This window comes from Melanerpes formicivorus, unplaced genomic scaffold (genome assembly GCF_026170545.1).
Source record: "Melanerpes formicivorus ecotype bairdi unplaced genomic scaffold, bMelFor1.0.p_v2 SCAF_32, whole genome shotgun sequence".
NCBI classification, from domain to species: domain Eukaryota; kingdom Metazoa; phylum Chordata; class Aves; order Piciformes; family Picidae; genus Melanerpes; species Melanerpes formicivorus.
Window position 1 is genome coordinate 8,485,486 of NW_027142384.1, and position 70,442 is coordinate 8,555,927.

Below are 70,442 nucleotides of genomic sequence, written 5' to 3' on the forward strand. Positions count from 1 at the left end.
TATCACCTCACTTCACCTCTAGCCTGGCCTTCTAATGTTTCCTTCATGAGGAACAGCTGCACCTCATGGTAAGCTCTGCTTAGGCCATGCCTCTACTGGCATCCTACTTATAAGCCAGCCTGTAGAGGGCTGTCACTGGCAAAACACCTTCAACCTTCCCTCCTCTTTCCTTCTTTTCCCTCCCCTCCCAGTCTGATTCCTGCACTGTCAGTCCTCAGGGGAGAAAATTGTGACATTTGTAAGAGAAATGAATAATTTTATTGTGTTTCATGTTTCTCAAAACACTTCAGGTATGCCTGTAAATTGGCATTTCATTCTTCAGAGGCAGAAGGGGAAAACAAAGACTATAGGGCAGTAACTGTGTCAGCCTGCATGTTTAGTTTTAACTGGTTGTACATGCCTCCTCTATAGCTGTGGGTCACCCCATAGAACAATGCTTATTAAAGACTGGCATAGGAATAGAATGGAGTGAAATGGAATGGAATGGAATAGAATAGTTCACTTGGAAGGGATCAACAATAGTCATCTAGTCCAACTGCCTGACCACTTCAGGGCTGATCAAAAGTTAAAGAATGTTGTTAAAGGCACTGTCAAAATTGCCCTAAAACACTGACAGGCTTGGGGCATCACCCACCTCCGTAAGAAACCCAGTCCACTGTTTGACCATCTTCTCAACAAAGACATGCTTCCTAATGTCCACTCTAAACATCCCCTGGCACAACTTTGAATTGTTCTCACTTACCTCACCACTGGATAACAGAGAGAAGAGATCAGCAGCTCTCTGTCCACTTCCCCTCCTCAGGAAGCTGTAGAGAGCAGTGAGGTGGCCCTTCAGCCTCCTTTACTCCATACTGAACAAGCCCAGGGTCCTTAGTTGCCCCTCACTGAACACAACTTTCTACCCTTTCACCAACTTTGTTGCCCTTCCCTGGACACATTCAAGGTCCTTCACATCATTCTTAAATTACAGAGCCCAGAACTGCACACAGCACTTGAGGAGAGGCCACACCAATGTTGAATACAGCAAGATAATCACCTCTTTAGACATCTCCATGTGAATTAGTCATCCTGGATTTCCTTTGCAGTCAGTGGAGAGGAGCAGACTATGATTCATCATGTCTATGATAGGATGAGATGAACTGTACCTATTCCTCTCCACTGATCATAAAAACAATTTAGTGATGACTAGCTTGGCAACTGTTGTGGAAGCTGATGTTTAGTGAGTTGCATTTCATCTATTTTGATAAATGTCAGTATTGTCTAAGATGACTTTAGACACACCATAAAAACTAAACGCTGCCCTATGATATACATCATGTTCAGACTCAGCTCCAAGGTGCAGACAGCACTGTTTGGTGTAACCTGGTCTTGCCTGCAACTTGTAGCTCTTGTCTCATGCATTCAGCAAACTGCTTAACTAAGAAGTTCTACAAAGTAATTGACTACAGAGACCATTTGTCAGTCAGAACTTGTGTAAGAGGGTGAGAAAATAAGATGAAAGGATCATTTTTCATGCGGTCTTGACATTAGTCAGCTCTATAGAGAATTTTAGAACCAATTATCCTTGACTAAAGAAGATAAACAACAGGATAAAAGAAAAACTGAGCAAGAAATTGCTTTGCAGACCGCTGTAAGCCAGAGCCTTCCCACCTGCCACATTCTGGTGTGTGGTCTCTGAAAACACCTGAGTTTTTCCTGAGATTTCCCACAGATCTCTTTTATCACATTATATAACTCACTCTCACTCACTATTAGTTACTTCACCAGAACCTGCCTTCAGGGCTGTTGGAAAACAGCTCTTATAGAATTGGCACTATACAGAGCCAAGACTTGCAGGTAGTATGATCATGTCACACTCCTTTTGTCTTTATTTTCTATTTTACAATTCCATATGATAAACTTAAAGCAAAGTACTTTTCGCTCACTATATAGAATAGAATAAAGCAGGTTGGAAGAGACCTGCGAGATCATTGCGTCCAACCCATCATCCAACACCATCTAAGCAACTAAACCATGGCAGCAAGCACCCCATCAAGTCTCCTCCTAAACTCCTCCAGTAATGGTGACTCCACCACCACCCCAGGCAGCCCATTCCAATGGGCAATCACTCTCTCTATGAAGAATTTCTTCCTAACCTCCAGCCTAAACCTCCCCTGGTGCAGCTTGAGACTGTGTCCTCTTGTTCTGGTGCTGGCTGCCTGGGAGAAGAGACCAGCCCCTGCCTGTCTACAACCTCCCTTCAGGAAGTTGTAGACAGCAATAAGGTCTCCCCTGAGCCTCCTCTTCTCCAGGCTAAGCAACCCCAGCTCTCTCATCCTCCCCTCATACGGCTTGTGCTCCAAACCCCTCCCCAACTTTGTTGCTCTTCTCTGGACTCATTCCAGCAAGTCAACCTCCTTCCTAAACTGAGGGGCCCAGAACTGGACACAGTACTCAAGGTGTGGCCTCACCAGTGCTGAGTACAGGGCAGAATGACCTCCCTGCTCCTGCTGGCCACACTGTTCCTGATACAGGCCAGGATGCCATTGGCATTCTTGGCCACCTGGGCACACTGCTGGATCATGTTCAGCTGCTGTCAACCAGTACCCCCAGGTCCCTCTCTGCCTGGCTGCTCTCCAGCCACTCTGACCCCAGCCTGTAGCGCTGCATGGGGCTGTTGTGGCCAATGTGTAGAACATGACACTTAGATGTGTTAAATCTCATGCCCTTGGACTCTGCCCACCTGCCCAGCCTGTCAAGGTCACTCTGCAGAGCTCTCCTACCCTCTAACACATCAACACCTTCTAGTAAAAAAGACCCAAGCCATATCTTCTGAGTAAGCAGTATGGAAAGTGCCTCTCTGTGAGGCACTTCATCCTCAGCACAGGCAGCCAACTGTGACTGACATGAATTACAGTCATTTCACTTGCCCATGCAGTGGGATGTGCATCTTCTTGAGCCAGTTATTCCCAAACCCCATTAGAATCCCTCCTGGTTGTCTGAGTACCACGGGAACCATTTAGCCCTTCCTCAAAGGGCCATTTTAATTTAACTAGAGGAAACAGGGAGATACAGTATTGTAATTTCTTCTTGATTAAAAAGGGAGACATCTCAAACATAATTTTAATAGGATGGGAAGATGAGGATGCTTAAGAATCATCCATTTGGCTGAGTTAATTATTAAGATTGAATGTTCTGATATACTCAACCAGGAAAGAAACAGCGAGGGGGAAAGTTAAACCAAAAAAAGAGATAAAAGATAAAAAGCCCAACCTCCAAACTTAGTCTCTTTCTTTCAAATTATTAAATTGTCACTGTACTTAGCTCCATGATAATAATGGAAATCACTCATGTTTTCTTCTCATACTGTGCCTGCTTGACACAGTAGAGAATGAGCTTTCCTTTTTGCAGTTTGACAGTTTCCCTTTTTTCCTCCTGTGTCCCACTATTCAGCATCTTGGTAGTATCTGTTCACTTCCAAATGCAAACACCCCACCAGAAGCTGCACTACAATCTCCACTCACTGTGTTTCATGACTTTGAGTCCTTAGTGCAACACTTCCACAGAGTACCATCTTCCTGTATACCTAGACCCAAAGTCTCAAGGATATTTGCTTCCCGCTCACCTCTTTAGGCAAGGCAGTGTGTCATGTAGATGATGCCAGCTCTTCCACAGTTCAGCCTGTCACCCTTGTCTCTCAGACACCGTATTTCTCTGATACTGAGCTTTTACATTAGTGCCTAAATCATCCTAGGGTTAAAAGCCCACCAAAGTGCAGGTGAGAGCCTCATGCTATGTGTTTGCCTTTTGCATGTCAAAAAAATAAAGAAATCCATAACTCTTCCATTTGTGCTGTTTGGGCTAAAAAGAGATGGGGTCTTAACGTATGAACCTTCTCTTAACTTAAGAAACTCTATATGCTTTGTTTTTTAAATACATGTTTGCATCAGGATTTGCTTTAGGATGCCTGAATGACTGAGATCAGTGCTGCAGTTTGCACTGTAGGGAGTGATGCATTTACATTGCCAACATCCTCCTTGGGCCAGTTGGATTTACAGTCCCTGCAGCGTGCTAACTGCTTTGGCATAACAGCTTTTCTGCTCCAAAAAATGTAACTGCATATAACCATGAGTTACTTATTCTACAAGCAGGAAATGAGGAAGATGGAACAGATGGTAATACTCCAGGTATGGGATTCAGATTTTGTCTTTTAATGAAACCAGCCACTTTATGCTTTATCAGTTGGGTTGTGGAAAGCCAATATGTAAAATTCCAGGGAGCTGTGATGAAAGGAGAGACTTCTGTCATGAATCTGCTTCAGGTCAGTCAAGAGTAAGAAGTGATCAGTGAAAGCACAGCACAGATTTTGAACAAAATTAAAATGTAATGAAAAGAGTAAATGCAGTTGAAAATCACAAATAGCATGCTAAAATCTTCTCCACCTCATTCATTTGGTCATATTCTCCGTTTCAGATCATTTTCAGTTACTCATCCTTTCGCCAGAGCTGAGAAATTATTTAATTAGACTCCTTTCCAACTTTTGCAACAACAGTCAGCAAAATAGGAACTCATTAGGCTTGACTGTTGGTCCAGCCTTGCTTTACTGAACTCTCCGGTTGTTAACTGGGCACCATCTCATAACCATCCAGATGGTTGGATTGCTAGGTCTGTTGAAGCAGCTTGTTCTAGGTCCCTGCAATCTGAACTTAGAAGACCTTCACCATTTCCAAATCACCCTAATGTGTGCTGTCTATGCACTGAAATGGTCTTGACTAGGAGGGTTCAATTCTGCAGCCAGTGACAGCTACAAATGCTTTGTGGCATCTCCTGCCCAATCGCAGTATGTCCCTTAAGGTGGGGGTTTCTTTGCATCAATAGCTCATATCCAGCTTGGAGAAGCATCTGCATCTCTCTTGGTGAGGGGTGGTGGGCTGAGCATAAGCATTTAACTGTCCAGCTTCTGCTCTGCCTCACAGTGCTTATGTCACCACACCAGTGTAAATGGGGCATCTGATGTTGGTCCTGCCTTGATGTCTCTGTGGTGATGTACCTGTATGCCACTCACTGCTTCAGAACTGCACCCAGTGATCCTGGTTGGGGGAAACTTATCTCTAGAGATGAAGACACACTGCAGGAGTTCAGAAAAGGTTTATTTTTTAAAGGTAGGGGTTTGGGTTTTCCCTCCCTTTCCCCCCATTCCCAGTCCTGATCTTGAGTCCTGCACAAAAAAAGGTCGGAAAAGGTGAAATAGAAGTGGAGCATTTGATCACTATAGTTCTATCTTTTCTGTGTGGTCAGTTACCTCCAACATACAAAACTATCAGAAGCACATGTATTTGGTGAGAGGCAACAGAGGCTTTTTAAAAAAGCTTCAGCAGCAAAGGTAACTTCCAATCTGTTGGCTGAAGTCCCTGCACCCATCAGCAAAGAAACTCTCACCATGCTGAGTGGGAGCAAAACTGCTTCCCTGTGTGATGCTCTGATACATCAAGGGCTGAATTCTGGCAGAGTCATTTCAGATTAGTGTTCAAGCTGTGTCAGAGATGACTGACCACACAAACCACATTGTCTGGTAATCAGTAGAGCATGAATGCTCTGGCATACTAGTATTTCAGGAGCTCTGCTCTTATAGGGGGCTACATGGAGCTCAGCAGATGGCTTGCAACTGCATACATACTGTTTGCAGCCACATTCAGCTTGCTTCCCTTTCAGTGAAGTATGTGGTAGCAAGTAAAAACAATGTACAAGGATTCCTGTGTAAAAGACCTTATGACCCCAGGAGGAAAGATATTTTGATGGATTAAAATAAGCATGCACAGTCATGCATATTCATAAGGCTGGAGTCTGATGACAGCTCTGAATTAATGTAATTAGAAACAGTGCAATCGAAGAGCTCTCACACATGAAGTACTTGCAAGCTGGCCCATGCTAAAATAACATTCTTCACTGACAAATTTGCCTTGCCCTCTCAAAAGCAGAGATCATCCTTTATTTAACTCAGTTCCAAGAGAAATTGCCAGTGGTTTTGAGTCAGCCATAGCCTGTGAGCAACTTGCATAAAGACCTGCAAAAAATACTAAAATGCCATTGGACCCAGAGAGCTGAGATGAGACCAGGTTATGTAAGTGTGGGCTAGTGTCAAACACTGATCCTGATCTAGTCAACCTGATCTAGTGTGAGGAGTCCCTGCCCAAGGCAGGGGGGTTGGAACTAGATGATCCTTGATGTCCCTTCCAACTCTAACAGTTCTATGATTCTATGATTCTATCAGCACTGAGGAGCCTTGGCAGCATCAGAACCTGTCTTCCATCACAGATCCTACAGGGCACCTTGGTCCAGCTGGTAAGTCTGCTCCTGTCATGCTCAAGCTGTTCTGAAGCCTGCAAATAGCAGGACCAAATGTGGAATTTGGAGCTAGTTCCTTCTCTGTGCTCCTGCTGTGTGCTGGGATGCATAGGAGCTGGGTTCCAGGTTCTGGTTTGACTTGTGTTGCCAGACTTTCTTATAAAATGCACTTCCTGTAGCTCATTTTCTCTTCTTTCCAAGCAGGCTGCATGTTTTCCAGCCCTAAGGACTGCTGAGATTTGATCCACCTGCTTTTGTCCTTTAATTTACAGCCAAGAACTGAAGAAAGTCAATAATACAAGGTCAGTAAATGAGATGCTGTAAGTACTTTGCACCATACAAAGCAATGATAAGCCCAGTTAAGACAGACATGCACCTACTTTTCATTGCTGGTGGAAGACAAACTTGCTCCATGGGTATTTAAAATGAAAGAACTCCTGATGTTGCTTTCTTCCAAAGAGAGATTAACTTGTCTGCTCCTGCAGTACTTGGAACAGGTGGCACAGGTGAAAAGAAATGGGATTTAGCTGAACACTTAGCAACGGTGAATGTTAAATCATTAACATTCAAATGAAAGCTAATTTGGAAAGCTTACTGTCTTGTGATCAGGGACTGCAGGAAGGGATTGTGCCCTTGAAGCATGCAAAGGAGAGGTCTGGAGGCATGTGATGTATAGGATTCATCCAGCATCCTTTGTTGGTCCTTCAGCCCTGTTGAATTGGATCAACTAACATAGCAAGGCTTGTTGCAGCTTCTTCAAGCAGTGAATTGATGTTTCTCACCGCAGTTGCCCATCCCCTAGCCTACCTGGGAAGTCCTCAGCATGATCACAGTGACTCATGAGAAACTGCCTCCCAGGAGGAGCAAAATCAGTGGGAGCAAATTCCAAGTCAAACTCATTGCTTTTTGTGAAGCTACTGAAATCTAAGTGACAGCAGCAGTCGGTGTTTCATTTTGTGTGCCGCCAGGTAGTTTTCTTGCCATGAATAAATTAGCATATTTGAATGCTAACCAAGTGGAACAACCTTTCAGGCAAATGCCAGACCTTTTTTATTCTGTTCCTAAAAATGGTTTTGTGCCTGGCATAAGCAGTGTATTGTCTGGGGTCTGACACATGTGCAGATGCCACAGGGAATTCAGTCAGCACCACAGGGACTACAGGTGCAGATTCCCTTTTTGGGTCCAGTGGGAAGAACACCTTGAGTAGCTTAACATCTGCTGGGAAATAATTTGCCTGATGTAGTAAGAGATGGCTTTGTCAAGGAGGCCTTCATCTGTGCAAGATCTCATAGGCTGGAGCATGTTTGTGGTACAGGACCCCTCAGCCTGGACCACACATCTCAGCTCCTTGCACAGCAATGCCACCGCCCCTGCCAACTGATGCTGGGTGGACAGCTGGTTTTGATGGCTCATGGTCTGATCTGATACAGCAATCTCAAGTTCTTGTCAGCCTGTGCTTCTCTGCCCTTGAATCCATCTGGCTTCTCAAACCACTAAATGCAAATGGAAACACCAAAACCAATCTCTAAAATTTCATCTTCAAAAATCAGAGGTGATTTAGGGGAAAAAAATATCTTGGCTTTTGACCCAAGGGGCTGCAGGTGCTCTGCAGTCACTGGAACTTTAGAGGGCTGTAATGAGATTTGAACTACAAACATAGATATTCCCTATTCAGTTGCCTGCACAAACTTTAGTTTTACAAAACAAAAAGGCCCTGACAAAAGCTCATGGAGTCACTGAGAAGGATTTGGCCTGTCCATCTTTCTTTGCCCCATCACAGACAGTATAGAAAAAAACATGCAAACAAACAAATGATGACAAATCTCCCAGCTTCACTTTTCAAGCTGAAAAACCTTTCATGTCCGAAATTCCAACAACTGGATGAGGTAATAAGTTCTTATTTCTTGAGCATGTGCTAGTCCCACACTCCAAAGGTCTGTCCTGGATCACATCTTGATCCAGGACATCACAGACAGCACTAGAGAAGACAGATGCTCAATGCTGTTAAGGGTCTACCATGCTCCTGGGAGGGAAAATCACAATGCCTGGCTTTGATACTCAATTCACATATTGTTAAGTTTCACACAGTCAGTCTATAAGTGCTCCTCATAAAGAGCTACTCCAGCTCCCTGTGCCAAGAGCAGGAACATCAAAATCCATTTATCCTCCCAGAGATGTGAGAGCCCTGTTTATGGTTATAGCTGCCCATGGAATATCTGCATGAGCTGCACCCCATTATGAATCAGTCAAAACAGAGCCTGGGGCATGCAAACAATTTCCAAACAAAGATATTAGAGGAGAAATGTGTGAACTGAGCTGAACAAGATGACTCACATCTTCTAATTATTACTGTTTGCTTAGTACATTGATTTTACTGTGTGCTACTGCGCATGTGTTTCAAGGCTCTGTGACACCCTTAGAAGGTGGTGTAGTGTGGCACTTTCACTCAAGCTGTGCACATCCATCTGCACTGCAGGTAGCAGCTCTGGAGAGCCCTCAGCTGAAGGCAGAGCTGCTCTCTTGGGTGAGCTGTTCATGCACCAAGAGCCAGGAACACAATGATAATGTTAAGAGGCTTTTCAAAAGTGCTTTGCTTAGTGTTTTGGTGAGGTTTTATTGCAATGGCTAATTAAAAGTACATCACATGCAGCAAAAGCAGCCAAGGTTTGTTTGCTGTGCAGTCATATCGACAGGTCAGTGCTCTGCCAGTATATCAGAACTGTGTGCCTGTTTCTGGAGTGGATAGACTACTTCCTATCTGCCAGGAAAAAGAAACATCACTAACAAATAAGTAAACAAAACCATAAATCCTTGTTTCTCATGACATGTCAAGAGCTTCTGTAGTTGCTTTTGCGCTTGGCTCTTTTTTGAATATTTTCTTGAAATCTGGCATGCAAGTTCTAGTGCAGAGCTAAATTCTCTGGGCCAAATGCTCTGGGCATGGCAAACTTATCTGGACTTCCTTTTGCCTGAAATCTGACCTTTAGCCCAGCAGAAATAGAAGCTGTAACCACTGCTCATGGGTGCAAGGTGCCTTGATCAAGTATGATGGTTTCAGAGGCAGGGTTTCCAAATGAGGCAGCTGGACCGGCTGTAGCCACTTCTATTGCAGGTAGCAAAAGTGGGTGAAGAAATCCCTCTAAGGTGTGTTACCCCAGGGCAGCTGACTGTCCTGGTTCAGGGCCCGAGGGCACACAAAGACCCTTCTGGATGAGAACTACAGAGAGTAACAAAGAACAAGAGTGAAAGGTTGCTATTTTAATTCTAGGAGGAAGGTGATGGCAGTGTAACTATACTCTTCAACCATCCCACTCAGCAATGCAGGCATCTGCAGAAGTCTTGGCCTATATTTCTGATCTATTTGTATGTATGTTACAGCATTTCCCAATCTCTAGTGTCTCTCAATTTTGCCTAACACTGGATTGCAAATTTCTGGATGTGCCTTTTCTTTAAAGACATTTGGGGAAGTAGTCTTATAACACCTGCAGGTCTGCTATGTTTTCAGTGTCTGAATGGCAAGGTAAAAGGAAGGCTGGAGCTGGACACGAAAATCTGAGATGGTTTCCTTTCTCTCTACCAGCCTCCCATTCATGCCAGCTTCTGTGCCAGCAGCTGTGTGCAGTGGACTTGCTGCTTTCCATCTTGCTCACTGGCAGAAGCCAGCTGCCTGCAAAAAAGAGTGCAAGCCACCAGCGCAGCAAAAGCAGGAGGCATTGGTAGTAACAGTTCTCCTGTGCTGGCAGGTCAGGCACAGTCCCTTTATAGGAGCTGCAATATGACAAAATGTTGTGTGCTGTGCTGAGCAGGTAACTCTGAAAGAGCTGGGTACTGGAACTAGTCCATTAATGAGCTATCAGTGTCACCAGAGAGGGTTCAGTCAGGGACACTCTTTAGTCAATGGAAGAGAGGGAAGAGATCTTTCCAGCTTGCTTCTTAATGGAAGTGGCCTCTAGTTTTGCCAAGGAATTGTGAAGCCATGCTGGAGGCATCCAGGAAGCAGACACATGGTTTTTGCAAATGTAGCTCTGATTAGTTTCCATACCTGCTCACAGAAGTGATTAAAAGAGACACAGTCTGGAAGATTTTTATAAGTCATCATTTTCTCTCACAAATATGTGAAAAGTTGTTATTTTCTTTTGAGATAGGGACTTAATTAGAAAGTGGAAGGGAGAAGTGGTTGTCATATACCAAATGTCTGAGAGCCTGGAGCCAGATCTTGGCTTGAGCTTTTCCCCAGTCACAAATAACTGATAGAAAAAACTATAAATGAGTCTGGAAAGAGACAGCATTCTGCACTTCAGAGCTGAAGGCAAACAGGCTATTCATTCAACCTCATAAATATCCCTCTTGGAGTTCACAGCCAGCACGCAGAGCAATCAGAAGCTCCTCCTGGTGATCAAAAGCCACTTCTGTGACTAAGGTGGAGAAAAAACGTTCTTATATAACCTCCTCAGGGGATTTGTTTCTTCCAAATGTAAAAAGTCATTGTAAGGTAATCATTAGCCACGATGAGACCAATCTGCAGGATGCAGTGCAGTTTGTAGGCTGGGAGCAAGGTGGAGAATATTCAGCAGAAAGTAGGGCAGGGTCTGTTCTGTCTCCTGCAAAACCCCACAAACCCTGCTGGCTTCATGAGCATGACTGACCCACCTTCCAAGCAAACACCTTAGAAACACTGGCAACTGCAGCGTTACAAGATATTTATGTTCTTTGTAGAACAATTTGCTGCATTGAGAGGGAAATTTGATTTATAGTATTCCATATTGGATGGGTAAGTCTGTCTCTTATCTGTAAGAACAGCAGAGTGGTCGAACATGGAACACTCTAGGGTACCTTCAGGTGAAGAATAAGATTGAAAGGTCTCAGTAATGCCTTTCTTTTTTCAATATATCCTTAATGTATCCTGGGTGGTGATGACCACCTTTCTTTCCCTCAAAATCGAATGGAAGTGGAGGACACCTTGCACTTACTGAGAGGTACCAGGACTGGCTTGAGATGGTCTAATAAATTCAGTGTAAAAAGGGAGACATCCAGGGAGTAGCTGTAATGGTAAGGAGACCCCCAGGTGATGAACTGTCAGACAAACTAACCTCTAGAGCTATGATCACATGAACATCAGTGATAGTGCCTTCAAACCTTTTCTGAGTAGGGAAATAGATCTCTTTACAGGTAAAATTTCTTCAGTCTGTTCAGAATCCTAACTTTCCAAAAATTTGGGGAAAAAAAAGCCCTAAAGGAACAAAACAACCCCAAACTAAACAATCAATCCCCAAATCCAGAAGATCTGTGCTATTAGCTGGCGTTGTTTAGCCTGGAGAAGAGAAGGCTCAGGGGAGACCTTATTGCTCTCTATGCCTCCTGGCTGCCTGGGCACACTGCTGGCTCATGTTCAGCCTACCATCGACCAGCACCCCCAGGTCCCTCTCTACATGGTTACTCTCCAGCCATTCTGACCCCAGCCTGTAGCACTGCATGGGGTTTTTGTGGCCAATGTGCAGAACCCGGCACTTGGATGTGTTCAATCTCATGCCCTTGGACTCTGCCCATCTGTCCAGCCTGTCGAGGTCTCTCTGCAAAGCCTCTCTACCCTCTAGCAGATCAACTCCTGTCCCCAGCTTGGTGTCTGCAAATTTACTGATGATAGACTCAATGCCCTCATCCAGATCATCAATAAAGATGTTAAAGAGGATGGGGCCCAGCACTGATCCCTGGGGCACACCACTAGTGACTGGCTGCCAGCTGGATGTGGCACCATTCACCACCACTCTGGGCTCGGCCCTTCAGCCAGTTCCTATCCCAACGCAGTGTGCTCCCGTCCAAGCCATGGGCTGACAGCTTGGCCAGCAGTTTGCTGTGGGGGACGGTGTCAAAGGCCTTGCTGAAGTCCAGGTAGACCAGGTGTTCAAAAAAGGATGGGATGTGGCACTTGAAGCCATGGTTTAGTTGTCATGAGATGTAAGATATTAGGTAATAGGTTGAACTTGATGATCTCTGAGGTCTTTTTGAGTTCGGATGATTCTATGATTCCATATTGGACTTACATGAAGGATGAAGAATTAAGTCTGCCAAGGGGCAGAGAACTGTTGAATTGGCTGGCTCAGATGAATGATAACTGCATAATGAAGATGTATACTGTCTTGAAGCTTAGCCTTTCTGCCTTGCTTTGCTTTGTAGGATAAATTGTTCTGCCAATCCAGAAGTTCAATACTCAGTAAAACACTAATGCAGTCCAGCTATGAATGGCTGCCCTCACTCTGATAATCCCACCAAAACTGATGGAGCAGGCTGTTGACAGTGTTTGCCAGTCACATTGCTATCTTCCCTTTTGAGAATGCTTGCAAGAAGCTAACAAGAAGACTAGGCTTTCAAAAAAGAAATCTCTTCCTTACAGACTGAAAACTGGGGGAAGTATTTACAAAAACTGTCCTTCTACCTCTGTCATGATTTGGTCCTTAGTTAGGGATTTTTACAGATTTAATCAGTTATTGGTGCTTCTCATGGTTGGCAGGAAAAAAATCTCTCTGTGGCCTCTCAAATGACAAAGAGGAGTCCATGGCAGAGCCAGGAAATAGTGTCAGATCTCTATTTTTGATGTCTTTCTACACAGAGATTTCAAACATGAGCACCTGGCCTGACAGATGTTTATGTCCCTGTATAGGAAAGGACTGTCCTACATCTTAGGTGAAGCCAGGTTTATCCTGAGAGCTTTAGTCTCAGGAATAGAGGTTGATTGTTTGCAATCAGTCACAGTGTCCCTGGACTGACCTGCCACACTGTTCTGTCACATTTATAGCATTTTGTAGTTGTGTGTGAAAAGGATCTTCTGATGCTCCTCTGCTTCCCTTCACATCCTGCTCTTCCAGATTCTGAGCAATGCAAGTCCTGCACACTGCTGAGATGCTAACTCACAGTATGAAACACAGACTAACTGCATAACACACAGAAACTGGCAGGTGAGATTTTCAGGAATGACTTTGCAGATGATGGTAAACATGTCCTGGCTGGCACAGCATGAACATGGCCTTGAAACCTCATCCTCCAGCACAGCCTCAGGGCTGCGCCTTGCCAAAGACAGAGCTCCTTGGGAGGCTGTGGTTGTCCTGGCTCTGTGGCTCATCATCACTGGGTGTTTGGTGGGAACTTGATTCACAGGGAAATCAAGTTATCAAGCCTTGCCTTCTGCATGACACAGGCTGCAGCATTTTCTTCTGTATTCTTAAGTAGGATGAAGATTTTCACAGTGACAACAGTGTAAGGTTTGAATCCATGGTTTCTTTAATCTTCCAGGCCTTGTTCCACTCTGCAGCCTTTCTCCTTTCCATTCCTCTTCTCTGCTCATCAAGCAGCAGGATTATCTTTGTTTGCTCTCTTTAACAAGGATCACTTGCTACTGCAGTGGCTGTGGCTGAGTCTTCATCTTCCAGATCCCTCTCCTCCTGAGGCATTCAGCACTTTGAAACTGCATCTGAAAAAAGTTCTTTCCATCTCTGCTTCTACCACCCCCTGTCACTGAGACTTACCTCATTTATAAGTGTGTGAGATCTTCACAGAACACAGAGCTCCCACTGAGAGGCACAGGAGGAATTCTGCACGTGACACCAAATGAGATAATTTAACCTTAGGGGGTTTTAATAGGCCTTTTATTTCAAAATAATTGTGCCATTAGAGGTCACTGGAAAACAGTTCATAGAATTAATTACACAACTATTCAAAGACTGACCTATACATTTACCTCTGTGTACACATTGTGCTCTTAAATATTTAACCACAAGGCTGTAATAACAAATACCTGACTGACAAATCAGCTGCTGCATAACAACAAGGAATTTACTTTCAAACTCCATTTTAGGTGCAGAATAAAACTTTCATTGTCACTAAAGCTGCAGCGGTATGTTCATGATAATGTGCACTAAGGTTGGGTCTGGGTGAGCAGCCAAAGAAAATGTTGAACCATTCTAAGAGAGCTCCAGTTTCTGACACGAATAGCTATGTTTGCTTTTTACAAGGTTGATTAATTCTGCTTGCCTGCCTTTTCTTTGAGGTGATTGTATATGATTGGTTACTATGAGAGCTCATCCTACAGCTATCTTCTCACTGATTGCACCTGGCAGTGTGTAGATGAAGAGCACCAGGAAGATGATGAGAACAAGCAGAATGATGCTGATTACGATGTACTTCTTGTAATTTCTCCAGATCAGGTGACACAAACACTTGAAAGGATTTACAAACCAAGAGAAGGATGTATCTGGTCACCTAAAGAGCAAGGGGAAACAAAAAAAGGAAAATCTTTTGTAAAGGCAAATCCATCTGGTTCAAAAGTTACCCCACTGTGAAATATATATTTGAGTCTAAAGAGGACCTTTAACTCCTGGGAACCAACTGAAGAGTTCAGAGGCGACTCATGTGTTTCACACACTATTGGGAAACTGTCTCGGTCCAGAGAGGGAAAGAGCCTCAGTTCTTTTGACTATTCCCATGTTATGAAATCAGAGGCACAAACGAGGCCAAAACAGCAACAGCAAGGCTATTTATTACATAAATAAAGTGGACATAAGAAGGGGAGAGGGAGAAAATAGAGAGGAAGAGAGAGAAGAGAGAGAGAAGAGGAAAGGAATTATATTACCACACCCCTCACCTCCCCAAGACAGTTTGAGTCTGTGGAAGAAAGGTGCTGCAGGAGATGTTGGGTTTGTAGAGAAACGGTGCTGAGGCTTTGGCTGGAGAAGAGCCGTGGTCCTCTGGGCAGCCTGGGTCTGTAGAGAAACGGTGCTGAGGCTTTGGCTGGAGAAGAGCCGTGGTCCTCTGGGCAGCCTGGGTCTGTAGAGAAACGGTGCTGAGGCTTTGGCTGGAGAAGAGCCGTGGTCCTCTGGGCAGCCTCTTCAGCTCCATGAGTTGCAGCAGGTGGAACTTAGGACACAGAGAAAGGGTTCAGTCTGCTTCTTCCAGGCTCCATGGCCTCTTTTCTCTGGAGCAGCATTGTCCTGGGCTTTTCCTTCTCAGCGGCATGCTCTTTCTCCTGTGTTTTCCTTCATCTCCGTTTTTCTCCTGCGCTTTTCTTCTCTTAATCATCCAGTCTGGGGGACACAGTCCCCCACATTTTTCTTCTACATTTTTCTTCTACAAACCAGTAGTGGCTCCAGTCTTTTATACAGTTTTTAGTCCTTAGGTATGTATCCAAGTATTGTCCCTCAGGAATTCAGGGGCCAGGAAATCATCCTTGGGTCTTGTCCTGAAGGCTCGATGGCTGGGTCCTTAGTCCATTGCTGTATCATGATGCAATCGCAAGGTGATTTGCATCCAGGATTGGTAGACAGGATCCCTACATGGTCTTTGCACCTTCCTTTCAGTGTCTCTGCCCAATACACATCAGCTATTGTCTGGGCAAGCAGCAAAGGTGATTTTATCTTTGTTGAGTCACATCAAGAGAGACAAGGTTTAGTCTCTCACGGTCACTCATCTTACATCCATCCCTGAGATTAAGCTCCACACACCACGCCGAACAAAATTCCGGTTCACACTTCATAACTGTCACTTTAAGGCAAGACACAGTGTTCAAAATTACAGACAAGACCATGCTAAATCCTAAAGAGTAAATGCAGACATCTCATACTGGAGTACAAAAGCTTTCTAACAGTTGCAAGGAATTTAGCATTGCATAAGCCACTACAAAAAAAGCTGATTGCTTAGTGATAGTCACAGTGTTGTAACAGTCAGAGCCAGCTCAAGCTTGACATACAGCCCCTGATGGCATCTTTCCAGAAGGAAATGTAATACAGGCCTCCTGAAAACAGGAGGTGAGATGAAACCCAAAATCTGGATAGTTTGCCTGGATACATAAAGAAAAGCCACGTTCCTCTGGTGGAGAATATCTGCACTGCACAATCCTAAGGTTTTCCACATGCTGCCTCCTGCCATATTCTTCTCCACAACCAGGAGTTACGATGCACTGTAGAGGAAAGCTGGCTGCATACAGAGAGGGAAACAAAGCTCTCCTTAGGAAAAGTGTTGGAGTAGTCTCTCCTTTGACATGCCACCCAGCTTGGGAGGCCACTGTGCCTCTGACTTTGACAGCCCTACCCCTGTAATAAGCTGAGGCAACACCTGCTGGCTTTGTATGATGGGACAGCCCAATGAGCACATCTGCAAAACTGGGTGCAGGTTGTCCTTACTGAGTATCTCTGAACTTGTGCAAATGGTGCAGCAGTTAGAAGAACAAAACTAAGACTTGGGGCTACAAAAAGCCATGGCTGTGTCTCACTCAGAAAGCTGTTTAAGGAATGTAAGCAATGTCTTAGTCATCTGGAGAATTCAGCATTCGGCATGTGGCAGTGAATGCAAATGAATGTGGCAGAAAGTCTGTAAATCTAAAAGGCCAGCTGAATATCTTTTAATTAAAGACTGTGGTTTATACTGAGGTGGAAATGACTCAGAAAAAATAATCAACAAATAAGCCCTCCAGGTTAAAAGGAATTATTAAAAAATGGATACTCTGAAGAGTAAAACTTAGTGAATCACAAACTTGAGTAACAAAACCATTAGTCTGAATGTTCCAACTCCTTAAGGGCTTTTCATAACCTTTAAAGACAGGAAAAAAAGAAGCCAGGGCTGTTGCTCACTTGATTTGTTCTCTTTGCAACATAGGTAATAGAATTTGGTAACAGTTATAGCAACTTATTTGTTACAATATAACGAATCTGGACAAGCATCCTGTCTTGATCAGCAGAGGTGAAGAGATAGATAACCTCATGGTGCTTTGGCCAGCAGGAAATTACACCCACTACATCTTATTTTTCATTTGCATTTTTCTCTTTAGTTCCCAGGCATTTAATCATTGTCTGCCTTTGCTCTGGTACATTAAAGAGTCTGTCTCCTGGTGGTCAAACTGAAAATGAACTGCATACAGGAAATAATTCATACAGTCATTTTAAAGCACTTAAGCATTAACAGATTATAATTCTCCTGTTAGTGTAATAAATACAAACTGTCTAATCTTTATAGGTGACCAAAGTGAGGTGTTGGATAAGTTAGGATAGCTTAAGAGGATATCACATACCAGGTCAGCTGTGGAACAATCCTGCATGTGAACTCTAGCTGAAGACAAACATGCAGCAATAAAGTTTATGTGAGTTTCCAGAAGAAGGCATTTCAACTAACCTGGAAGGTGCTGCCAGCTAAAAGTGCCAGCAGCCAAGCAATGCACCACTTGGACAAGTGGACAAGGTTACAGCAGGAAGGAGAAGAAAAGCCAGGAGAGGAGCAAGGAGACCTGCTCTTGCCTGTCTCCTCTCAAATACCTCTGCCCCCAGCTTATTTAATCATCATGCTTCTACTCACTTGAGTTTCTCCAAGGGCTCAGGCTTCTTTCAAGCTTTGCCTACTGGATTCTTCTCTGCTGCTTCTTCTGTGACTAAGTGAAACTCAGCTTCCACCTTGCCCTAAATCAGAGAGATCATATGTAAGCATCTGCTACTGGGTGATAATCAATAAATTATAACAGGATTTGGCTTGGGGAGAAATTGAAACCAGCTGAGGATGAAGAATATTGATTATAAGAAATAAGATAAAATCTTTGCTGTTAAAGAGAAAGCAGGAGGGAAAACTCAGGCATCAAATACCTGACTTATGCTCAAGGACCATGAGGAAAGAGAGGTAAGATATTTTCTTCCAGACTCATACATACATTTTCCGAGTCATGAATTGTAACTTCATTCATCTGCAAAGACCTGTCTGATGTCTGTCACATGTCCTGACAGAGCTGCCTTGGAGAGCTGAAAGATGTATTAGTAACATGGACAAGGTGTAGCCCACCAGTGGGGGGAAATTCAGGCAGTCACAAGTGTTAGAGCAATGGAGCTGTGGAGCATCGCTTCATAAGAGAAAGGTGGCAAGATGGCCAGAAATGAGATCTGTGTGAAGAAAACACTATGCAGTCCTAGACCTCTGTTCAGGCTAAAGGAATAGTGATCTGGCAGATGGATCCCCAATCAATGTTCTAAATGGATGTCCAGAAGATGATACTCAGAGCTGTGACAAAAGAATAGTTTTGTTTAGCACCAACTTGTTGGGGATCCTGGCAGAGGCATATCGATAGGAAACATGTCACCCCACATCTGTATGTGATCCTTGGAAAGAAAGAAACAAACATCTCTGTAACCTTAAGAGATTTAAAAGGCTTTAAACTTAATGTGGCTTTCACATGCAGAGGAGAGGTGGAGATTTTCAGGGACCTGGAAGAAGCACATAAAGAAGGATCTCACACTGGAGACTGAGCTGGCAAGGTAAGTATTAGGGTCCGGTCTGTGCTCCTGGGTTGCTTTTTGTTGTTCTCTGCCCTTTGGTTGTAGATAAAATAAACGATTATAGGAAAAGAACCTCAAACCCAAGTCTTCCAGATTAGTGCCCCACTCCAGGGCAATGGAGTTACTTTAGCTTTACTTTCTCTGCATTAATTAATCTTTGAAAACAATGTCCTTGAAAGTGCAGCTGTATAATAGGAGCCAGAAGCTCAGCACCACTGCCCTGTGACACAGGCCATCCCAGCAAGCCCTCTCTGCTCCCATAGCCCAGTCTCACTGGCTTGCTGCAATCACTCCAATTGCAGCAGAATACTGGAGAGCAGAGTGCATCTCTGACAGATTTATTTTTCCATTTGCCCTTCATATCTCTCCAAAGGCATGTATGTTATACCCAGGCTGACTGTCATCTGAAATATTTGATGAACAAACAGAGCTGTTAATTTTAAAATATCCCTTCCTACTGAGGCTGGCAGCTCCCCAAATCCATTGCTGAGCTCTTTGGTGAGTTTTAATTAAAATACTTCCTATGACACTTTTGTACTGATGCAAACATAATATTTAGCTACATCTGGAGTTTTTGCTTCAAGTCAAGTAATTTACTGTTGTGACCTGCTGCTGTCTGAAGAGGTACTTACATTTCACATTGACTTTGTAACCCACAGGTAGCTCAATGCCTGCTGTAGAAACGATTCTCCAAATCAGTTTTAGTCTCTCCAATGAGAACATCTGTTCCTACAAAGTCATGTTCATAGACCAGGACTGTGAGCAAGGAATGCCTGGGGAATGTGGCTTGGATTTCAAATGATCTGCAGCAAAAATTGAGACCTATGTGCAGTCAAATCAGCTTTGAAACCTAAAAGACTAAGTTAATGGACATCATCTAGAGGATAATGAACATCATCTAGATGATATCTCTTCTAATACACAGTGGGGCTTCTTTCTTTTTTGGCAGTGTTTTATGTTTCAGTACAATATCTGAAAACACTGGAAACAGAATGTAAAAGTATTTTCTTTCTCCTGCTTCCCTACTACCTCCTGTACAGTTCTAAGACTGTTTCTACCTACAGTAGACAGAGCAATAGGATGGAGCTGGACAGCTGCAGTGATTTAGCCTACAACAAATAGAGGTGGAAGTATGGAAATTAGAAGGATAATGAAGCTCTGTGTGTGTGAGTTCTCACATGTATTTCAGAACCCCCAAAATGATGAGGTTAATTTGACACTATATTCAACCTGAAATAGTAGCAAAGACTGTGAAATCACACTTTACTCTGCTGATATTCACTTTAAATTTAACTATTGCATTAATTTGCACAGACAAGATGCTTTGTTGCCTCATTTCCTCTCATGCATCATTCTGCAAAACCTCTCACGGGCTGCATTTTGTGATGTGTTTTGACTGGTATAAAAATGGAATAATGTATAGTCATACAGAGTGACACCAGTTCCCATTATTTTAACCAGTAGAATTACCAAAGAATCCAAGCAGGCAGAAATCAGCATATAGCAAACACTTTATAAGAGCAAGAGTAATGACAATAGCGGTGGCAAGTGATAAAGCAGAATTCACCCCAGTAAGAAAATAAGCCATACTGACCTTCCAAATAGTGGGTTTAGCTGCTTGGGGATGTAGTTTTTCCCTGTCCTTAATTTCTGGTTTGCCCAGTCTCAGCACAATGTAGGCATCTGACTTGCCTTCTGGATCAGCTGGGCTGAGGTTAAATGCCTGTCAGGAAGAAAGATTGTGTCCTCAAGAAGCTTGCTTAAATGCAGCAAGGCCACGATACTTCTTGCCCAGTCCTGGGTGTTCTGGAAGTGCAGGGGCCTCATGTGGTATAAAATCAGGCATTCAGTTTTGTAGGGTATGGAGTAAAGATGATCTGGGGTAGAAGAGAGTTTGCAAGGGTAAATCAGATCTAAGTGTAGTCCCACCAGTAAGATGGAATAAGAGATCATAGAATCAGGAAGGTTTGTGTTGGAAGGGACCTGAAAGATCATCTAGTTCCATTGCCCCTGCCATGGGCAGGGGCACCTTCTACTAGACCAGCTTGTCAAGGCCTAATCAGCCTGGCATTCACAACCTCCCTGGGCAACCTGTTTCAGTGTCTCACCAACATTACCATAAATAATTTCTTTCCAGTATCTAGTCTAAATCTGCCCTCCTTAAGCTTAAGTCCATTCCCCCTCATCCTGTCACAAACAAACAAACAAACAAAATCCAAGTTATTTCAAGATTAAAAGAACATCTATCTACTTACTGCCACAATATAAACCCTGATGAGGACTTTGACAGAGTGGTTTGGTGGTATCCCTTGCAGGATGTGGGGCTGCCCTCCATCCAGGAAGCTTCCATCCTCAGGACTTGGGTATACGCAGAAGGAGCCCTGGTAATACCCTGGCTTTTATCTCCCTCGAAAATGGATTGAGCACGATAAAAACCCAACCCTTTGGATGCGAATGAAACCCCATTCATGCAGCCTGTGCTGCAGCACATGTATATACACAATGCATTGTGTGGTACCACTCAAAGGGAATGCAGACTTCAGCATGCTAAACATCATGTTTTAAAATGTCTTTGCTTAATAACGTGTCACTGTCATCACATCTAGCTGATTGCAGGAAGCACTTGCAGGCTCTTAGCTCTCTTTTTCATGGAAGGACTAGACTAACATCTAAATGTGTTCTCAATCTACTCTTCTTAGAACTTGTAGTCTACAAATAATATTTTGCCCTTAACTGTGTATTTGCAGATTGACAGTTCCACTGGGTTAGTTTCACAACAGCATGATTGGACTCCAACTGTATTTTTGCAGGCACCATACAACTCATAAATCAATAATGACTCATACCTGCTGAGTAGCTCATACTGCCTAAAAGCAACTAGCAAGTCATTTGCATTGCAAACTAATTGAGGTATCAATGAGTTTAAGCAATTCCTCTAGACTAGAAGGTGCTTGAAATCCTACTAACATTCCTGCTTTGAACTGCATTTTCAGATTGCCCATTGGTGCCCTGGATCAGGCTATGCAATTGTTTCCAACTGAAGCAGCTGTAAGGGTGGAGTCACCGTCCCGGGAGGCATTCAAGAGGGGATTGGATGTGGCACTTGGTGCCATGGTCTAGTCATGGGGTCTGGGTCTGTGTTGATAGGTTGGACTCGATGATCCTCGAGGTCTCTTCCAACCTTAGTTATACTGTGATACTGTGATACTGTGACCTCTATTTAAATGACTCAAAATTATATCTAAGGTGCTGTAACTGACAGTGAGATAATAAAGTTGCATTAGCAGAAGCTGGATTATATAATATATCTCTTGTTTCCCTTTCTGTGATTTAATATTATTGTTTGTAATTGCTTGTTTCAAAACAAGAGTGAACACCTTGTGCTGGGGGCTGCTTGCATCTGCCAGATAATGGGAAAGGGAAAATGTGACTCTAGAGCCAATAAAAGAGATAATTCTATTTACAATAAACTGTCAATGTCTTTTTCTTTCATCTTTGGTATACCTGAAATATCCATGAAAACACCAAGTCTGTAGGTTATTACCCATTTAATCAACATCAAAACTCACCTTAAATTTTCCTTTTATTCCATCTTCAGAGTCAGTGTGGACTTCATCATTAGATTTTCCTCTTAAGAGTTGGAAAGTTTTTACCTAGTCTTCAAAGTTATTAAATTCACTCCCCAAATCTCCTTCATAAATCTTTGGAAATAGGAGAATACTTACTTTTTGTGGTGCAGTGAATATATTTATAGCAACTTTTTTATTACAGGATGACTAGAGATGCGTTTTGACTCAAAATACAGATTTTAATAGAACCAAAGTTTTGCAAAAGTCCTTGAAGAAAAACAAAGAAAAGGTAATTCCCCACATAAAACAGGAGCAATTTTGTCCTTCACCAAAGTCCTTCCCAGCTACTGGAACAGCACATTAATGCAGTAAGCAGGCAGGGCTCTAGAATGGCCAGAATGAGCTGGAGTGGGTAGAGCAGAGTGGCTGGAGAGCAGTCAGGCGGAAAGGGACCTGGGGGTACTGGTTGACAGTAGGCTGAACATGAGTCAGTAGTGTGCCAAGGTGGCCAAGAAGGCCAATGGCATCCTGGCCTGTATCAGGAACAGTGTGGCCAGCAGGAGCAGGGAGATCATTCTCCTCCTGTACTTGGCACTGGTGAGGCCACACCTTGAGTCCTGTGTCCAGTTCAGGGCCCCTCAGTTTAGGAAAGATGTTGACTTGCTGCAATGTGTCCAGAGAAGAGCAACAAAGCTGGGGAGGGGTTTGGAGCACAGCCCTGTGAGGAGAGGCTGAGGGAGCTGGGGTTGCTTAGCCTGTAGATGAGGAGGCTCAGGGGAGACCTTATTGCTCTCTGCAACTACCTGAATGGAGGTTGTAGACAGGTGGGGGCTGGTCACTTCTCCCAGAGGAGAGGACACAGTCTCAGGCTGTGCCAGGGGAGGTTTAGGCTGGATGTTAGGAAGAAGTTCTTCACAGAAAGAGAGATTGGCCATTGGAATGTGCTGCCCAGGGAGTGGAGTCACCATCACTGGAGGTGTTTAGGAAGAGACTTGATAGGGTGCTTGGTGCCATGGTTTAGTTGATTAGATGGTGTTGGATGATGAGTTGGATGTGATGAACTTGAAAGTCTCTTCCAACCTGGTCTGGTCTATTCTATTCTATTCTATTCTATTCTATTCTATTCTATTCTATTCTATTCTATTCTATTCTATTCTATTCTGCTGGGCTTTGTTTCTGTTTCCTCTCTGCATTGTGCTTTTGATCTTGCATTCATGTGTCAGAACATGAAAGCAAACCAGACAATAATAATACTAAAATATTGTGGAGACAGAGGGTTAGGATAGGTAAATTAACCAAATTATTTTTAAAAGGAGGAGGTTTCCTTCCACACTCTCCCCTTGTAATTTATCACATGTTATTCAGGGTGAAATGGAAGGGCCTAGGTTAGTGCTGTCTTGAAAAAACAGAAACAGCAATTTCATATCCCCCTTTATTTGGCTACAATCTAATCCAAGCAGTTGTAATCTTTTCAGACCCATATAGTTTTCTTTAAATTCCTTCTATCACTACCCAAACAAATCTAATGTGAGCTGAACATCACCTCCTAAGCAGGAAGGATGCACTGGCGATGGCAGCAATGCTTTCCATACTCATTTTTAAGCCATTATTAATTGGCTGTAATATTTCCAATGTGACATCTGGAATTTCCAAATTTGGGGTTTTACAGGAGAACAACAAAACTGAATTTTCACTGGAGTCCCTCTAGGGGTGTCTATACTGGTCAAGTTAAGAGCTAAGGCTACCCAAGTCACATCTGCCCTAAAAGACCCTGGTTCTTCTAGGCCCCATGTGCTGATGTGCATCGTTGTTATAGTTTTCTGTAGTTTACTCATTTTGAAGTGTCTGAATTAATTGTATGAAGGGTTTGATAAACTCAGCCTTGTGGGGAGTGACTAACAGCCTTACTCCTCAGCCTTACTTCTCTCTTACCTGCAGTGCTGCTAGGTTTGGAATTTATTTCTGTTTCCTTTTCAATGTCTTATCCTTCTTCTTCTTGTCAGATTCCTCTTCTATTAGCAATGCAATGTGGTCTGCTTAGCTGCAGAGATTTCATGACATCGTGCAGACTTTAGTGAGAAAAGTATATAAAATGCTTCAGATAAGGATGCAAAATACATGTTAGAGCCGGCCTGGCTCCTTCTCCATTCATTCTTCTGCTGCCAAGAATAGAATCCTCTCTTTTTCCACCTCTCAGTCCAGGAAGAAAGGTAGCATCTTGTCCCCTCTGTGGCTGATAGTCTTCGTGATGAGCTTGGTGGATCAAGTGTGATTGTGGCCTATAGCACCGCTTCCCTCCAGGAACACCTTTTTTCTTCCTCTCTGACTTCTCCTAGTTGCAAACTAACAGATTTTAACAACTTTCCTATAAAATCTAAGGCTTATTTAAAACTGGAAGCCAGCTATTACTTAGGCCAATTGGTACTTCAAATATCAGATGGTCCAAATCCTTGCATGCTCAAAAGTATCACAAAATAGTGTGCATCTCATCCTGTGAAAGCCTAGGAATATGAGAAATGGAATGAGATACCTGGCTAACCTCAAGCCAGGCCCTGAACACTGCTAGGAGACTTCCCAAGTAAAAGACAATGAGCCCTCAAAAATGGTACTGACATGACCCAGTTTGGCTGAAATCTGGATTTGGGGTTCACTGTCATTGTTTTTGAGTAGTTTATGTGTGTTTGATAGTGCTAAATATCTATCTATCTATCTATCTATCTATCTATCTATCTATCTATCTATCTATCTATCTATCTATCTATCTACCTATCTATCTATCTATCTATCTATCTATCTATCTGTAAATAATTTATCAGTGCTGCCCTGTATGTATGCTTATCATCAAAGGTGAAAATACAAACCAAAAAATATCAGAAGAGAATTTACAGGATCTGGTCACCAGTCAAAACCAGTATATCACAACTGAGTGACTACCATGTGGGTGGATGTCACAATGTCAAATAAATGTCTAATTGTAAATGAACATCACACCTTTCTAGAAGAGTCAAATCTTTCTTCACATGGACAAGTGAGTTTCATGCAGAGACTGGTCTCACCTCATCTCTCAGCAGCCCTGATGGTCACTGATGCACTGTTAGCTGCTCTTTACAGAATGGTATTGTCTGACATTTAGGTCAGGTCTTGTGCCCAGAGAAACCTGAACATCTTTAAAATAGAAAATAGAAATCATGTTGATCACTGGTGAAGTGCAGTTGGATTTGGCATGGAAGGATGGTATAGTTTAATTCCAAATAGCAGCTCTGTGATTTTCTTCCCCCCCCCCCCCCCCCCCCAGTCTACTCAAGCAGTCACATTTGTTAAAAACAAAGCAAACCAACCAACCAAAACCCCAATAACAACACACCCCCACCACCCCCAACAATATAATGCAGTCTCTAGAACTCTGATAGTGGGAAGTACTGTAAGCCATGGAATATACATGTATGGAAACAAATATACATACACATAAAGCCTATTTATGGCCATTTCTTTTGGGTTCTTCTGCTGGAGCCTGTGCTGGACACAAAGCTTTTCAGCTACGGAAGTAATACTCATGACTGTGGAGTCTCCCAGCAGAAGCTGTTCCTACATCATTGATTGGAAATGGATCGAAAATTGAGAGTAGTTTCTTTTTGTGAACCTGTTACAAATGCAACCTAAGATTAGGATAATCTCTGCCATCTACCATTTAGGACTTAGACCTTGTAAATCTTTGTACATTGGATTTGACAAGACAGGAAACTCATGTTAACCCAGCACTGATTGGGAAGTTTTCACCTGCTCGCCATCTGATCAGTTGTAGAGGAAAGACACACACACAGAATCATGCAGCATCACCAATGTTGGAAGAGACCTCAAAGATCATCAAGTCCAACCTGTCCACAGACCTCATGACTAAACCATGGCACCAAGTGCCACATCCAATCCCCTCTTGAACACCTCCAGGGATGGGGACTCCACCACCTCCGTGGGCACTATACTGGCTGTTACCAGGCATTAATTGCTGACAGTAAAACAGTAGAGAAGTACAATATTATAACACAAAATAATTTCAAAAAGCAAGTTACCATCTTCAGGTTTTCCCTCAATGGAAAAAAAATTCCTTTTGCCTTCCCAAAGGAAACAGATGATGAACAAATGTGTCATGACAAATGCAATAACAATAATGAATCATTCAGCAGTTAATCTACTTATACAGCATTTCTCAGCTGTGGGAGTTTTGGCTATACTGGGCGATTTACCTTTTGCTTCTTGAGCACAGAAGCATAGTATTTTGACCACCAGTCAATAACATTCTCAGCTGATTCATCTGCAATTGTTCTTTTTCTCCTCTTTGATGACCGTCGGATGGATTTTTTCATATCCTACCAAAGCAGGGGGAAAACAATTAATTCTAGACCTTGTTTAAAACTGATCACTTGACTCATAACATCAGGCATGAACAAAGAAAAATTCAGCCTCCAAGAGCTAAATAAAATGTAGCATGTTGTGGTGGGTTAATGCCCATTCTGAAAAAAAACCAAAGCAGGGTGGAGGGCTTGCAGGTGCTTTGCCCTCCCTGCAGGGCGTTTTGCCTCTGGGAAACTAAGTCTGTTCCACTCCCCCCTCCCTGCCCAGCTAGGGTATAAAAAGCAGAACATTGCAGCCATTAGGGCTCCTTTTGGCTCCTGCCTCTCCTGGATGAGAGCTACTGCGGCTGCCTTCCTGCTCCTCTGCCACGTGGTCGGGCCTGATCCTTCTCCCTGCTGCCTCCACGCTCCTCTTCAGAGAGAGACTGGTTTTGTATTCTTCTTCTTTGTCCCCCTCCCATCCATCCTTGTTCCTTGCCCTTGTGAACCTTGCCTGTTATTTTAATGTGTGTGTATATATATATATATATAGTTTAAAGAAAACTCTTTACCTCTCTACTTCCAAGACGACTCCAAATTATTGTTTGGTGGATTTCCTCCTTGGTTTTTTTTTTTTTTTTTTCCTCTCTGCTGGGAGGGAGGAGGTGGGAGCAGGGGAGAGATTCTCAGCCTTGCCCCCATCTGAACTCTTGCTTAAGCCACCACACATGTCTCTGTTTGCTATTCCAAGTCAATTCATTACAACCACTGTATTATTAAAGCTATCTCTCTATTGCCTACTGATGATGCCAAAACTTTGAACATTTGAGACTTTACCACAGGAGCAAACCATGCAATAGGCAAATCTAGATAGAGAAATAACTAATGATGTTTTAAAGGATAAGGACATTCAGATACAAATTGATTTAACCAAATTAAATCTGCAAATATTTTAAGGGCACCCATTACTGCTCAATTTTACTGCCTTTTGGAAGAAAGAGTCCCAACAGTCACTGCAGTTTAGCTGTTCTCTTAGTATCATAGTATCAGTCAGGGTTGGAAGGGACCACAAGGATCATCTAGTTCCAACTGCCCTGCCATGGGCAGGGACACCCCACACTAGATCAGGCTGGCCAGAGCCTCGTCCAGCCTGGGCTTAAACACCTCCAGGGACAGGGCCTCAACCACCTCCCTGGACAACCCATTCCAGTGCTTCACCACTCTCATGGTGAAGAACCTCCTCCTCACATCCAGCCTGAATCTCCCCACCTCCAGCTTCATTCCATTCCCCCTAGTCCTGTCACTACCTGATATCCTGAGAAGTCCCTCCCCAGCCTTCTTGTAGGCCCTCTTCAGATACTGGAAGACCACAATGAGGTCACCTCAGAGCCTTCTCTTCTCCAGACTGAACAGCCCCAACTCCTTCAGTCCATCCTCATAGGAGAGCTTCTTACAAGAAGCTAAAATCTGATCCTGCAGATCACCCATGGCAAATCTTGATGATTTAATTTCTGCCTAAAGACTGACTCTTGTTAAATGGAGTGTTTCATTCTACACTGTTACAGAGCTGTCAGCTTGGCTGGGGGGAGGAGGGGGGGGGACCTGGAGCAAAGACAAATAATTGGAAATAATAGACAGATAAACAGGAATGATAATCAATTTAACACAAATGGTTAAATTACAAGGTTCCACTTAGGACTCTTAATATATTTTGCTGTCATACATTAAAGTTATTTGGCACCAGATGAAAGATCTAGACAGGAGTGCACATCTAGGGAACAAGACATTTCTGCAGATTCTTTGACCTCTTTATTATGAAAGATGTTGGAAACCTCTGATCACTGAAACTTCAAAGGTTAAAGGAGCATGCTGTATGTAGCTGCAGGAGCAGCTTCTGAAATGCAACTCAGTCCTATATCCTCTGCTTTTGTTGTTAATAAAAGAATGATTGTGATTAGAGAAACTACAGAGAAAGGAGGTGCTTATAAACAAATAGTAATGTGTACAATCCAGAGAGTATGCTGTACTGTAAACAGTGTCAGAACTCTCCATCTCCTGCAGACACTTTCCTGGGCTGTACAGTGCACAGGTCCATCCGTCACACTCTGCCACAGGAGCAGTCCCTTCCCAGCAGGTCAGGACTGAGATGTAGCCCTAGCTGGCCTTATGCCTTGCATGCCCAGCCTCCGAAAGTCAATTTGATCTGAGCCTACCACATTCTGGGGAGGATTCATATGCTATTTTTACATGATTCCTATTGATTAGGATTTTAAAATCAACATCCCTTTCTGTGACACTTAAGAGAATAAACAAAGGTGAGATTTGGAATTGAAAATACTCTAAATCTTTTCCAACCTGGTCTGGTCTGGTCTGGTCTGGTCTATGCTATGCTATGCTATGCTATGCTATTCTAAATAACTCACTTCTACTCTGTATTTGCTTAGAACAGGTCGGATGTTAGCTGGGACTGGGTAAATCTGGCCAGTATCTGGTGGATCCAGTGGGGGAAGTCTGTCTGGATCTGCCTCAGGAATCTGAAAAATTAAGCAGTCATAACTTAGGCTCTTTTTTTATTTTTTAAAGTATAAAACCAATATCAGAAGTATCTGTGCACAGCACACAGAACACATCAATTTAATGCAGTTTTACAAGACACATTTCAGAGCAGACAGGTTGTGCTGCAAGAGGAATGTGACCTGGATTGCTATCTGTCCTGCTGGGATGCTAAAGCATTTGGCAGGAAGATTAATGAAGAGATTTTGTTTATGACCTTTTCTGGGAAAAAAAACCAAAAACCCAACCAAACACCAGGTCTTGTTTGTCTTAGCAGGACACAGTCTGCCCTGAAGTCACCCATGTACTGAAGCGAGGTAATTCTATGTACTGAAAATGGAAAGCATGGTAATTTTACTTACCCCAAATCCTGAGCAAAACTGCTTAGCAGACTTTCACAAGAAAATTCTGTATCTGATTCTAGCTAAAAACGGCTGGTGAGCAGGCAGCACACAGCAACCAAACCACCTATCTGCCAGACAGACATAATGCACTTCAGCCATTACTGAGCAGCAGTCGTGCAGTACTGCACGCTGCTACCATTTGAGAACTCACAAAGCACAGCTCCACCGTTAGGGCTGGGTCTTCTCTGTGCCACTACTAAAATCTTACAGCAGGCGGCACTTATGTTCTTTGTGTGTGATTGCACATAAGCCTGCCCCATGTTCAGGAGTTAATCTGGGCTCACATAGCTGCCCTGTGCCAGGTGGGGGGGAGGAGATTGTGCTCCAGCACAGCTCTGAGGCTTGACCATCTCTTTGCCTCTTGCTGTGCTCCAGGCTCTACTGCCTGTTTGGTTCACCTTCTGTGGGAAAGCTCCCTGGATTAATTTCTCAATCCTTTCCCATTTATCAGTAGTGTATTTGTGACCTTCTCAGTCCTTGTAGGGCACATGTAAAGCCTGGCCTGATTTAGCAAATTTCTACATAAAGGAGTTGAAGCCAGCACTTGATTATCAGTCCTACCAGAAGCTCAGAATGTGATAGCAGAGAACAGCAGGAACACAGATTTCACAGGTGAGGTAAAAGAGCAATTGCAATTCTCATTAATTCAAGAGGGTGGTGGGTCTTGATGTTTTTATGAGCCCAGAGTGTGAAAGTGTAAAAGTCAAGAAAAATCTAATTTACCTTCAGAGGTTCAACTGTAGCAAGAAGGTCTCCTGAAAGATTTCCACAATGCACTGGGTGATAAGAAAGTTTAGGTGGTTCATAGTTTTGATCAGCAAGTCTTACCCCAGGGGCAGCCACTGTAGACCAAATATATTCTGCTTTACCCTAAACAAAGAATGCCAATGTCAAATGCATTTTATTTCACAGCTGTTGTAGATGCCAAGATGAAGCAGAGTTTAGTATTTGTGGATAAAAACCCAAACCCTCTGCTGAAAGAACAAACAAGGTAAAATGCAAGGCAGCCTTGAACAAGGAAGAGTTGAGTACTTACTACCCCTTCAAAGCATCCAAAGTTTCTGAGCTCTGTATTCAAACGATGGGACTGTGTCAGAATTTGCGTGGTCAGAGCTACATTTGTCTCCCCAGACAATATTTGCAGTTGTGTGCAAGGGAGGCTGGGACAACATGATTCTGATTTCTCTAAGCCAGTCCATGGAAGTAAGATTCATTTGGTGAAAAACAAGGACACAACTTTTCATGCACATAGATTGAATCTCAGAGCTGTTTTCAGCCATTAAACTGCAAAGCACTGTAACACTGAGCTCCATTCTGCAAGGTTATCCATTTAAGGCCTATTCTGTGACATAGCTCTACTTTCATACTGACAGGGGCATGTAACAGCCCAGTGTTTTACTAAGAAGGATTTAGAGTTTACCGCTGCGTCATCATCATACAGCTCAATGACAATCTCTGGTGGGATCTGAGCAATCCCTTCTCTGTCACCATGAAACACAATGCTGTTGAAGAGCAGTGTCTGGCTCCAGGTAGGGGATAATGTCTGAGAAATGATCTAATGAAAGAGAGGAAATATTTAATGATCTATGAACTGGTTGGTTGAGAATTCTTCTGCAAAACATGCTCATCTACTGGTGACATCCTTTCCCATAGCCTGAACAATTCCTGGTCTGAGACATCACATTCTTGAGCAACTATTCCCAGCCAGAAGAAGATGTTTCTTTCACCTTGAGGTCAGTAACTCCAGTTTCTCCATTTCCCTGTTTGGCTCACAGGCCCCTCACAAGCCTTTTGATACCTGACCACCAGTTATGTAGGACAAAGCTCAGTGTCACATTTAAAGGAAAACTGCTGGTTTAGGAAAGCAGTCACATGTCCAAGGCTATTAAAACAAAACCTATGCCCTAAACCCAGGCCAATCACACAGAATCACAGAATCACCAAGGTTGGAAGAGACCTCAGAGATCATCAAGTCCAACCCATCACCACAGATCTCATGACTAAACCATGGCACCAAGTGCCACATCCAATCCCCTCTTGAACACCTCCAGGGATGGTGACTCCACCACCTCCCTGGGCAGCCCATTCCAAGGGCTAACAACTTTCTCTGTGAAGAACTTTCTCCTCACCTCGAACCTGAACTTTCCCTGGTGCAGTTTGAGACTGAGCATAATTTTTTAATCTTGGTTTTGCTTCAATATAGTGGAAAAAAAATTACTCATAATAATAGTCTTTAATTAGCTGTAATTTGGCTTATGTGGGTGCTTACAGCATTTCATCATAGACACTGTTTGAACTGCCTTGGCAGAGTATATACTTAATGGAGATAACGTCTGAAGAGGAAAAATATGCCAACTGCAAAATGACCCATAACTTGCTATCATCCTTTTGAATGGAAATAAGGCTCCTGACTGCAGTTTATTGGCACTTGGCTAACAGTCTTCTGGAATCATGCAGGTTATTAGCTGAAATATTTTATTCAGGCAGTGAATAAACTTAACACTTCTGTGCCTATAAAACCCTTATTTTCCCAGGCCCTAATTCTGCTTTCCTGAATCTGGCTCAGCTAAGCACAAAACTATTGGCTTCGTTCACCAACTTCTATTAGAACTCAAAATCACATTACAGGAAAATATTCATTGATATTCTTGTGGGAAAGCATCACAAACAGGCACCTACACTTAGAGCAATGAGAATTTTTTGCTTCTTGCTCCCTTCAGCACAGTGATTCATTAAAACAAAAGAAGAAGAAGAAGCTGTCAAAGGAATTTTAGAATTAATTAAATTAAACCAGTGCTCTCTGGAGTTTTTTCAGGGAGGAACTGGAGGGAGGAACTAGATACTTTTTCTGAAGTAAGACCATATTTGACCCAGCAAATTCTGGGTGTAGCACAGATTTCAGAACTCCCAGACCCATTTTAACTGCATGGTAGTTGTAGAGGGCTCAGGACCTCTCAAATTCAGTCTTCATGTTCCATGAATAACCATCCTCCTGCTCATTTGCCAGGGCTGTACTCCAACCCTCCTTGATGGAGCTCTGTAGAAGTTCTCCCTTCTCTCTAGAGGCTGCACCAGATGTCTGCAGTACACTATTCAGAATGAGAGAACACAGTCTCAAGCTGCGCCAGGGGAAGTTTAGGCTCAAGGTGAGGAGAAAGTTTTTCGCTGAGAGAGTTGTTCACCATTGGAATGTGCTGCCCAGGGAGGTGGTGGAGTCACCGTCCCTGGAGGTGTTCAAGAGGGGATTGAATGTGGCACTTGGTGCCATGGTCTAGTCATAAGGTCTGTTGTGATGGGTTGGACTTGATGATCTTTGAGGTCTCTTTCAGCCTTGGTGATACTGTGATACTATTTGCCACCTGGGGATGCCTGAGGGAGATGTGAGACCACTTCCTGTGGGCACATTCTGGCATCATTTAAGTGGTGCTCAAAGTCTCACACCTCTTAATCTTTGGCTCATTTCAACTTTTCCACTGTAAAACCAGCGGTGAGCTTTGCCTAGTTGCATTGAACAGAGCCACACCGCTTAAATGTCTACAGAAACCACATAAAGGCCTTCACTTTTCACAAGTGTTGCACACATAGACCAGAGAACCAAGGGGGGGTCATCCTCATACCCAGCAACGACAACTGCCAATAATGAAAACAGGTAGAAAATGACATAGAGAAAGAGAATTCACTTGTTACAAAGTCCCTTTTGCCTTGCTTGCAATGGACTGTCAGAAGTTGCTGTGTAACAGCAGGCATCTTAACTTTTCCTGCTAGGATTCTCTCTCAAACCCAAGATTTTTCTTTTTTGTAGTTTAATTGGAAATTTACTGAAAGAAACTTTGGGACTTACCTTTGTGGTCTGGCAGTGTGATGTGAAAGTAACTTGCAAAAGGATCAGAAAGTCCAGCACTGTCAGCTGCAATGAGGCCCTTGGCATGGTACGTGTGGGCTCTCAGCTGTGAGAGGTGTGGGGCTGTGTCATTGCAAAGAAAACAGTACTGTCAGCTTCATGGAAATGATACAGCACATAAAAAGGGAGGGAAGGTTCATCTCCTGCTGTCCAACTAGGATCTGACAAGAGGAACTGCTGCTAGTGCTCTAACTAGAGAAACACCTGAGACTCTCAGAAGTTGTGTAAAACTTCTGTATTCACATAAAATCAATGACCAATCTAAGTCTCTACTGCAAAGTTGTTAACCTGCCAGTTTTTATCTCCCATAACTGCTTTACCTACTAGGTTTTCAATGCAGAGTTCCATCAGGAGAACTGAAAGAGGCTGCTTCATTACAAGTAGGCGAACCCATGGGACAGGGAAGAAAAAGCGAAGTGAACAGCTCCTTTCTTTCCTTGACACCTGCAAGTGGCAGTGGCAGGAATGATGACTGGACAACAAAACTAGCTTTTTCTGATGAAAAAATACTAAGCTTTGACCAGTTACTTTAAACAGAGGTTGTGCCACCCTCCAAATTAAAGCTTTTGGGGCCATCTCTCTTAATTGCTAATACAGAAAAGAAACGGTGCCTTACTTTTATATAGCAGGCAGGCAGATGAGGGCACCACACTGTGCCCTGAGCTGGTGTTAGATGGTAATTCAGTCTCATATCTTATAGGCAAATTCTCCATAATGCTGTGAGCATAGCTGGTGGGTTCAAGCCATAGGAAGTCATCCACCTTTGCCTGTGCTGCCCAGCCCAGAGGGCACTTGTCTGGAAACTGAAGGGAAAAAAATCCACTCATCATCAATAAGCTCAAGAAAGAGACATGGCTGGATGCTGAGTTCTACCAAGACTGAGTAAAATGAAAGAGCATTTACTGAGCTGATATACTGATCAATGGCATTTCTCAGCAACAAGTGGCCCTGAGACACATTTTGCACAAGGAACATCTGTGATTCTTATAGAACAAATGAATAGTTTGCTCAGTGGAAAGTCAATGTAAAATGGCATACTGCCTAACACACAGAGGCTTGTGCAGGATACCTAATAGCTGCATGCATAGTGCGAGCTGACACACTACTATTCTGAGACATCAGCCCATTTCCTATTCCATGCCATTTCCAGTCTCCAATATTTTGTCTTGTGAATTACTAAACATATTACTCAGAAAGCATATTCCAGTATAAAACATTACCTGTCTTGACACACATTACTGTTTAGGGCTAAAACTAAAGCCAGGGAAAGAAAGGAGTCAAGGGGAGTGCCCATAAATTCTTACAGCTGAGAGGTTGGAATGTCTGCTAGTAAGTACTGACTTATGTGTATTTAAACTGCAGAGTCTTCTTCTCTGGAGACTTTCAAAGCCCACCTGGATGGATGGATGGATGGATGGATGGATGGATGGATGGATACTGTCATGTGGGATGAGGATGTAAACGAGTAAGATTGGTCCTATGTAAAAAGGTTGCTGGTAAGGATGCTTGTCTGGCTGTGCTCTGGTCAGTGCAGTCTCCCCTCTCTTCTCACTGAACTGAGAGTCTGCAGGGAGGGAAAGCAAGACTGAGCCACATTATAAAGAAGTTGTCTGAGCAGCCACGGATCAGGTTAGGACGGAAAACACTCAGACAGAGTTAATGTTTGGAGGGTGTGTGGTGCTGCAAGAGATGTGCCAGAGTATGAATGGGGCAGGAGAGAGCAGCAGGGCCCCAACACACCTCCCAGCTCCTCCTGCACACAACCTGCAAGTCAGAAGGTCACTCACTTACAGAGAAATTAGTCTCTACCTTGGAGGTTTGGAAATGCCACCCTGTGAGGAAGCCTGGGCTCCTAGGCATAAAGACATTCAAGCATTCAGATGAAATTCAAAGAACACAAACTACCCACAGAATTCAATTGAGAATAAAATCAGTCTATTTTTTAATACAGTCCCACACAAATTTCTCTTTGAGTTCATAAAAGTTTTCACTCAAAACAGGGTTCAGGCTGAAGAAGCCCAGAGACATATCCTAAGCTCTGGAACTCTGCACATTCAGAAACATTCTTTGTCCTTCTCAAAGTACTGAGGCTGACACTGAGTATGCACTTCAGAGTAACTCAGGGTGGGAAAGCCTGAAAAAGTGATGCAAATAAGGAGAGAAAGCATAGGACCACCCTTGTTTTGACACTTGGTGATTTTGCAAACCCTGTGAACACACCTGGGAACTGAGTTCTACTTTCACTGGCACCACTGACTGTCTTTAAACAAACACATCAATATTAGCTAAGTAACAGGCTTTTCATAGTTTAATATGCAGAATTTCAAAGCATACCTGTCAATAAACTATTTCTCCTGTGAAATAATGTAGCCTTTTGTTAAGTAAACGACCACAAATCAAGTCTTTTCTCTATTTAGTACAACAGTAGGTGGCCCAGACTGAAGGTCTCATGTCTGTCCTCAGAAGTCTGTGAAACCCAATGCCCTAATTGGTCCTGATCGAAGCACCAAGCCACTGAGCTGTGAACTCAAGTGCCAAAGAGCTTTGTGCACAGCAGCAGTATAGATGCCCTCCTCAGATCCCTTCCAGTCCATGTCACTTTATCACCTCTGTCACACAACACCCCTGGATGTCACTGGTGTTTATCCTTTGGCTGCAGTGAAGAAAAGCACTGAAAGGCTGAGACGTGGGGCTGTTAGGCCTGGAGAAGAGAAGACTGGGTGGGGATCTTACTAATGTTTTACAAATACCAGGAAGAAGGTGCCAGTCTCTTTTCAGTAATGTCCTGTGATGAGGGGCAAGGGGTACCAACTGGAACCCAGGAAGTTCTGCCTCAAGATGAGGAAAAACTTCTTTCTGTGAGGGTGCTGGAGCACTGGAGCAGGCTGCCTAGCAAGACTGTGGAGTCTCCTTCCCCAGATTTTCAAGATCACACATGCTCCTGTGTGGCCTACCCTAGGGAATCCTGCTTTGGCAGGGGATAATGGACTTGATCTCCAGAGGACCCTTCCAGCCCCTACCATTCCATGATTCAAAAGTCCCTCAGAACCTGGAACTTCCATACAGACCCCAGGAACCCCTCTAGATTTGGGGACCCCCAGACTGAGCCCAGGAACCTTTACGGAGTCCAGAACCACCAGTCTGAGCCCAGAGAATCTCAAGATACTGCGACTGGGAACCCCGATAGAACCTGCTGCCAAGCTGCTTCTGTGTGGGGAAGTGGAAGAGCAGTGGAAGAAGCAGACAAGCCAGAAAGCAGGCAAGCCAGCAAACCAACTCCTCTGCATAGCAGAACTCCATTTATACCCCTGGGAGTCGTGCTGTGGTCAGTTTCTTAATTAGCTGGAAGGGTGAGTCCCAGACTGAGAGGTGCTTGCAAGTCCGACTCAAAATCTGTCAGGACTCTGCCCTGGGAGGGCATCGAGGGTACGGGGATGGAGAAATGCTCTTCTACTCCCATGCAGTCCTGGTGCACAGCAGTGACAGTTGTTATGCAGGACATAATTTCTGCTACACAAAGGTAAAGAGCAGCTTCCTTCTAACAGGATTTTAAAAAGTTTTCATGGCATTGTCACTACAAGACAAGGTGTTGGGGGAGAAGGTCTCCTTAGGGCTGGATGGGATTTGGTTTGGCATACTCTGGTTCTGCAGTTTTCTGCCCGTGTTTTGATGCAGAAACCATGCAGTTCGTCTCCAGAGATTGCTGTGGTTTTTTACAGGCTGTCAATGGTCTGTGGTACCAGAGGGATGATCCACCTGTGCATCTTTCTGACATCAACACAGTTATCCAGCAGCAAGCATTTTTGCTCTTTTAGGTCAGGTAATACTGGCTATGTGCTCAGAATAACTTTTGTTTCCATGCTTTTGCTGGTTTTCTTCTCATCCTTCCCTTTCTCTTTCTGTCCTAAGAGACAATTACTGCCTGTGTATTCCAGACCTGTCCAAGTTATGCTGGCTGAAACAATTCTATGTTCTATGATTCTCTTCTGGTTTAAAAGATTCCACAGTGAACTGAGGAGTCCAACAATGCAGCAGTCATCCCTGACGGGGATTTCCGTCATGGCTGGGCTGTCATTCAGCAGGACCTAGGGGGCCCATCGGAGATCACACCAAATCCAGCGGAAAAGTGGAAATGAGAGCAGAAGAGAGCAGCAGAGACAAAAGCATGGGAGACTGGAAAAGGGCCAAAAAGGTGTCCGGGGCGAAGGAGAGCGTGAGGAAATGGGAGGTGAGGGTTTTCCATCAGCCTGTGTTTTTCTTCTGTGTTTCTCAAGGTAAAACTCAAGAATCAGATGCAGATGGTGATGGGCCAAAAATCCATATTGTGCTTTGCCCGTGAGAAGGAAGAGGCTTAAAAAGGAGAAGGAGTTAAACCCAAAGCCAAACTGGCTGTGACAAGTCGTCGAAGTAAGCAAGGATGCCTGCTTTCCTTCACAGAACCACAGGGCAGTTGCATGGAAGGGGCCTGTGGAGATCACTTCTCAAAGCCCGGTCAGCAAGAGCAGGGTGCCCACAGGCCTGTCCAAACAGGGCCTGCCCCCTGCAGAAATAGTGTCATGGCAACACAGTGATGTCACTGGGCAGGGGCATGGCAATGCAGTGATCTCAGAGAGCAGGGGTTTGGCCACTGGATGATGTCACAATGGAGGGGCGTGGGAATGCGATGACTCTACAGTGGGTGACGACCCTATAAAAGCCGCTGGCTGGGAGACCGCTGCAGTGACCACAGCTGAGGTCTCTGGAACAAGAGGAGTCAGCTCAGGGTTGCAGCTCCAGAAGAGAGCTCTTGCAAGGAGCCATGGAGTACTGTCTCACCACTGGTGTCCGGAAGGAAACCGCACTGGGAAGTGCACCACCAGAGAGGAGAGAGGTGAGCAGCACCAGGCCTATGGAGAAGGCTTAGCTGAGGAGAGGGCCCTGGGACAATGCCCTTCCCTGTAATCACCGTGCAGGAAGCTTAGTGAGCTGACACCTGAGCATTGGTCTTTCTCTCTTCCTTTCTAGATTGGCTATAGAAGACAGCCCTTGGGGCAAGGAGCAACAGGGATGATGGACCCTAAGGAATTTGTGGACCTCCCACTCGGGGTCAAGATCCCTGTGCCACGCAACTCCAAGCCTGTCTTTGTCAGGACAAAGCTGGGGGAAAAGGTAACGGAATTAGAAAAGGGTAGAAATGCTCTGCTCATTTACAGGGTGCCCATGGTCCCCATCTTTTAGAGAAGGTCCTTGTGGCCACCTGCTGCACTCCAGCAGCCACAGCCGCAGTCCTGCAATCAGACAGGCCTGGGGAGTCCAGGCAAGCTCCTGGCTCCATGCTGCCAACAGAAAGCGCTTTCTCATAGCATGCTCCAGGCTGCATCCAGAGCTAGGCAGCTTGTTCAGGCCCTGCTGGACTCTCCTGCCCCCAGGGATTCATACTCTGGCCCATCTCTTCCAGCTCCACCAGCGCTCCAGCTATTTTGACCTGGGAGATCCCTACGGTCGCCTGCTTGGCACGGAGTACAACAGCCTGCATGACCCCTATCTGCAGGACTACCACAGCCGGAAAGACAACTTGGAGAGGCTGAGAAAACTGGGATATGTCACCAGCAATGGCAAAGTAGGTTGGGAGTCTCCCTCTAAGCGGGGTGCCCAGCACAGACAGAAGGAGGCAGGAGGGAGTGTCTGCAGAGGATCAGCTTCCCTCCTGCTGGAGTCAGTGCCCTGGGGAAGGCAGCCTGCGCCCACTGGTTGGCAGCACATTGGTGATTCCTCCTCTCATCTCTCCGTAGGTGACTTGCACCCTGAAGGAGTTCAATGAGTACCGGCAGTATCTGACGGCACACAAGCAGGAGGCAGAGAAGGAGTACAGGAGAGAAGAGGTAGGCAAAGCTGAGTGTTCACAGACACACTGACAGGTGGCAGCAGCCCCATGCTGCCAAGAGCTGGGGTTGGACTTGCTGCATTCTGGTGTGTTGGGGGAGTTGGGAGGGAGGGTGGGGTGTTGAGGGAGAAAAGAAGGAAGAGGTGAGAGCTGTGCTGGTGGGTCTCAGCGCACAGGGACACAAGCCACTAAGCATCCAGCTAACAGTGAGCTACACCTTGGTGTGTCACTTTTCAGGAAAGGCTCCGTCAACACCTGGACAAATCAAAGGGTTCTGCCAAACCACTGGAAGTGATTGGCAATCCTTGCCTACTGCATCCACGAAAGCCAGGTTGCCCACCTCCAGCCAGGAGCACAAAGAGCAACCTGATACTGGAGCAACAACACCAAAGAGCGAAAGCAGTGTTGGAGCAGCCAGTGGCTGGAGGAGCTCCCCAAGTGGGAAAAGCACCGAGAGAAAGACTGGGGCAAGCTGAAAGAGCAGCTCCTTCAGAGGCTTCCCTTGAGGCTTCTTCTCAGTCTGCACGAGGCTCTAGGGGCAAGTATTCAGAAAGCCTGGAGCTTCCCAGCGTTCATCTCTCCAAGAGGCAGCAGCAGCTGTGCCAGACGCCTTCCCCAAGCACCGCTGATGTCCAGCGGCTGAGTCGTGCAATTGCCAGGGAGACCATCTCCAGGATTCAGCAGAGCCATGCACAAAGGGCTGGGGACTCCAGAACCACCCTGCCTGAGCTTCCTGATATAGGGAGAGGTGCAAAGGCAACAGCCTTGGCAAGCTCCTTGGCTGTGAGGACCACAGCAAGTCACCTTGCTGACACTGTGCTAGAGGAGATCTGCCAGCCTGGGCCTGCCGTGCCCCCCAGGCTGAACGCTGTTGGAAGGCAAGGTGTAAAGCTGCCCAAACTGCAACTTGGCAAGGAGAGCTGTGCCACTAGGGACACCCTTCCCTCTGTGGGACCACAGTTCTCCAGACAGCCTGTCCCTCCAGCCAGTCCGAAGCCCAGCACCGAGAGAGGAGGGCACAGGCCTGTGCCCAGAAGGTTTGTGCGAGGGGAGCCCCAGCAGCCTGTGTAAGAAGCAAGCGTGTCCTTTGTGGAGCTCGTGGGCAGCGTCTTGAAGAGAAGGGGTGTGGGGTGTCAAGACACGTGTGAGAGGCCTCGTCTGCTCCACCTGCTGGGAAACAAACAGACTTTATGCACTTGTGCATGTAAGAAACACTGCTTGTATGGACCTGCCTCCAGCAGGGAGACTGCTGGAGTGACCACTGCTGAGTGCCTCTGGAACAAGGGGAGTCAGCTCAGGGTTGCAGCTCCAGAAGAGAGCTCTTGCAAGGAGCCTTGGAGCACCATCTCACTGCTGGTGTCCTAAAGGAAGCTGCACTGTTGAGTGCACCAGGAGACAGGAGAGAGGTGAGCAGCAGCAGGCCTGTGGAGAAGGCTTAGCCAGGGAGAAGGCCCTGGGACATGCCCTCCCTTGTAACCACCATGCAGGAGGCTTATTGAGCTGACGCCTGAGCATCTCTCTTCCTTTCTAGGTTGCCTACAGAAAGACAGCCCTTGGGGCAAGGAGCAACAGGGATGATGGACCCTAAGGAATTTGTGGACCTCCTACTTGGGGTGAAAGATCCCTGTGCCGGCCAAGTCCAAGCCTGTCTTCTTTCAGAACAAAGCTGGGGGAAAAGGTAACAGAATTAGAAAAGGGTAGAAATGCTCTGCTCTTTTACAGGCTCCCCATCCTTTAGAGCAGGTCCCTGTGGCCTCCTGCTGCACTCCAGCAGCTGCAGCTGCAGCCCTTCAATCAGACAGGCCTGGGGAGTCCAGGCAAGCTCCTGGTTCCATGGTGCCAACAGAAAGCACTTTCTCATAGTGTGCTCCATGCTGCATCCAGAGCTGGATGGAGAAGAATCCTTCCTTGTGCTGGCGTCAGCTCCTTCCAGCTACAGGACCTGGAACTTTGCACAGGGTCAACTTGGCGCCTCTGGGGAGCCTCTGAAGTAGAGAGCCTTTTCCTCTGGGTGGGAAGGTAAGCCAGGATTACTCTCTGCATGAGGGGATTGGAAAGCCCAGCCTGTGTGCAGGAGGAGCTGGGCACTTTGTTCAGGCCCTGCTGGACAATCCTGCCCCCAGGGATTCATACTCTGGCCCATCTCTTCCAGCTCCACCAGCCCTCCAGCTATTTTGACCTGGGAGATCCCTACGGTCGCCTGCTTGGCATGGAGTACAACAGCCTGCGTGACCCCTATCTGCGGGACTACCACAGCCGGAAAGACAACTTGGAGAGGCTGAAAGGACTGGGATGTGTCACTAGCAATGGCAAAGTAGGTTGGGAGTCTCCCTCTAAGCGGGGTGCTGGGCACAGAGGGAGACAGCAAGAGGAAGGGAGGGAGGGAGGGAGTGTCTGCAGAGGAGCTGCTGGAGTCAGACTGTCCTGGGGAAGGCAGCCTGCGCCCACTGGTTGGCAGCACATTGGTGATTTCTCCTCTCATCTCTCCGTAGGTGACTTGCACTCTGAAGGAGTTCAATGAGTACCAGCAGTATCTGACCGCACACAAGCAAGAGACAGAGAAGGTGTCCAGGAGAGAAGAGGTAGGCAAAGCTGAGTGTTCACAGACACACTGACAGGTGCCAGCAGCCCCATGCTGCCAAGGGCTGGGCCTTGACTTGCTGCATCCTGGTGGGTGGTGGGGAGCCCCTTCAGGGGAGGAAAAGAAGGAAGAGGTGGTGAGACCTGTGCTGGTGTGGGTCTCAGCACACAGGGACACAAGCCACGAAGCACCCAGCTAACAGTGAGCTACACCTTGGTGTGTCACTTTTCAGGAAAGGCTCCGTCAACACCTGGACAAATCAAAGGATTCTGCCAAACCACTGGAAGTGATTGGCAATCCTTGCCTACCGCATCCACGAAAGCCAGGTTGCCCACCTCCAGCCAGGAGCACAAAGAGCAACCTGATACTGGAGGAAGAAGAGAGAAGAACAAAAGCAGCGCTGAAGCAGCTGGTGGCTGGAGGAGCTGCAGCTATCCCAGATGTCTTCCCCAACCACTGCTCATATCCAGCTTCTGAGTCATGCAGTTTCCAGGGAGACCATCTCCAGGATTCAGCAGAGCCATGCACAAAGGACTGGGGGTTCCAGAATCCCAGAGAGAGAAGTCAAGGAAAGGCAACAGCCTTGGCAAGCACCTTGGCTTTGAGGACCCCAGCAAGTCAGCTTGCTGACTGTGTCATCGAGCAGATCTATCAGCCTGGGCCTGCACTGTCCCCAAGCTGAGAGCTGTTGGAAGGCAACCGTCAAGCTGTCCAAGCTACAACTTGGCAAGGGGAGCTGTGCCACTGAGGACAGCCTTCCCATTGTGGGTGGGACCACAGTTCTCCAGACAGCCTGTCCCTCTAGCCAGTCTGAAGCCCCGCACCGAGAGAGGATGGCACAGGCCTGTTTGTCCGAGGGGAGCCCCAGCAGTCCATGTGAAAAACCAGAGTGTGGGCAGGCCTTGTGAAAAACAGCTTGTGGGCAGTGTCCTGAAGAAGGTGTGTGGTGTGGCAAGAGATGTGTGAGAGGCCCCGGTCTGTCTGCTCCACCTACCGGAAAACAGATTGCAAGAGTCAGCTCCAGCATGGACAAAAGACTTTGGGTATCTGCCAGCCAAAACACTCTGGAACTGCTGGGGAGAGCTCCAGAGCCACACTCTATTATGGACCTGCTTCTATTTCCTGTTACCAATAAACAATAACAACTGTAGATCAATAGCATGGCAGCAGTCACTAAGAACAACCACCACTCTTTTCTGATCTCCATCCCTCCTACAGTCTCTGTCAGGCTAAGACCCCATTTTGCCGAGGGTGGTGAGAAGCAGCCACCATTTTGGTCTCCTTTAGCAAGACTTGTTGCAGGGCTAGTGGGGGGATGGGTTCGGTTCTGGCAGTAACCAATGCAACAGCAGCAAGCAAGCAGGTATATAGACCATTACAGGTAACTAGAGACCTCTCACCACAGAGTGAACTTGTCCTCAGACAAGCAGGTATATAAGATGCTGGATTAGCTCTCTGGAGAAAGAATTGCAGCAGAAAGCAAATCAGAGAGAAAGGGCCAAAGCATCCCAGAGGGACTCGGGTCCGCTCTGTGGTGTGAGATTGATGGTCAGTGGGCACCGATCTGCCAGTTCTGTTCCTCCTCCCAGTTTAGCAAATTTTGTAGAGGAGCCAGTGAAGTCCCCAGACCACCAAATGGGTGCATGCTGAAGTCCCTTCAGGCCACTTCTCCCACCGTATCACTTTCTTCTTCTGTCTCAAGTAGTGCTGTAGCAACCGTCCTTGAAATCGGGTAGGAAAGATCCTTCAGATCTGTGGCTCTGTCAGTTGGCTTGTAGCAGTTAACAAAGCTGAACCAGCATGCTGTGGGGTGAGAGGGATGCTCACTGGTCCCTGCTCTGCCCCCTAAGAGTCTGCAGCACCCAGTCCAGTGTGCAGTGCTTACGCTGAACTTGCCTTGTGCGTAGCTCTTAGATGGTGTTCATCTATGTGCCACTGGTGCAGGGACAACTGGGACCAACTCTTGCTGTGTGTAAATTGCTGAAGGGGCTGCAACATTGCTCTGACCTCCCTGAACAGTGTCACGTTTGCTCTCTCATCACCCAGGGCAGCAACTCTGCTGCACTTTTTCCTCATTACACTGACAATTTTAAACTGCCACAGGGCAGTTGCATGGAAGGGGCCTGTGGAGATCACTTCTCAAAGCCCGGTCAGCAAGAGCAGGGTGCCCACAGGCCTGTCCAAACAGGGCCTGCCCCAACAGGGCCTGCCCCCTGCAGAAATAGTGTCATGGCAACACAGTGATGTCACTGGGCAGGGGCATGGCAATGCAGTGATCTCACAGAGCAGGGGTTTGGCCACTGGATGATGTCACAATGGAGGGGCGTGGGAATGCGATGACTCTACAGTGGGTGACGACCCTATAAAAGCCGCTGGCTGGGAGACCGCTGCAGTGACCACAGCTGAGGTCTCTGGAACAAGAGGAGTCAGCTCAGGGTTGCAGCTCCAGAAGAGAGCTCTTGCAAGGAGCCATGGAGTACTGTCTCACCACTGGTGTCCGGAAGGAAACCGCACTGGGAAGTGCACCACCAGAGAGGAGAGAGGTGAGCAGCACCAGGCCTACGGAGAAGGCTTAGCTGAGGAGAGGGCCCTGGGACAATGCCCTTCCCTGTAATCACCGTGCAGGAAGCTTAGTGAGCTGACACCTGAGCATTGGTCTTTCTCTCTTCCTTTCTAGATTGGCTATAGAAGACAGCCCTTGGGGCAAGGAGCAACAGGGATGATGGACCCTAAGGAATTTGTGGACCTCCCACTCGGGGTCAAGATCCCTGTGCCACGCAACTCCAAGCCTGTCTTTGTCAGGACAAAGCTGGGGGAAAAGGTAACGGAATTAGAAAAGGGTAGAAATGCTCTGCTCATTTACAGGGTGCCCATGGTCCCCATCTTTTAGAGAAGGTCCTTGTGGCCACCTGCTGCACTCCAGCAGCCACAGCCGCAGTCCTGCAATCAGACAGGCCTGGGGAGTCCAGGCAAGCTCCTGGCTCCATGCTGCCAACCGAAAGCGCTTTCTCATAGCATGCTCCAGGCTGCATCCAGAGCTAGGCAGCTTGTTCAGGCCCTGCTGGACTCTCCTGCCCCCAGGGATTCATACTCTGGCCCATCTCTTCCAGCTCCACCAGCGCTCCAGCTATTTTGACCTGGGAGATCCCTACGGTCGCCTGCTTGGCACGGAGTACAACAGCCTGCATGACCCCTATCTGCAGGACTACCACAGCCGGAAAGACAACTTGGAGAGGCTGAGAAAACTGGGATATGTCACCAGCAATGGCAAAGTAGGTTGGGAGTCTCCCTCTAAGCGGGGTGCCCAGCACAGACAGAAGGAGGCAGGAGGGAGTGTCTGCAGAGGATCAGCTTCCCTCCTGCTGGAGTCAGTGCCCTGGGGAAGGCAGCCTGCGCCCACTGGTTGGCAGCACATTGGTGATTCCTCCTCTCATCTCTCCGTAGGTGACTTGCACTCTGAAGGAGTTCAATGAGTACCGGCAGTATCTGACGGCACACAAGCAGGAGGCAGAGAAGGAGTACAGGAGAGAAGAGGTAGGCAAAGCTGAGTGTTCACAGACACACTGACAGGTGGCAGCAGCCCCATGCTGCCAAGAGCTGGGGTTGGACTTGCTGCATTCTGGTGCGTTGGGGGAGTTGGGAGGGAGGGTGGGGTGTTGAGGGAGAAAAGAAGGAAGAGGTGAGAGCTGTGCTGGTGGGTCTCAGCGCACAGGGACACAAGCCACTAAGCATCCAGCTAACAGTGAGCTACACCTTGGTGTGTCACTTTTCAGGAAAGGCTCCGTCAACACCTGGACAAATCAAAGGGTTCTGCCAAACCACTGGAAGTGATTGGCAATCCTTGCCTACTGCATCCACGAAAGCCAGGTTGCCCACCTCCAGCCAGGAGCACAAAGAGCAACCTGATACTGGAGCAACAACACCAAAGAGCGAAAGCAGTGTTGGAGCAGCCAGTGGCTGGAGGAGCTCCCCAAGTGGGAAAAGCACCGAGAGAAAGACTGGGGCAAGCTGAAAGAGCAGCTCCTTCAGAGGCTTCCCTTGAGGCTTCTTCTCAGTCTGCACGAGGCTCTAGGGGCAAGTATTCAGAAAGCCTGGAGCTTCCCAGCGTTCATCTCTCCAAGAGGCAGCAGCAGCTGTGCCAGACGCCTTCCCCAAGCACCGCTGATGTCCAGCGGCTGAGTCGTGCAATTGCCAGGGAGACCATCTCCAGGATTCAGCAGAGCCATGCACAAAGGGCTGGGGACTCCAGAACCACCCTGCCTGAGCTTCCTGATATAGGGAGAGGTGCAAAGGCAACAGCCTTGGCAAGCTCCTTGGCTGTGAGGACCACAGCAAGTCACCTTGCTGACACTGTGCTAGAGGAGATCTGCCAGCCTGGGCCTGCCGTGCCCCCCAGGCTGAACGCTGTTGGAAGGCAAGGTGTAAAGCTGCCCAAACTGCAACTTGGCAAGGAGAGCTGTGCCACTAGGGACACCCTTCCCTCTGTGGGACCACAGTTCTCCAGACAGCCTGTCCCTCCAGCCAGTCCGAAGCCCAGCACCGAGAGAGGAGGGCACAGGCCTGTGCCCAGAAGGTTTGTGCGAGGGGAGCCCCAGCAGCCTGTGTAAGAAACAAGCGTGTCCTTTGTGGAGCTCGTGGGCAGCGTCTTGAAGAGAAGGGGTGTGGGGTGTCAAGACACGTGTGAGAGGCCTCGTCTGCTCCACCTGCTGGGAAACAAACAGACTTTATGCACTTGTGCATGTAAGAAACACTGCTTGTATGGACCTGCCTCCAGCAGGGAGACTGCTGGAGTGACCACTGCTGAGTGCCTCTGGAACAAGGGGAGTCAGCTCAGGGTTGCAGCTCCAGAAGAGAGCTCTTGCAAGGAGCCTTGGAGCACCATCTCACTGCTGGTGTCCTAAAGGAAGCTGCACTGTTGAGTGCACCAGGAGACAGGAGAGAGGTGAGCAGCAGCAGGCCTGTGGAGAAGGCTTAGCCAGGGAGAAGGCCCTGGGACATGCCCTCCCTTGTAACCACCATGCAGGAGGCTTATTGAGCTGACGCCTGAGCATCTCTCTTCCTTTCTAGGTTGCCTACAGAAAGACAGCCCTTGGGGCAAGGAGCAACAGGGATGATGGACCCTAAGGAATTTGTGGACCTCCTACTTGGGGTGAAAGATCCCTGTGCCGGCCAAGTCCAAGCCTGTCTTCTTTCAGAACAAAGCTGGGGGAAAAGGTAACAGAATTAGAAAAGGGTAGAAATGCTCTGCTCTTTTACAGGCTCCCCATCCTTTAGAGCAGGTCCCTGTGGCCTCCTGCTGCACTCCAGCAGCTGCAGCTGCAGCCCTTCAATCAGACAGGCCTGGGGAGTCCAGGCAAGCTCCTGGTTCCATGGTGCCAACAGAAAGCACTTTCTCATAGTGTGCTCCATGCTGCATCCAGAGCTGGATGGAGAAGAATCCTTCCTTGTGCTGGCGTCAGCTCCTTCCAGCTACAGGACCTGGAACTTTGCACAGGGTCAACTTGGCGCCTCTGGGGAGCCTCTGAAGTAGAGAGCCTTTTCCTCTGGGTGGGAAGGTAAGCCAGGATTACTCTCTGCATGAGGGGATTGGAAAGCCCAGCCTGTGTGCAGGAGGAGCTGGGCACTTTGTTCAGGCCCTGCTGGACAATCCTGCCCCCAGGGATTCATACTCTGGCCCATCTCTTCCAGCTCCACCAGCCCTCCAGCTATTTTGACCTGGGAGATCCCTACGGTCGCCTGCTTGGCATGGAGTACAACAGCCTGCGTGACCCCTATCTGCGGGACTACCACAGCCGGAAAGACAACTTGGAGAGGCTGAAAGGACTGGGATGTGTCACTAGCAATGGCAAAGTAGGTTGGGAGTCTCCCTCTAAGCGGGGTGCTGGGCACAGAGGGAGACAGCAAGAGGAAGGGAGGGAGGGAGGGAGTGTCTGCAGAGGAGCTGCTGGAGTCAGACTGTCCTGGGGAAGGCAGCCTGCGCCCACTGGTTGGCAGCACATTGGTGATTTCTCCTCTCATCTCTCCGTAGGTGACTTGCACTCTGAAGGAGTTCAATGAGTACCAGCAGTATCTGACCGCACACAAGCAAGAGACAGAGAAGGTGTCCAGGAGAGAAGAGGTAGGCAAAGCTGAGTGTTCACAGACACACTGACAGGTGCCAGCAGCCCCATGCTGCCAAGGGCTGGGCCTTGACTTGCTGCATCCTGGTGGGTGGTGGGGAGCCCCTTCAGGGGAGGAAAAGAAGGAAGAGGTGGTGAGACCTGTGCTGGTGTGGGTCTCAGCACACAGGGACACAAGCCACGAAGCACCCAGCTAACAGTGAGCTACACCTTGGTGTGTCACTTTTCAGGAAAGGCTCCGTCAACACCTGGACAAATCAAAGGATTCTGCCAAACCACTGGAAGTGATTGGCAATCCTTGCCTACCGCATCCACGAAAGCCAGGTTGCCCACCTCCAGCCAGGAGCACAAAGAGCAACCTGATACTGGAGGAAGAAGAGAGAAGAACAAAAGCAGCGCTGAAGCAGCTGGTGGCTGGAGGAGCTGCAGCTATCCCAGATGTCTTCCCCAACCACTGCTCATATCCAGCTTCTGAGTCATGCAGTTTCCAGGGAGACCATCTCCAGGATTCAGCAGAGCCATGCACAAAGGACTGGGGGTTCCAGAATCCCAGAGAGAGAAGTCAAGGAAAGGCAACAGCCTTGGCAAGCACCTTGGCTTTGAGGACCCCAGCAAGTCAGCTTGCTGACTGTGTCATCGAGCAGATCTATCAGCCTGGGCCTGCACTGTCCCCAAGCTGAGAGCTGTTGGAAGGCAACCGTCAAGCTGTCCAAGCTACAACTTGGCAAGGGGAGCTGTGCCACTGAGAACAGCCTTCCCATTGTGGGTGGGACCACAGTTCTCCAGACAGCCTGTCCCTCTAGCCAGTCTGAAGCCCCGCACCGAGAGAGGATGGCACAGGCCTGTTTGTCCGAGGGGAGCCCCAGCAGTCCATGTGAAAAACCAGAGTGTGGGCAGGCCTTGTGAAAAACAGCTTGTGGGCAGTGTCCTGAAGAAGGTGTGTGGTGTGGCAAGAGATGTGTGAGAGGCCCCGGTCTGTCTGCTCCACCTACCAGAAAACAGATTGCAAGAGTCAGCTCCAGCATGGACAAAAGACTTTGGGTATCTGCCAGCCAAAACACTCTGGAACTGCTGGGGAGAGCTCCAGAGCCACACTCTATTATGGACCTGCTTCTATTTCCTGTTACCAATAAACAATAACAACTGTAGATCAATAGCATGGCAGCAGTCACTAAGAACAACCACCACTCTTTTCTGATCTCCATCCCTCCTACAGTCTCTGTCAGGCTAAGACCCCATTTTGCCGAGGGTGGTGAGAAGCAGCCACCATTTTGGTCTCCTTTAGCAAGACTTGTTGCAGGGCTAGTGGGGGGATGGGTTCGGTTCTGGCAGTAACCAATGCAACAGCAGCAAGCAAGCAGGTATATAGACCATTACAGGTAACTAGAGACCTCTCACCACAGAGTGAACTTGTCCTCAGACAAGCAGGTATATAAGATGCTGGATTAGCTCTCTGGAGAAAGAATTGCAGCAGAAAGCAAATCAGAGAGAAAGGGCCAAAGCATCCCAGAGGGACTCGGGTCCGCTCTGTGGTGTGAGATTGATGGTCAGTGGGCACCGATCTGCCAGTTCTGTTCCTCCTCCCAGTTTAGCAAATTTTGTAGAGGAGCCAGTGAAGTCCCCAGACCACCAAATGGGTGCATGCTGAAGTCCCTTCAGGCCACTTCTCCCACCGTATCACTTTCTTCTTCTGTCTCAAGTAGTGCTGTAGCAACCGTCCTTGAAATCGGGTAGGAAAGATCCTTCAGATCTGTGGCTCTGTCAGTTGGCTTGTAGCAGTTAACAAAGCTGAACCAGCATGCTGTGGGGTGAGAGGGATGCTCACTGGTCCCTGCTCTGCCCCCTAAGAGTCTGCAGCACCCAGTCCAGTGTGCAGTGCTTACGCTGAACTTGCCTTGTGCGTAGCTCTTAGATGGTGTTCATCTATGTGCCACTGGTGCAGGGACAACTGGGACCAACTCTTGCTGTGTGTAAATTGCTGAAGGGGCTGCAACATTGCTCTGACCTCCCTGAACAGTGTCACGTTTGCTCTCTCATCACCCAGGGCAGCAACTCTGCTGCACTTTTTCCTCATTACACTGACAATTTTAAACTGCCACAGGGCAGTTGCATGGAAGGGGCCTGTGGAGATCACTTCTCAAAGCCCGGTCAGCAAGAGCAGGGTGCCCACAGGCCTGTCCAAACAGGGCCTGCCCCAACAGGGCCTGCCCCCTGCAGAAATAGTGTCATGGCAACACAGTGATGTCACTGGGCAGGGGCATGGCAATGCAGTGATCTCACAGAGCAGGGGTTTGGCCACTGGATGATGTCACAATGGAGGGGCGTGGGAATGCGATGACTCTACAGTGGGTGACGACCCTATAAAAGCCGCTGGCTGGGAGACCGCTGCAGTGACCACAGCTGAGGTCTCTGGAACAAGAGGAGTCAGCTCAGGGTTGCAGCTCCAGAAGAGAGCTCTTGCAAGGAGCCATGGAGTACTGTCTCACCACTGGTGTCCGGAAGGAAACCGCACTGGGAAGTGCACCACCAGAGAGGAGAGAGGTGAGCAGCACCAGGCCTATGGAGAAGGCTTAGCTGAGGAGAGGGCCCTGGGACAATGCCCTTCCCTGTAATCACCGTGCAGGAAGCTTAGTGAGCTGACACCTGAGCATTGGTCTTTCTCTCTTCCTTTCTAGATTGGCTATAGAAGACAGCCCTTGGGGCAAGGAGCAACAGGGATGATGGACCCTAAGGAATTTGTGGACCTCCCACTCGGGGTCAAGATCCCTGTGCCACGCAACTCCAAGCCTGTCTTTGTCAGGACAAAGCTGGGGGAAAAGGTAACGGAATTAGAAAAGGGTAGAAATGCTCTGCTCATTTACAGGGTGCCCATGGTCCCCATCTTTTAGAGAAGGTCCTTGTGGCCACCTGCTGCACTCCAGCAGCCACAGCCGCAGTCCTGCAATCAGACAGGCCTGGGGAGTCCAGGCAAGCTCCTGGCTCCATGCTGCCAACCGAAAGCGCTTTCTCATAGCATGCTCCAGGCTGCATCCAGAGCTAGGCAGCTTGTTCAGGCCCTGCTGGACTCTCCTGCCCCCAGGGATTCATACTCTGGCCCATCTCTTCCAGCTCCACCAGCGCTCCAGCTATTTTGACCTGGGAGATCCCTACGGTCGCCTGCTTGGCACGGAGTACAACAGCCTGCATGACCCCTATCTGCAGGACTACCACAGCCGGAAAGACAACTTGGAGAGGCTGAGAAAACTGGGATATGTCACCAGCAATGGCAAAGTAGGTTGGGAGTCTCCCTCTAAGCGGGGTGCCCAGCACAGACAGAAGGAGGCAGGAGGGAGTGTCTGCAGAGGATCAGCTTCCCTCCTGCTGGAGTCAGTGCCCTGGGGAAGGCAGCCTGCGCCCACTGGTTGGCAGCACATTGGTGATTCCTCCTCTCATCTCTCCGTAGGTGACTTGCACTCTGAAGGAGTTCAATGAGTACCGGCAGTATCTGACGGCACACAAGCAGGAGGCAGAGAAGGAGTACAGGAGAGAAGAGGTAGGCAAAGCTGAGTGTTCACAGACACACTGACAGGTGGCAGCAGCCCCATGCTGCCAAGAGCTGGGGTTGGACTTGCTGCATTCTGGTGCGTTGGGGGAGTTGGGAGGGAGGGTGGGGTGTTGAGGGAGAAAAGAAGGAAGAGGTGAGAGCTGTGCTGGTGGGTCTCAGCGCACAGGGACACAAGCCACTAAGCATCCAGCTAACAGTGAGCTACACCTTGGTGTGTCACTTTTCAGGAAAGGCTCCGTCAACACCTGGACAAATCAAAGGGTTCTGCCAAACCACTGGAAGTGATTGGCAATCCTTGCCTACTGCATCCACGAAAGCCAGGTTGCCCACCTCCAGCCAGGAGCACAAAGAGCAACCTGATACTGGAGCAACAACACCAAAGAGCGAAAGCAGTGTTGGAGCAGCCAGTGGCTGGAGGAGCTCCCCAAGTGGGAAAAGCACCGAGAGAAAGACTGGGGCAAGCTGAAAGAGCAGCTCCTTCAGAGGCTTCCCTTGAGGCTTCTTCTCAGTCTGCACGAGGCTCTAGGGGCAAGTATTCAGAAAGCCTGGAGCTTCCCAGCGTTCATCTCTCCAAGAGGCAGCAGCAGCTGTGCCAGACGCCTTCCCCAAGCACCGCTGATGTCCAGCGGCTGAGTCGTGCAATTGCCAGGGAGACCATCTCCAGGATTCAGCAGAGCCATGCACAAAGGGCTGGGGACTCCAGAACCACCCTGCCTGAGCTTCCTGATATAGGGAGAGGTGCAAAGGCAACAGCCTTGGCAAGCTCCTTGGCTGTGAGGACCACAGCAAGTCACCTTGCTGACACTGTGCTAGAGGAGATCTGCCAGCCTGGGCCTGCCGTGCCCCCCAGGCTGAACGCTGTTGGAAGGCAAGGTGTAAAGCTGCCCAAACTGCAACTTGGCAAGGAGAGCTGTGCCACTAGGGACACCCTTCCCTCTGTGGGACCACAGTTCTCCAGACAGCCTGTCCCTCCAGCCAGTCCGAAGCCCAGCACCGAGAGAGGAGGGCACAGGCCTGTGCCCAGAAGGTTTGTGCGAGGGGAGCCCCAGCAGCCTGTGTAAGAAGCAAGCGTGTCCTTTGTGGAGCTCGTGGGCAGCGTCTTGAAGAGAAGGGGTGTGGGGTGTCAAGACACGTGTGAGAGGCCTCGTCTGCTCCACCTGCTGGGAAACAAACAGACTTTATGCACTTGTGCATGTAAGAAACACTGCTTGTATGGACCTGCCTCCAGCAGGGAGACTGCTGGAGTGACCACTGCTGAGTGCCTCTGGAACAAGGGGAGTCAGCTCAGGGTTGCAGCTCCAGAAGAGAGCTCTTGCAAGGAGCCTTGGAGCACCATCTCACTGCTGGTGTCCTAAAGGAAGCTGCACTGTTGAGTGCACCAGGAGACAGGAGAGAGGTGAGCAGCAGCAGGCCTGTGGAGAAGGCTTAGCCAGGGAGAAGGCCCTGGGACATGCCCTCCCTTGTAACCACCATGCAGGAGGCTTATTGAGCTGACGCCTGAGCATCTCTCTTCCTTTCTAGGTTGCCTACAGAAAGACAGCCCTTGGGGCAAGGAGCAACAGGGATGATGGACCCTAAGGAATTTGTGGACCTCCTACTTGGGGTGAAAGATCCCTGTGCCGGCCAAGTCCAAGCCTGTCTTCTTTCAGAACAAAGCTGGGGGAAAAGGTAACAGAATTAGAAAAGGGTAGAAATGCTCTGCTCTTTTACAGGCTCCCCATCCTTTAGAGCAGGTCCCTGTGGCCTCCTGCTGCACTCCAGCAGCTGCAGCTGCAGCCCTTCAATCAGACAGGCTTGGGGAGTCCAGGCAAGCTCCTGGTTCCATGGTGCCAACAGAAAGCACTTTCTCATAGTGTGCTCCATGCTGCATCCAGAGCTGGATGGAGAAGAATCCTTCCTTGTGCTGGCGTCAGCTCCTTCCAGCTACAGGACCTGGAACTTTGCACAGGGTCAACTTGGTGCCTCTGGGGAGCCTCTGAAGTAGAGAGCCTTTTCCTCTGGGTGGGAAGGTAAGCCAGGATTACTCTCTGCATGAGGGGATTGGAAAGCCCAGCCTGTGTGCAGGAGGAGCTGGGCACTTTGTTCAGGCCCTGCTGGACAATCCTGCCCCCAGGGATTCATACTCTGGCCCATCTCTTCCAGCTCCACCAGCCCTCCAGCTATTTTGACCTGGGAGATCCCTACGGTCGCCTGCTTGGCATGGAGTACAACAGCCTGCGTGACCCCTATCTGCGGGACTACCACAGCCGGAAAGACAACTTGGAGAGGCTGAAAGGACTGGGATGTGTCACTAGCAATGGCAAAGTAGGTTGGGAGTCTCCCTCTAAGCGGGGTGCTGGGCACAGAGGGAGACAGCAAGAGGAAGGGAGGGAGGGAGGGAGTGTCTGCAGAGGAGCTGCTGGAGTCAGACTGTCCTGGGGAAGGCAGCCTGCGCCCACTGGTTGGCAGCACATTGGTGATTTCTCCTCTCATCTCTCCGTAGGTGACTTGCACTCTGAAGGAGTTCAATGAGTACCAGCAGTATCTGACCGCACACAAGCAAGAGACAGAGAAGGTGTCCAGGAGAGAAGAGGTAGGCAAAGCTGAGTGTTCACAGACACACTGACAGGTGCCAGCAGCCCCATGCTGCCAAGGGCTGGGCCTTGACTTGCTGCATCCTGGTGGGTGGTGGGGAGCCCCTTCAGGGGAGGAAAAGAAGGAAGAGGTGGTGAGACCTGTGCTGGTGTGGGTCTCAGCACACAGGGACACAAGCCACGAAGCACCCAGCTAACAGTGAGCTACACCTTGGTGTGTCACTTTTCAGGAAAGGCTCCGTCAACACCTGGACAAATCAAAGGATTCTGCCAAACCACTGGAAGTGATTGGCAATCCTTGCCTACCGCATCCACGAAAGCCAGGTTGCCCACCTCCAGCCAGGAGCACAAAGAGCAACCTGATACTGGAGGAAGAAGAGAGAAGAACAAAAGCAGCGCTGAAGCAGCTGGTGGCTGGAGGAGCTGCAGCTATCCCAGATGTCTTCCCCAACCACTGCTCATATCCAGCTTCTGAGTCATGCAGTTTCCAGGGAGACCATCTCCAGGATTCAGCAGAGCCATGCACAAAGGACTGGGGGTTCCAGAATCCCAGAGAGAGAAGTCAAGGAAAGGCAACAGCCTTGGCAAGCACCTTGGCTTTGAGGACCCCAGCAAGTCAGCTTGCTGACTGTGTCATCGAGCAGATCTATCAGCCTGGGCCTGCACTGTCCCCAAGCTGAGAGCTGTTGGAAGGCAACCGTCAAGCTGTCCAAGCTACAACTTGGCAAGGGGAGCTGTGCCACTGAGGACAGCCTTCCCATTGTGGGTGGGACCACAGTTCTCCAGACAGCCTGTCCCTCTAGCCAGTCTGAAGCCCCGCACCGAGAGAGGATGGCATAGGCCTGTTTGTCCGAGGGGAGCCCCAGCAGTCCATGTGAAAAACCAGAGTGTGGGCAGGCCTTGTGAAAAACAGCTTGTGGGCAGTGTCCTGAAGAAGGTGTGTGGTGTGGCAAGAGATGTGTGAGAGGCCCCGGTCTGTCTGCTCCACCTACCGGAAAACAGATTGCAAGAGCCAGCTCCAGCATGGACAAAAGACTTTGGGTATCTGCCAGCCAAAACACTCTGGAACTGCTGGGGAGAGCTCCAGAGCCACACTCTATTATGGACCTGCTTCTATTTCCTGTTACCAATAAACAATAACAACTGTAGATCAATAGCATGGCAGCAGTCACTAAGAACAACCACCACTCTTTTCTGATCTCCATCCCTCCTACAGTCTCTGTCAGGCTAAGACCCCATTTTGCCGAGGGTGGTGAGAAGCAGCCACCATTTTGGTCTCCTTTAGCAAGACTTGTTGCAGGGCTAGTGGGGGGATGGGTTCGGTTCTGGCAGTAACCAATGCAACAGCAGCAAGCAAGCAGGTATATAGACCATTACAGGTAACTAGAGACCTCTCACCACAGAGTGAACTTGTCCTCAGACAAGCAGGTATATAAGATGCTGGATTAGCTCTCTGGAGAAAGAATTGCAGCAGAAAGCAAATCAGAGAGAAAGGGCCAAAGCATCCCAGAGGGACTCGGGTCCGCTCTGTGGTGTGAGATTGATGGTCAGTGGGCACCGATCTGCCAGTTCTGTTCCTCCTCCCAGTTTAGCAAATTTTGTAGAGGAGCCAGTGAAGTCCCCAGACCACCAAATGGGTGCATGCTGAAGTCCCTTCAGGCCACTTCTCCCACCGTATCACTTTCTTCTTCTGTCTCAAGTAGTGCTGTAGCAACCGTCCTTGAAATCGGGTAGGAAAGATCCTTCAGATCTGTGGCTCTGTCAGTTGGCTTGTAGCAGTTAACAAAGCTGAACCAGCATGCTGTGGGGTGAGAGGGATGCTCACTGGTCCCTGCTCTGCCCCCTAAGAGTCTGCAGCACCCAGTCCAGTGTGCAGTGCTTACGCTGAACTTGCCTTGTGCGTAGCTCTTAGATGGTGTTCATCTATGTGCCACTGGTGCAGGGACAACTGGGACCAACTCTTGCTGTGTGTAAATTGCTGAAGGGGCTGCAACATTGCTCTGACCTCCCTGAACAGTGTCACGTTTGCTCTCTCATCACCCAGGGCAGCAACTCTGCTGCACTTTTTCCTCATTACACTGACAATTTTAAACTGCCACAGGGCAGTTGCATGGAAGGGGCCTGTGGAGATCACTTCTCAAAGCCCGGTCAGCAAGAGCAGGGTGCCCACAGGCCTGTCCAAACAGGGCCTGCCCCCTGCAGAAATAGTGTCATGGCAACACAGTGATGTCACTGGGCAGGGGCATGGCAATGCAGTGATCTCACAGAGCAGGGGTTTGGCCACTGGGTGATGTCACAATGGAGGGGCGTGGGAATGCGATGACTCTACAGTGGGTGACGACCCTATAAAAGCCGCTGGTTGGGAGACCGCTGCAGTGACCACAGCTGAGGTCTCTGGAACAAGAGGAGTCAGCTCAGGGTTGCAGCTCCAGAAGAGAGCTCTTGCAAGGAGCCATGGAGTACTGTCTCACCACTGGTGTCCGGAAGGAAACCGCACTGGGAAGTGCACCACCAGAGAGGAGAGAGGTGAGCAGCACCAGGCCTACGGAGAAGGCTTAGCTGAGGAGAGGGCCCTGGGACAATGCCCTTCCCTGTAATCACCGTGCAGGAAGCTTAGTGAGCTGACACCTGAGCATTGGTCTTTCTCTCTTCCTTTCTAGATTGGCTATAGAAGACAGCCCTTGGGGCAAGGAGCAACAGGGATGATGGACCCTAAGGAATTTGTGGACCTCCCACTCGGGGTCAAGATCCCTGTGCCACGCAACTCCAAGCCTGTCTTTGTCAGGACAAAGCTGGGGGAAAAGGTAACGGAATTAGAAAAGGGTAGAAATGCTCTGCTCATTTACAGGGTGCCCATGGTCCCCATCTTTTAGAGAAGGTCCTTGTGGCCACCTGCTGCACTCCAGCAGCCACAGCCGCAGTCCTGCAATCAGACAGGCCTGGGGAGTCCAGGCAAGCTCCTGGCTCCATGCTGCCAACCGAAAGCGCTTTCTCATAGCATGCTCCAGGCTGCATCCAGAGCTAGGCAGCTTGTTCAGGCCCTGCTGGACTCTCCTGCCCCCAGGGATTCATACTCTGGCCCATCTCTTCCAGCTCCACCAGCGCTCCAGCTATTTTGACCTGGGAGATCCCTACGGTCGCCTGCTTGGCACGGAGTACAACAGCCTGCATGACCCCTATCTGCAGGACTACCACAGCCGGAAAGACAACTTGGAGAGGCTGAGAAAACTGGGATATGTCACCAGCAATGGCAAAGTAGGTTGGGAGTCTCCCTCTAAGCGGGGTGCCCAGCACAGACAGAAGGAGGCAGGAGGGAGTGTCTGCAGAGGATCAGCTTCCCTCCTGCTGGAGTCAGTGCCCTGGGGAAGGCAGCCTGCGCCCACTGGTTGGCAGCACATTGGTGATTCCTCCTCTCATCTCTCCGTAGGTGACTTGCACCCTGAAGGAGTTCAATGAGTACCGGCAGTATCTGACGGCACACAAGCAGGAGGCAGAGAAGGAGTACAGGAGAGAAGAGGTAGGCAAAGCTGAGTGTTCACAGACACACTGACAGGTGGCAGCAGCCCCATGCTGCCAAGAGCTGGGGTTGGACTTGCTGCATTCTGGTGTGTTGGGGGAGTTGGGAGGGAGGGTGGGGTGTTGAGGGAGAAAAGAAGGAAGAGGTGAGAGCTGTGCTGGTGGGTCTCAGCGCACAGGGACACAAGCCACTAAGCATCCAGCTAACAGTGAGCTACACCTTGGTGTGTCACTTTTCAGGAAAGGCTCCGTCAACACCTGGACAAATCAAAGGGTTCTGCCAAACCACTGGAAGTGATTGGCAATCCTTGCCTACTGCATCCACGAAAGCCAGGTTGCCCACCTCCAGCCAGGAGCACAAAGAGCAACCTGATACTGGAGCAACAACACCAAAGAGCGAAAGCAGTGTTGGAGCAGCCAGTGGCTGGAGGAGCTCCCCAAGTGGGAAAAGCACCGAGAGAAAGACTGGGGCAAGCTGAAAGAGCAGCTCCTTCAGAGGCTTCCCTTGAGGCTTCTTCTCAGTCTGCACGAGGCTCTAGGGGCAAGTATTCAGAAAGCCTGGAGCTTCCCAGCGTTCATCTCTCCAAGAGGCAGCAGCAGCTGTGCCAGACGCCTTCCCCAAGCACCGCTGATGTCCAGCGGCTGAGTCGTGCAATTGCCAGGGAGACCATCTCCAGGATTCAGCAGAGCCATGCACAAAGGGCTGGGGACTCCAGAACCACCCTGCCTGAGCTTCCTGATATAGGGAGAGGTGCAAAGGCAACAGCCTTGGCAAGCTCCTTGGCTGTGAGGACCACAGCAAGTCACCTTGCTGACACTGTGCTAGAGGAGATCTGCCAGCCTGGGCCTGCCGTGCCCCCCAGGCTGAACGCTGTTGGAAGGCAAGGTGTAAAGCTGCCCAAACTGCAACTTGGCAAGGAGAGCTGTGCCACTAGGGACACCCTTCCCTCTGTGGGACCACAGTTCTCCAGATAGCCTGTCCCTCCAGCCAGTCCGAAGCCCAGCACCGAGAGAGGAGGGCACAGGCCTGTGCCCAGAAGGTTTGTGCGAGGGGAGCCCCAGCAGCCTGTGTAAGAAACAAGCGTGTCCTTTGTGGAGCTGGTGGGCAGCGTCTTGAAGAGAAGGGGTGTGGGGTGTCAAGACACGTGTGAGAGGCCTCGTCTGCTCCACCTGCTGGGAAACAAACAGACTTTATGCACTTGTGCATGTAAGAAACACTGCTTGTATGGACCTGCCTCCAGCAGGGAGACTGCTGGAGTGACCACCGCTGAGTGCCTCTGGAACAAGGGGAGTCAGCTCAGGGTTGCAGCTCCAGAAGAGAGCTCTTGCAAGGAGCCTTGGAGCACCATCTCACTGCTGGTGTCCTAAAGGAAGCTGCACTGTTGAGTGCACCAGGAGACAGGAGAGAGGTGAGCAGCAGCAGGCCTGTGGAGAAGGCTTAGCCAGGGAGAAGGCCCTGGGACATGCCCTCCCTTGTAACCACCATGCAGGAGGCTTATTGAGCTGACGCCTGAGCATCTCTCTTCCTTTCTAGGTTGCCTACAGAAAGACAGCCCTTGGGGCAAGGAGCAACAGGGATGATGGACCCTAAGGAATTTGTGGACCTCCTACTTGGGGTGAAAGATCCCTGTGCCGGCCAAGTCCAAGCCTGTCTTCTTTCAGAACAAAGCTGGGGGAAAAGGTAACAGAATTAGAAAAGGGTAGAAATGCTCTGCTCTTTTACAGGCTCCCCATCCTTTAGAGCAGGTCCCTGTGGCCTCCTGCTGCACTCCAGCAGCTGCAGCTGCAGCCCTTCAATCAGACAGGCCTGGGGAGTCCAGGCAAGCTCCTGGTTCCATGGTGCCAACAGAAAGCACTTTCTCATAGTGTGCTCCATGCTGCATCCAGAGCTGGATGGAGAAGAATCCTTCCTTGTGCTGGCGTCAGCTCCTTCCAGCTACAGGACCTGGAACTTTGCACAGGGTCAACTTGGCGCCTCTGGGGAGCCTCTGAAGTAGAGAGCCTTTTCCTCTGGGTGGGAAGGTAAGCCAGGATTACTCTCTGCATGAGGGGATTGGAAAGCCCAGCCTGTGTGCAGGAGGAGCTGGGCACTTTGTTCAGGCCCTGCTGGACTCTCCTGCCCCCAGGGATTCATACTCTGGCCCATCTCTTCCAGCTCCACCAGCCCTCCAGCTATTTTGACCTGGGAGATCCCTACGGTCGCCTGCTTGGCATGGAGTACAACAGCCTGCGTGACCCCTATCTGCGGGACTACCACAGCCGGAAAGACAACTTGGAGAGGCTGAAAGGACTGGGATGTGTCACTAGCAATGGCAAAGTAGGTTGGGAGTCTCCCTCTAAGCGGGGTGCTGGGCACAGAGGGAGACAGCAAGAGGAAGGGAGGGAGGGAGGGAGTGTCTGCAGAGGAGCTGCTGGAGTCAGACTGTCCTGGGGAAGGCAGCCTGCGCCCACTGGTTGGCAGCACATTGGTGATTTCTCCTCTCATCTCTCCGTAGGTGACTTGCACTCTGAAGGAGTTCAATGAGTACCAGCAGTATCTGACCAGACACAAGCAAGAGACAGAGAAGGTGTCCAGGAGAGAAGAGGTAGGCAAAGCTGAGTGTTCACAGACACACTGACAGGTGCCAGCAGCCCCATGCTGCCAAGGGCTGGGCCTTGACTTGCTGCATCCTGGTGGGTGGTGGGGAGCCCCTTCAGGGGAGGAAAAGAAGGAAGAGGTGGTGAGACCTGTGCTGGTGTGGGTCTCAGCACACAGGGACACAAGCCACGAAGCACCCAGCTAACAGTGAGCTACACCTTGGTGTGTCACTTTTCAGGAAAGGCTCCGTCAACACCTGGACAAATCAAAGGATTCTGCCAAACCACTGGAAGTGATTGGCAATCCTTGCCTACCGCATCCACGAAAGCCAGGTTGCCCACCTCCAGCCAGGAGCACAAAGAGCAACCTGATACTGGAGGAAGAAGAGAGAAGAACAAAAGCAGCGCTGAAGCAGCTGGTGGCTGGAGGAGCTGCAGCTATCCCAGATGTCTTCCCCATCCACTGCTCATATCCAGCTTCTGAGTCATGCAGTTTCCAGGGAGACCATCTCCAGGATTCAGCAGAGCCATGCACAAAGGACTGGGGGTTCCAGAATCCCAGAGAGAGAAGTCAAGGAAAGGCAACAGCCTTGGCAAGCACCTTGGCTTTGAGGACCCCAGCAAGTCAGCTTGCTGACTGTGTCATCGAGCAGATCTATCAGCCTGGGCCTGCACTGTCCCCAAGCTGAGAGCTGTTGGAAGGCAACCGTCAAGCTGTCCAAGCTACAACTTGGCAAGGGGAGCTGTGCCACTGAGAACAGCCTTCCCATTGTGGGTGGGACCACAGTTCTCCAGACAGCCTGTCCCTCTAGCCAGTCTGAAGCCCCGCACCGAGAGAGGATGGCACAGGCCTGTTTGTCCGAGGGGAGCCCCAGCAGTCCATGTGAAAAACCAGAGTGTGGGCAGGCCTTGTGAAAAACAGCTTGTGGGCAGTGTCCTGAAGAAGGTGTGTGGTGTGGCAAGAGATGTGTGAGAGGCCCCGGTCTGTCTGCTCCACCTACCGGAAAACAGATTGCAAGAGCCAGCTCCAGCATGGACAAAAGACTTTGGGTATCTGCCAGCCAAAACACTCTGGAACTGCTGGGGAGAGCTCCAGAGCCACACTCTATTATGGACCTGCTTCTATTTCCTGTTACCAATAAACAATAACAACTGTAGATCAATAGCATGGCAGCAGTCACTAAGAACAACCACCACTCTTTTCTGATCTCCATCCCTCCTACAGTCTCTGTCAGGCTAAGACCCCATTTTGCCGAGGGTGGTGAGAAGCAGCCACCATTTTGGTCTCCTTTAGCAAGACTTGTTGCAGGGCTAGTGGGGGGATGGGTTCGGTTCTGGCAGTAACCAATGCAACAGCAGCAAGCAAGCAGGTATATAGACCATTACAGGTAACTAGAGACCTCTCACCACAGAGTGAACTTGTCCTCAGACAAGCAGGTATATAAGATGCTGGATTAGCTCTCTGGAGAAAGAATTGCAGCAGAAAGCAAATCAGAGAGAAAGGGCCAAAGCATCCCAGAGGGACTCGGGTCCGCTCTGTGGTGTGAGATTGATGGTCAGTGGGCACCGATCTGCCAGTTCTGTTCCTCCTCCCAGTTTAGCAAATTTTGTAGAGGAGCCAATGAAGTCCCCAGACCACCAAATGGGTGCATGCTGAAGTCCCTTCAGGCCACTTCTCCCACCGTATCACTTTCTTCTTCTGTCTCAAGTAGTGCTGTAGCAACCGTCCTTGAAATCGGGTAGGAAAGATCCTTCAGATCTGTGGCTCTGTCAGTTGGCTTGTAGCAGTTAACAAAGCTGAACCAGCATGCTGTGGGGTGAGAGGGATGCTCACTGGTCCCTGCTCTGCCCCCTAAGAGTCTGCAGCACCCAGTCCAGTGTGCAGTGCTTACGCTGAACTTGCCTTGTGCGTAGCTCTTAGATGGTGTTCATCTATGTGCCACTGGTGCAGGGACAACTGGGACCAACTCTTGCTGTGTGTAAATTGCTGAAGGGGCTGCAACATTGCTCTGACCTCCCTGAACAGTGTCACGTTTGCTCTCTCATCACCCAGGGCAGCAACTCCGCTGCACTTTTTCCTCATTACACTGACAATTTTAAACTGCCACAGGGCAGTTGCATGGAAGGGGCCTGTGGAGATCACTTCTCAAAGCCCGGTCAGCAAGAGCAGGGTGCCCACAGGCCTGTCCAAACAGGGCCTGCCCCCTGCAGAAATAGTGTCATGGCAACACAGTGATGTCACTGGGCAGGGGCATGGCAATGCAGTGATCTCACAGAGCAGGGGTTTGGCCACTGGGTGATGTCACAATGGAGGGGCGTGGGAATGCGATGACTCTACAGTGGGTGACGACCCTATAAAAGCCGCTGGCTGGGAGACCGCTGCAGTGACCACAGCTGAGGTCTCTGGAACAAGAGGAGTCAGCTCAGGGTTGCAGCTCCAGAAGAGAGCTCTTGCAAGGAGCCATGGAGTACTGTCTCACCACTGGTGTCCGGAAGGAAACCGCACTGGGAAGTGCACCACCAGAGAGGAGAGAGGTGAGCAGCACCAGGCCTACGGAGAAGGCTTAGCTGAGGAGAGGGCCCTGGGACAATGCCCTTCCCTGTAATCACCGTGCAGGAAGCTTAGTGAGCTGACACCTGAGCATTGGTCTTTCTCTCTTCCTTTCTAGATTGGCTATAGAAGACAGCCCTTGGGGCAAGGAGCAACAGGGATGATGGACCCTAAGGAATTTGTGGACCTCCCACTCGGGGTCAAGATCCCTGTGCCACGCAACTCCAAGCCTGTCTTTGTCAGGACAAAGCTGGGGGAAAAGGTAACGGAATTAGAAAAGGGTAGAAATGCTCTGCTCATTTACAGGGTGCCCATGGTCCCCATCTTTTAGAGAAGGTCCTTGTGGCCACCTGCTGCACTCCAGCAGCCACAGCCGCAGTCCTGCAATCAGACAGGCCTGGGGAGTCCAGGCAAGCTCCTGGCTCCATGCTGCCAACCGAAAGCGCTTTCTCATAGCATGCTCCAGGCTGCATCCAGAGCTAGGCAGCTTGTTCAGGCCCTGCTGGACTCTCCTGCCCCCAGGGATTCATACTCTGGCCCATCTCTTCCAGCTCCACCAGCGCTCCAGCTATTTTGACCTGGGAGATCCCTACGGTCGCCTGCTTGGCACGGAGTACAACAGCCTGCATGACCCCTATCTGCAGGACTACCACAGCCGGAAAGACAACTTGGAGAGGCTGAGAAAACTGGGATATGTCACCAGCAATGGCAAAGTAGGTTGGGAGTCTCCCTCTAAGCGGGGTGCCCAGCACAGACAGAAGGAGGCAGGAGGGAGTGTCTGCAGAGGATCAGCTTCCCTCCTGCTGGAGTCAGTGCCCTGGGGAAGGCAGCCTGCGCCCACTGGTTGGCAGCACATTGGTGATTCCTCCTCTCATCTCTCCGTAGGTGACTTGCACCCTGAAGGAGTTCAATGAGTACCGGCAGTATCTGACGGCACACAAGCAGGAGGCAGAGAAGGAGTACAGGAGAGAAGAGGTAGGCAAAGCTGAGTGTTCACAGACACACTGACAGGTGGCAGCAGCCCCATGCTGCCAAGAGCTGGGGTTGGACTTGCTGCATTCTGGTGCGTTGGGGGAGTTGGGAGGGAGGGTGGGGTGTTGAGGGAGAAAAGAAGGAAGAGGTGAGAGCTGTGCTGGTGGGTCTCAGCGCACAGGGACACAAGCCACTAAGCATCCAGCTAACAGTGAGCTACACCTTGGTGTGTCACTTTTCAGGAAAGGCTCCGTCAACACCTGGACAAATCAAAGGGTTCTGCCAAACCACTGGAAGTGATTGGCAATCCTTGCCTACTGCATCCACGAAAGCCAGGTTGCCCACCTCCAGCCAGGAGCACAAAGAGCAACCTGATACTGGAGCAACAACACCAAAGAGCGAAAGCAGTGTTGGAGCAGCCAGTGGCTGGAGGAGCTCCCCAAGTGGGAAAAGCACCGAGAGAAAGACTGGGGCAAGCTGAAAGAGCAGCTCCTTCAGAGGCTTCCCTTGAGGCTTCTTCTCAGTCTGCACGAGGCTCTAGGGGCAAGTATTCAGAAAGCCTGGAGCTTCCCAGCGTTCATCTCTCCAAGAGGCAGCAGCAGCTGTGCCAGACGCCTTCCCCAAGCACCGCTGATGTCCAGCGGCTGAGTCGTGCAATTGCCAGGGAGACCATCTCCAGGATTCAGCAGAGCCATGCACAAAGGGCTGGGGACTCCAGAACCACCCTGCCTGAGCTTCCTGATATAGGGAGAGGTGCAAAGGCAACAGCCTTGGCAAGCTCCTTGGCTGTGAGGACCACAGCAAGTCACCTTGCTGACACTGTGCTAGAGGAGATCTGCCAGCCTGGGCCTGCCGTGCCCCCCAGGCTGAACGCTGTTGGAAGGCAAGGTGTAAAGCTGCCCAAACTGCAACTTGGCAAGGAGAGCTGTGCCACTAGGGACACCCTTCCCTCTGTGGGACCACAGTTCTCCAGACAGCCTGTCCCTCCAGCCAGTCCGAAGCCCAGCACCGAGAGAGGAGGGCACAGGCCTGTGCCCAGAAGGTTTGTGCGAGGGGAGCCCCAGCAGCCTGTGTAAGAAGCAAGCGTGTCCTTTGTGGAGCTGGTGGGCAGCGTCTTGAAGAGAAGGGGTGTGGGGTGTCAAGACACGTGTGAGAGGCCTCGTCTGCTCCACCTGCTGGGAAACAAACAGACTTTATGCACTTGTGCATGTAAGAAACACTGCTTGTATGGACCTGCCTCCAGCAGGGAGACTGCTGGAGTGACCACCGCTGAGTGCCTCTGGAACAAGGGGAGTCAGCTCAGGGTTGCAGCTCCAGAAGAGAGCTCTTGCAAGGAGCCTTGGAGCACCATCTCACTGCTGGTGTCCTAAAGGAAGCTGCACTGTTGAGTGCACCAGGAGACAGGAGAGAGGTGAGCAGCAGCAGGCCTGTGGAGAAGGCTTAGCCAGGGAGAAGGCCCTGGGACATGCCCTCCCTTGTAACCACCATGCAGGAGGCTTATTGAGCTGACGCCTGAGCATCTCTCTTCCTTTCTAGGTTGCCTACAGAAAGACAGCCCTTGGGGCAAGGAGCAACAGGGATGATGGACCCTAAGGAATTTGTGGACCTCCTACTTGGGGTGAAAGATCCCTGTGCCGGCCAAGTCCAAGCCTGTCTTCTTTCAGAACAAAGCTGGGGGAAAAGGTAACAGAATTAGAAAAGGGTAGAAATGCTCTGCTCTTTTACAGGCTCCCCATCCTTTAGAGCAGGTCCCTGTGGCCTCCTGCTGCACTCCAGCAGCTGCAGCTGCAGCCCTTCAATCAGACAGGCCTGGGGAGTCCAGGCAAGCTCCTGGTTCCATGGTGCCAACAGAAAGCACTTTCTCATAGTGTGCTCCATGCTGCATCCAGAGCTGGATGGAGAAGAATCCTTCCTTGTGCTGGCGTCAGCTCCTTCCAGCTACAGGACCTGGAACTTTGCACAGGGTCAACTTGGCGCCTCTGGGGAGCCTCTGAAGTAGAGAGCCTTTTCCTCTGGGTGGGAAGGTAAGCCAGGATTACTCTCTGCATGAGGGGATTGGAAAGCCCAGCCTGTGTGCAGGAGGAGCTGGGCACTTTGTTCAGGCCCTGCTGGACAATCCTGCCCCCAGGGATTCATACTCTGGCCCATCTCTTCCAGCTCCACCAGCCCTCCAGCTATTTTGACCTGGGAGATCCCTACGGTCGCCTGCTTGGCATGGAGTACAACAGCCTGCGTGACCCCTATCTGCGGGACTACCACAGCCGGAAAGACAACTTGGAGAGGCTGAAAGGACTGGGATGTGTCACTAGCAATGGCAAAGTAGGTTGGGAGTCTCCCTCTAAGCGGGGTGCTGGGCACAGAGGGAGACAGCAAGAGGAAGGGAGGGAGGGAGGGAGTGTCTGCAGAGGAGCTGCTGGAGTCAGACTGTCCTGGGGAAGGCAGCCTGCGCCCACTGGTTGGCAGCACATTGGTGATTTCTCCTCTCATCTCTCCGTAGGTGACTTGCACTCTGAAGGAGTTCAATGAGTACCAGCAGTATCTGACCGCACACAAGCAAGAGACAGAGAAGGTGTCCAGGAGAGAAGAGGTAGGCAAAGCTGAGTGTTCACAGACACACTGACAGGTGCCAGCAGCCCCATGCTGCCAAGGGCTGGGCCTTGACTTGCTGCATCCTGGTGGGTGGTGGGGAGCCCCTTCAGGGGAGGAAAAGAAGGAAGAGGTGGTGAGACCTGTGCTGGTGTGGGTCTCAGCACACAGGGACACAAGCCACGAAGCACCCAGCTAACAGTGAGCTACACCTTGGTGTGTCACTTTTCAGGAAAGGCTCCGTCAACACCTGGACAAATCAAAGGATTCTGCCAAACCACTGGAAGTGATTGGCAATCCTTGCCTACCGCATCCACGAAAGCCAGGTTGCCCACCTCCAGCCAGGAGCACAAAGAGCAACCTGATACTGGAGGAAGAAGAGAGAAGAACAAAAGCAGCGCTGAAGCAGCTGGTGGCTGGAGGAGCTGCAGCTATCCCAGATGTCTTCCCCAACCACTGCTCATATCCAGCTTCTGAGTCATGCAGTTTCCAGGGAGACCATCTCCAGGATTCAGCAGAGCCATGCACAAAGGACTGGGGGTTCCAGAATCCCAGAGAGAGAAGTCAAGGAAAGGCAACAGCCTTGGCAAGCACCTTGGCTTTGAGGACCCCAGCAAGTCAGCTTGCTGACTGTGTCATCGAGCAGATCTATCAGCCTGGGCCTGCACTGTCCCCAAGCTGAGAGCTGTTGGAAGGCAACCGTCAAGCTGTCCAAGCTACAACTTGGCAAGGGGAGCTGTGCCACTGAGAACAGCCTTCCCATTGTGGGTGGGACCACAGTTCTCCAGACAGCCTGTCCCTCTAGCCAGTCTGAAGCCCCGCACTGAGAGAGGATGGCACAGGCCTGTTTGTCCGAGGGGAGCCCCAGCAGTCCATGTGAAAAACCAGAGTGTGGGCAGGCCTTGTGAAAAACAGCTTGTGGGCAGTGTCCTGAAGAAGGTGTGTGGTGTGGCAAGAGATGTGTGAGAGGCCCCGGTCTGTCTGCTCCACCTACCGGAAAACAGATTGCAAGAGTCAGCTCCAGCATGGACAAAAGACTTTGGGTATCTGCCAGCCAAAACACTCTGGAACTGCTGGGGAGAGCTCCAGAGCCACACTCTATTATGGACCTGCTTCTATTTCCTGTTACCAATAAACAATAACAACTGTAGATCAATAGCATGGCAGCAGTCACTAAGAACAACCACCACTCTTTTCTGATCTCCATCCCTCCTACAGTCTCTGTCAGGCTAAGACCCCATTTTGCCGAGGGTGGTGAGAAGCAGCCACCATTTTGGTCTCCTTTAGCAAGACTTGTTGCAGGGCTAGTGGGGGGATGGGTTCGGTTCTGGCAGTAACCAATGCAACAGCAGCAAGCAAGCAGGTATATAGACCATTACAGGTAACTAGAGACCTCTCACCACAGAGTGAACTTGTCCTCAGACAAGCAGGTATATAAGATGCTGGATTAGCTCTCTGGAGAAAGAATTGCAGCAGAAAGCAAATCAGAGAGAAAGGGCCAAAGCATCCCAGAGGGACTCGGGTCCGCTCTGTGGTGTGAGATTGATGGTCAGTGGGCACCGATCTGCCAGTTCTGTTCCTCCTCCCAGTTTAGCAAATTTTGTAGAGGAGCCAATGAAGTCCCCAGACCACCAAATGGGTGCATGCTGAAGTCCCTTCAGGCCACTTCTCCCACCGTATCACTTTCTTCTTCTGTCTCAAGTAGTGCTGTAGCAACCGTCCTTGAAATCGGGTAGGAAAGATCCTTCAGATCTGTGGCTCTGTCAGTTGGCTTGTAGCAGTTAACAAAGCTGAACCAGCATGCTGTGGGGTGAGAGGGATGCTCACTGGTCCCTGCTCTGCCCCCAAAGAGTCTGCAGCACCCAGTCCAGTGTGCAGTGCTTACGCTGAACTTGCCTTGTGCGTAGCTCTTAGATGGTGTTCATCTATGTGCCACTGGTGCAGGGACAACTGGGACCAACTCTTGCTGTGTGTAAATTGCTGAAGGGGCTGCAACATTGCTCTGACCTCCCTGAACAGTGTCACGTTTGCTCTCTCATCACCCAGGGCAGCAACTCTGCTGCACTTTTTCCTCATTACACTGACAATTTTAAACTGCCACAGGGCAGTTGCATGGAAGGGGCCTGTGGAGATCACTTCTCAAAGCCCGGTCAGCAAGAGCAGGGTGCCCACAGGCCTGTCCAAACAGGGCCTGCCCCAACAGGGCCTGCCCCCTGCAGAAATAGTGTCATGGCAACACAGTGATGTCACTGGGCAGGGGCATGGCAATGCAGTGATCTCACAGAGCAGGGGTTTGGCCACTGGGTGATGTCACAATGGAGGGGCGTGGGAATGCGATGACTCTACAGTGGGTGACGACCCTATAAAAGCCGCTGGCTGGGAGACCGCTGCAGTGACCACAGCTGAGGTCTCTGGAACAAGAGGAGTCAGCTCAGGGTTGCAGCTCCAGAAGAGAGCTCTTGCAAGGAGCCATGGAGTACTGTCTCACCACTGGTGTCCGGAAGGAAACCGCACTGGGAAGTGCACCACCAGAGAGGAGAGAGGTGAGCAGCACCAGGCCTACGGAGAAGGCTTAGCTGAGGAGAGGGCCCTGGGACAATGCCCTTCCCTGTAATCACCGTGCAGGAAGCTTAGTGAGCTGACACCTGAGCATTGGTCTTTCTCTCTTCCTTTCTAGATTGGCTATAGAAGACAGCCCTTGGGGCAAGGAGCAACAGGGATGATGGACCCTAAGGAATTTGTGGACCTCCCACTCGGGGTCAAGATCCCTGTGCCACGCAACTCCAAGCCTGTCTTTGTCAGGACAAAGCTGGGGGAAAAGGTAACGGAATTAGAAAAGGGTAGAAATGCTCTGCTCATTTACAGGGTGCCCATGGTCCCCGTCTTTTAGAGAAGGTCCTTGTGGCCACCTGCTGCACTCCAGCAGCCACAGCCGCAGTCCTGCAATCAGACAGGCCTGGGGAGTCCAGGCAAGCTCCTGGCTCCATGCTGCCAACCGAAAGCGCTTTCTCATAGCATGCTCCAGGCTGCATCCAGAGCTAGGCAGCTTGTTCAGGCCCTGCTGGACTCTCCTGCCCCCAGGGATTCATACTCTGGCCCATCTCTTCCAGCTCCACCAGCGCTCCAGCTATTTTGACCTGGGAGATCCCTACGGTCGCCTGCTTGGCACGGAGTACAACAGCCTGCATGACCCCTATCTGCAGGACTACCACAGCCGGAAAGACAACTTGGAGAGGCTGAGAAAACTGGGATATGTCACCAGCAATGGCAAAGTAGGTTGGGAGTCTCCCTCTAAGCGGGGTGCCCAGCACAGACAGAAGGAGGCAGGAGGGAGTGTCTGCAGAGGATCAGCTTCCCTCCTGCTGGAGTCAGTGCCCTGGGGAAGGCAGCCTGCGCCCACTGGTTGGCAGCACATTGGTGATTCCTCCTCTCATCTCTCCGTAGGTGACTTGCACCCTGAAGGAGTTCAATGAGTACCGGCAGTATCTGACGGCACACAAGCAGGAGGCAGAGAAGGAGTACAGGAGAGAAGAGGTAGGCAAAGCTGAGTGTTCACAGACACACTGACAGGTGGCAGCAGCCCCATGCTGCCAAGAGCTGGGGTTGGACTTGCTGCATTCTGGTGTGTTGGGGGAGTTGGGAGGGAGGGTGGGGTGTTGAGGGAGAAAAGAAGGAAGAGGTGAGAGCTGTGCTGGTGGGTCTCAGCGCACAGGGACACAAGCCACTAAGCATCCAGCTAACAGTGAGCTACACCTTGGTGTGTCACTTTTCAGGAAAGGCTCCGTCAACACCTGGACAAATCAAAGGGTTCTGCCAAACCACTGGAAGTGATTGGCAATCCTTGCCTACTGCATCCACGAAAGCCAGGTTGCCCACCTCCAGCCAGGAGCACAAAGAGCAACCTGATACTGGAGCAACAACACCAAAGAGCGAAAGCAGTGTTGGAGCAGCCAGTGGCTGGAGGAGCTCCCCAAGTGGGAAAAGCACCGAGAGAAAGACTGGGGCAAGCTGAAAGAGCAGCTCCTTCAGAGGCTTCCCTTGAGGCTTCTTCTCAGTCTGCACGAGGCTCTAGGGGCAAGTATTCAGAAAGCCTGGAGCTTCCCAGCGTTCATCTCTCCAAGAGGCAGCAGCAGCTGTGCCAGACGCCTTCCCCAAGCACCGCTGATGTCCAGCGGCTGAGTC

General features: G+C 49.1%; 1 protein-coding gene and 3 long non-coding RNA genes across 4 annotated transcripts; 3 read left to right on the forward strand and 1 right to left on the reverse strand.

Annotated features, from left to right (window-relative positions):
• Window positions 1-14,875: 14,875 nt before the first annotated feature.
• Window positions 14,876-27,152, reverse strand: LOC137449754 (fer-1-like protein 6). The gene is made up of 5 exons (XM_068155586.1): window positions 27,093-27,152; window positions 26,434-26,556; window positions 20,218-20,346; window positions 17,659-17,759; window positions 14,876-15,855 (listed from the first exon to the last, which is right to left on the reverse strand). Exons 2-4 carry the CDS (start codon window positions 26,551-26,553, stop codon window positions 17,688-17,690), a joined length of 321 nt encoding a protein of 106 aa, XP_068011687.1. The 5' UTR covers window positions 26,554-26,556; window positions 27,093-27,152; the 3' UTR covers window positions 14,876-15,855; window positions 17,659-17,687.
• A 13,927-nt stretch (window positions 27,153-41,079) lies between these two features.
• LOC137449692 (uncharacterized) lies at window positions 41,080-41,817 on the forward strand. The gene is made up of 3 exons (XR_010989455.1): window positions 41,080-41,260; window positions 41,394-41,555; window positions 41,734-41,817. It is a non-coding gene; the product is annotated as an uncharacterized lncRNA (long non-coding RNA).
• Window positions 41,818-47,196: 5,379 nt separating this feature from the next.
• Window positions 47,197-47,934, forward strand: LOC137449693 (uncharacterized). The gene is made up of 3 exons (XR_010989456.1): window positions 47,197-47,377; window positions 47,511-47,672; window positions 47,851-47,934. It is a non-coding gene; the product is annotated as an uncharacterized lncRNA (long non-coding RNA).
• Window positions 47,935-65,517: 17,583 nt separating this feature from the next.
• LOC137449694 (uncharacterized) lies at window positions 65,518-66,255 on the forward strand. The gene is made up of 3 exons (XR_010989457.1): window positions 65,518-65,698; window positions 65,832-65,993; window positions 66,172-66,255. It is a non-coding gene; the product is annotated as an uncharacterized lncRNA (long non-coding RNA).
• The last annotated feature ends 4,187 nt before the right edge of the window (window positions 66,256-70,442 follow it).

Excerpts from the sequence above, each read along its gene's own strand:
- LOC137449754 (XM_068155586.1), bottom strand. The coding sequence starts at position 26,553 with ATGAAAAAATCCATCCGACGGTCATCAAAGAGGAGAAAAAGAACAATT. Across the intron at positions 20,347-26,433 it reads CTGTGCTCAAGAAGCAAAAG|GCATTTAACCTCAGCCCAGC; the intron begins GTAAATCGCCCA and ends TCTTCCTGACAG. Across the intron at positions 17,760-20,217 it reads CTAAACCCACTATTTGGAAG|GGCAAGGTGGAAGCTGAGTT; the intron begins GTCAGTATGGCT and ends TCTCTGATTTAG.